At 33.9% G+C, this 50,962-nt stretch overlaps 4 protein-coding genes, 1 non-coding gene and 2 pseudogenes across 5 annotated transcripts; 5 read left to right on the top strand and 2 right to left on the bottom strand.

The window, feature by feature from the left end:
* Window positions 1–5,178: 5,178 nt before the first annotated feature.
* LOC120180704 (queuine tRNA-ribosyltransferase accessory subunit 2-like) lies at window positions 5,179–13,075 on the bottom strand. The gene is given in 11 exon segments (XM_039185992.1): window positions 5,179–5,389; window positions 5,563–5,682; window positions 6,093–6,230; window positions 6,303–6,351; window positions 7,797–7,848; window positions 8,754–8,824; window positions 9,989–10,082; window positions 12,117–12,275; window positions 12,526–12,683; window positions 12,686–12,699; window positions 12,781–13,075. Coding segments are annotated over 11 exon segments (1,206 nt in total). The 5' UTR covers window positions 12,981–13,075; the 3' UTR covers window positions 5,179–5,238.
* Window positions 9,694–9,766, top strand: TRNAK-CUU. The gene has a single exon. It is a non-coding gene; the product is annotated as a tRNA-Lys (tRNA).
* A 2,958-nt stretch (window positions 13,076–16,033) lies between the features above and the next one.
* LOC120180707 lies at window positions 16,034–22,960 on the top strand. The gene is made up of 4 exons (XM_039185996.1): window positions 16,034–16,039; window positions 20,490–20,795; window positions 21,985–22,099; window positions 22,856–22,960. Exons 2-4 carry the CDS (start codon window positions 20,571–20,573, stop codon window positions 22,927–22,929), a joined length of 414 nt encoding a protein of 137 aa, XP_039041927.1. The 5' UTR covers window positions 16,034–16,039; window positions 20,490–20,570; the 3' UTR covers window positions 22,930–22,960.
* Window positions 22,961–23,593: 633 nt separating this feature from the next.
* Window positions 23,594–25,529, bottom strand: LOC120180705 (GDSL esterase/lipase At1g71691-like). Its single transcript, XM_039185993.1, has 4 exons — window positions 25,192–25,529; window positions 24,998–25,119; window positions 24,366–24,605; window positions 23,594–24,130 (listed from the first exon to the last, which is right to left on the bottom strand). Exons 1-4 carry the CDS (start codon window positions 25,478–25,480, stop codon window positions 23,660–23,662), a joined length of 1,122 nt encoding a protein of 373 aa, XP_039041924.1. The 5' UTR covers window positions 25,481–25,529; the 3' UTR covers window positions 23,594–23,659.
* Window positions 25,530–31,764: 6,235 nt separating this feature from the next.
* On the top strand, window positions 31,765–35,609 carry LOC120180701 (annotated as a pseudogene).
* Window positions 35,610–40,204: 4,595 nt separating this feature from the next.
* Window positions 40,205–42,650, top strand: LOC120180703 (annotated as a pseudogene).
* Window positions 42,651–46,050: 3,400 nt separating this feature from the next.
* LOC120180706 (agamous-like MADS-box protein AGL11) lies at window positions 46,051–49,518 on the top strand. Its single transcript, XM_039185995.1, is given in 10 exon segments — window positions 46,051–46,353; window positions 47,022–47,268; window positions 47,751–47,832; window positions 47,907–47,968; window positions 48,328–48,427; window positions 48,521–48,562; window positions 48,651–48,692; window positions 48,948–48,972; window positions 48,975–49,095; window positions 49,336–49,518. Coding segments are annotated over 9 exon segments (660 nt in total). The 5' UTR covers window positions 46,051–46,353; window positions 47,022–47,086; the 3' UTR covers window positions 49,340–49,518.
* Window positions 49,519–50,962: the final 1,444 nt, after the last annotated feature.

Raw genomic sequence — 50,962 nt, 5'->3', positions numbered from 1 at the left:
TCATCTTTTGTTTCTTCCTTTGATGATGATTCTCCAACGTCATGTCTAACGTCATTTGCTTGTACAATACCTACATCATCATTAACAGAAGAATCCTTCCTCGGAAGGGGATTATCATCGAAAACAACATGTATAGATTCTTCTACAACTAAAGTTCTTTTATTAAATACACGATAAGCTTTAGAATTTAAGGAATAACCCAGAAAAATTCCTTCATCACTTTTAGCATCAAATTTGCCAAGATTTTCTTTACCGTTGTTTAAAACAAAACATTTACATCCAAAAGGATGAAAATAGCTAATGTTAGGCTTTTTATTTTTGAGAATTTCATATGGAGTTTTCTTTAAAATTGGCCTAATCATTACTCGATTTACAACATAACAAGCGGTATTTGTGGCTTCCGCCCAAAAATATTTTGGCAAATTATTTTCACAAAGCATGGTTCTAGCCATTTCTTCTAAAGTTCGATTTTTCCTCTCAACAACTCCATTTGTTGAGGGGTTCTAGGTGCTGAAAAATTATGGCTAATACCATTAGAATTACAAAACTCAATAAATCCAAGATTTTCAAATTCAGTTCCATGATCACTTCTAACACTAGTGATAGAGTAACCTTTTTCATTTTGGATTATTTTTTAAAATGTGATGAAATTTTCTAATGCTTCATCTTTAGTACTTAAGAATAGAACCCAAGTGTATCTAGAATAGTCATCTACCAAGACAAAAGCATATTGTTTTCCTCCCAAGCTAGTAGTTCTAGTTGGCCCAAAAAGATCTAAATGGATCAATTGTAATACTCTACTAGTTGATACATCATTAATAGATTTAAAAGAAACTCGTTTTTGTTTTCCTTTAGCACAAGCATCACAGATTTTATCATTATCAAATTTAAGCTTAGGCAACCCTCTTACTAAGTCTCCTTGAATTAACCGTTGCAAAACACTCATACTAGCATGACCTAGTCTCCTATGCCATAACCAACTATCATGCTCATCATTAGCAACTAGGCATAAATTAGTCATATCAATAGAATCTAAATGCACCATGTAAATGTTTCTTATTCTATGACCAACAAGCATAATCCGATTAGATGCAATGTCAATGACTTTACAACCATTAATTTCAAATAAGACATTGAATCCTTTATCGCATAATTGACTAATACTCAATAGATTATGCTTTAATCCATTCACATATAAAACATTCTTAATTTGTATGGAAGAGGTATTACCTATTGTACCAATACCTTCAATGTGACCTTTTGAATTGTCTCCAAAAGTCACTTCTCCTCTATTTTTGGCGTTAAGCTCAATGAACCGGCTTTTGTCTCCGGTCATATGTCTTGAGCATCCACTATCAAGGTACCATGAATTTGAATTTGTTTCCCGTGCCTTGTAGCAATGCTCCTTTCCCTACAAACATAGATTAATTTTTGATTTTTGGTACCCAAATTCTTTTGGGTCCATATTCATTAGTTTCCAACATCCTAGTCCCCTTAGGTATCCATTTGTGTAGGATATTTTTATCTTTAGTAGTAATGAGTTCTTTAGGAACCCACATACTTCTAATGATTTTTCCATTAGAGGTTCTTTGGGGACCTCTATGATTGTAGTTTCTAAAACTTTTTCTAACAAAGTTGGATTTTGAATTTCCACCTTTTTCAAAATGTTTTGTTCCAACTTTATCAAAAGAAGTTTTAAGATCATCAATTTTCTTTTGATGATCATCATTGATCTTTGAAAGTAAATTTTGCAAATCTAAATTTTCTTTTCAAACTCTTCTAGTTTGATTTGCAAATCTTTGATTTTACTTTCAAGATCGTTGTTGGTTTTGGATATGAGTTTGTTTTCATTTTTTAATTTTGAAACATCATTTTTATATTTTAAAAACAATTTCTCATAATCCGAAGCCAACCCATTGTATTCCTCAAATAACTCATCATAAGATAAATCATCAAAATCGGATGAGTTAGAGGTTACCTTAGAATCTTCCCCGAATGCCATCAAGCACAAGTTTGCTACTTCTTGTTCCTCTTCATCGGAACCTTCTTCATCGCTCCATGTAGCCACATGAGCCTTGTGCTTATTCTTTGATTGACCCTTTTTCTTCAATTGTGGGCAATCATATTTGACATGCCCCGGCTTTTTGCATTCATAGCAAATGATTGGGTCATTCTCTTTTGGTTCATTTTTGAGGCCTTCGTTTCGTTTGAATTTTCTTCCTTGGTAAGGTCTCATCATTTTTCTGAACCGTTTGGCAAACAATGCCATTTCCTCGTCATCATCATCATTATTAGAATCACTCTCATCTTTTGTGGATTTGAGAGCAACTCCAATATTTTTCTTCTTCTCCTTTTCCTTTGGTGTCTCTTCAACTTTATCAAGGTCCACCTCATCTTCGAGCATCATCTCATGAGTGAGGAGTGAACCGATAAGTTCTTCAAGAGTTAAGGACGATAGGTTCTTAGACTCGATGATTGCCGTCTTCTTTGATTGCCATGATTTTGGGAGGGAGTAGACTAACTTCCTCACAAGCTTTTCATTTGAGATGATCTCTCCATATGATTTGAGACCATTGACAATCGTTGAAAATCTATTCGTCATAGCTTTGATGTCTTCATTTGGTTTCATCCTGAAATTTTCATAGCTATGCGTTAGAATACTAATTTTTGATTTCTTTACCTCATCTGTACCTTCATGTGTGACTTGAAGTTTGTCCCATATTTCTTTGGCGGTTGTACACGATGAAACTCTTCCGTATTCATCTGGTCCAAGAGCACAAAAAATAATATGGATGGCTTTGGAGTTGAGCTGGAACATTCTTGTCTCTCCTTCACTCCACAACCTTGGATGAGTGAGAGGTTTGATGTATCCTTCTTCTACAGCATTCCATGCTCCCATGTCACTTGCTTGAATGAAGTGCATCATTATATTCTTCCAATAGGCATAGTTAGCTCCATTGAAGAAATGAGGCTTGTTGACGGGCATCGAATCGAGACCGGAGTCGAAGTTTGAAGCGGAGGCCATTGATGACTTTAATAATCGATATAACTCTTCCCGAATCGACTCAAGAGGCGATAAAACCTTCAAATGAGTTAGGCTCTGATGCCAATTGTTGAGTTAATCGATTGACGAAATCGGCCAAGAGGGGGGTGAATTGGCAATTAAAATTTTTGTGGAAGCTTTTGCAGAAAATTGAAAGTAATTGCACAGCGATTTAAAGTGGTTCAACTTTCTCAAATAAAGTCTACGTCCACTACCTTAGCTATCCACACTAAGGATTTTCCAACAAATTCACTAATTTGTTCTTTCTTTTGAGTCCAAAGAGATAACCTTACAATTCCCTCAAGAGTATACCCCAACTCTTGAGAACACTCTTTTTCCCAAAGAGAAGATTACAAATTTGCAAACTTACAAGAAAACCTCACAAGGTAAGATGTTTGCACAATTCTAGAACAAAGAAAAGAACACTCAAAGATGAATACAATTGAGCACAAAAAGTGTTCTTGAAAGCAAAATGAATATTGAATGAAAATAGGCTTGAAATGCTCAAACTTGAGGTTTGATGCTTTCTCTTTGATTCTCTCTTGATTCTTGTTGCTTGATGTTTCTTGTTATTGATCAATGACTTCTAAGCTTGCTTAAATACACATTGGATCACTTCTGAACGTTGGGGATAATTAGAGAAGATATTATAGTCGTTTTAGTGTGAAAACATTTAATAAAACAGCTTGGAGCGTGGGGGGAATCGGTTCCCCCTTGAAGGGAATCGGTTCCTAAGTGTAAAATTCAAATATTTCGACCGTTGTACAAGGGGGGAATCGGTACCCCCTTGGGGGGGATCGGTTCCCTCCGAGCATACTGGAATTCTCGGAACAAAACTGTTTAGGGGGGAATCGGTTCCTCCTATGGGGGAATCGGTTCCCTCCGAGCATTCTGGAAATCTCGGAGCCAAACCATTCAGGGGGAATCGGTTCCTCCTATGGGGGGGAATCGGTTCCCTATGAGCAATCTGGAATTTTTGGCTTTGAATTGGTTCGAAATACTTTGTAAGATTATTTTGAAATTGTTTTATGATTAAAACTTAATTTTACACTTAAGTAAGGATTAAAAATAATTTTTGAAATATTTGGAGTAATGTTTTGATATTCGAATAGTTATATCGAATATACTTAGAAAATCATTTGGAAAATCTTAAAATCCATTTAACTTAATTTGTTATATCGAAATATCAAAATGTTTCAACAAAGGCCTTAGTTGCCTGGTAATAGAAAAGATCATTTTCTAAGTTCCACATCTTTTTTATTTTTTTTTTAGCTTTTAGCTTTGAACTTATGACAATAATGCTGCTGCAATCTTATAACTGAATTACTGTATTATTTTTCAAGTTTCTAATCATAATCCATCTCTGATTCTCTGTGTTGCACTTGCCTAGGAGTTATTTTTCAGCATATTTATTATTTACTAATAAAAGAACCATCAGATTTGAATTATTAATAATTTAGTCCAATATTCATGTAAACGATAACTGTATAGCCTGTTTTCTTTATGTTTTTTTATCAGTGTTTTTTCCCCTTAATAGTATGGAATGATTATAAGATAACGTATGTTCAAGACCTTTTTTAATTATTGACAATGTACATATGCTCTACAAACGTAAAAGAAAGCTTTAATTCTTCTGGCTCAATAGTAGGTAGCAACATCTTCCTTGCTTGGGAATCAAAATCACCATCAGAGGGCATAGATAGCCAAGATATAGGTATTTCTGATCCTCCCATTCGTCTGCAACTCTTTAAATAAATCCATAATATTCTCTTATTTAAAAATCAAAGTATAATACAAATGAATATAATTATTTGACTTTTTTATTATGTATTACAGCATTAAAGCACTAAAATTATTTATTTTATCATAAAAATTTGAACATATCTTCTAATTATTATTATTATATCCACGAATAAATAAAGTTTTTTAAAAAAAGCTATTTTTTTACAATTTTTAGAATTATTAACATTTGTATATAATTTATAATACTTTATTATTTTAGGATTTTTGAAATAACTTTTAAGATATTTTAAAAAATTTTAACTTAAAATAATTTTTAAGAAGAAAATCCATTCAATCAACTACTGTCTCGTCAAGAAGCTTAATAACAAAATTTTCAGCGTTATTTCTTCAGAAACAAGATATGGTTTACCAATGATAAAAGGAATAATTTGTTAATTAATAAAACACAAGTATCATCTGGCTAAAAGCACGCCTTCAGAGCCGTCTTCAACAAGATGATCATATCCACTTCGAACAAAATCCTTACGAAATTCTTCAAATCGGCCAGCCTTAATCGCTTCCCTTATCAACCCGAAAAACCCCAGAAAATGGTGGGTATTGTGTCTGCAATTAAGGCTAAAAGGTTATTTCTCTTCATAGTGGAAACCTTACCGGTAACAATTAGGTTTGTTTCAAACGGGACATCGACAACTATCGAAATACTTTGAAAACTAGTAAACATAAAATTGATTGAAATTGAAGCATGCAACAACAAAAGGAAGAGAGAAAAGGCGTACATTTCCAGCAGAGTTTGTGCCAACATTTCGTGAACATTGAGTAGATGATTAATGTAGGCACGGGTGTGATTTTGGCATGTATAACACGTACAGCCTTCAACGATCGGTGTTAAGTCTTTCCTAAACAAGGTAAACACCAAATTTATAATAAGATGCAAGGTGCCTCGAACATGGATCTCACTGAGATGCAAAATTCGTACATAAGGCTATAAACTCCCACTGAGATGCAAGATACCTCCTACAGCTGATTAACATGGATCCCAAATCTATTGCAAACAATGACTCATCTACATGTATAATTCTCAATTCATCCTCAACATTTAGTTATAAATGTGACAGCATATGTATAATCGATGTTACGATTCAACCAAGTATAAATGCATCCACAGGAACATGCATGGTTACAGAAATTGTAGTGGAAGGCAAATCAAAACCTCTATAAAATATTAATCTTTAACTGAACCAATGAAATTTCCATTTTTAAGAAAAAGCATAAGAAATTAAAAGAACGAAGATATCTTGTAAATTACCTGAACACTGTGGCTCTCAGATTAATTTTTCTGGGGTCACTTCCTGCATCATTTGGTGCAAGGTTTGATGCATTTATCCTTGCTCTATCTAGAGGAAAGGTGAGTGCAAAGCCTTCAAGAGTAAGATGGTAAATATACCTATAAATAGTCACGAAAAATTAACTTCAAATGCTTAGCAAAGTACAAAGACAAGTGAACTGAGCTACGTACGTCGACTCAAAAAGGTCAACACCTGCAGCAACGCCCTGCAATATTTCCTCTATGACATTAAAATACAAATTAGTTCTCAATGACGTGTAAAAATACAAATGTGCTTTTTCAAAACATAACTCGGAGGACTTCTGTTATTCTGACTCGTTAAAATGGGAGCTGCACCAGTGTCGACAAAACAAGGATAATGGTATGGAATATGGGTCAGATTCTGCCGGGCTCTTGGTAAATGGGTGAGAAGAAGAAGAAGAAGAAGAAGAACTTGGAGGACTTCTGTTACTCCGACTCATCACTATGGGAGCTGCAGTCGTGTCGACACAACAAGGATAAGGGTACGGGATATGGGTCAGATTCATAAGATTCTGTCGGACTCTTGGTGGGTGAGAAGAAGAATAATTGGATTTAAGAAAATAAATCAGTCCCTGTATTATCTCCTCGTCTCGAATCCAAGATCTATCAATAACTAAATTATATTATTAAATACCATTAACTAAAGATTTCTTGACCACTACATCTCTATAATTCTCATTAAATTACTTGCCTTTTGTTTTATGCTTTTAATTAGATTAGTTATGTTACTTTTTGTTAATTCCTTTATTTATACTTTACCGAGTCTTAGTTGTTAGACTTAATATTTAGTTAGTTTAATTAACTATGTTGTTTTTAAAGTTGTCTAATTATTATTGATTTATTTCTTGGTGTGCAAGCCTATTACTTTTTTGTGCTTGTTTTCTTTAGTTTACACAAATGTGTATACATAACCATTGTATTCTTACAATTTGAAGTAATTAAAGAAGAAAACTACTCCTATTTATCCAAAAAGAAGAAGAAAATTTCTCCTATTTTATTTTTCTTCCTCAAATCAACATGGCATCAGAGCAAGAATATCCAGTTTTTTAGGCCTAATTGTTTCTTCTCTCTTTTTCTTCTTTAAAAGGATAATATTTTACATCTAAACTATTAATATTATATATATATATTTAAGAACAGAAAACAAGTCCCTGTATCGTCTCAAATCCTTTTGAAGAAAAACCAGCAGCAGAAGAGAAAGGAAAGAGAGAGAATAGAATATTTAAATCTTGGCTTTTGATATAAAATCAAAATTAAAGAAAAGAAAATTAAATAAAATGAAATGAAATGAAAAAGGTAAAGAGTAAAGTAAAATAAATTTTTAAAAAAATTAGAGCCTTTCAGTTTAGGGTTTGAAGCCCAAAAGGTTTTTAATTAAATCCAAGACACATACCCTAGTCCGACACCCTTACCCTTGTAACATAGTCGCGGAAAATGATAGAAATGTAAACAAGTGCTCCACATCTCACTACTCTTTTTTTTCCTTTTTATATCAACAATCATGTTATATGAAGCTTCCCCCACCCCCAACGATAGAAAAAAACACTGTCCTGACTCCTGAGAGATTTGGAGGGGAAGAGAGAAAGCACGGAACAAGAACAAAAATAACGGCTTGAAGCTGAAGAAAACAGAAACGATTGATACCTGGTAGTTCAAGCCCACATATCAACCGTGGTTTTTCCTCTGGCAAGGCTTCCTGTGTATTATTAACATTATAATTAGAACTCATAATTACAAAGAGATCATGAAATTGCCACTCTATTGCAGCAATTGATCCATAAAACAAAAATTTGTTTGCCCAGCAAATCTTAACCCCAATTCCAATCATAGCCATAAATACTAGAACCCCATAATTTCTAGCTATAGCTTGCTATAACACTGTGTAAGCCAAATATCAAATGTATGCCCTATGTACCTTGATTATTCTTTAACCCAATAGGACCAGACTTGAAGCACAAAACAAACTAACAAACAATTAAATGACCAACTTAGATTCCAAGAAAATAACCTAACCTCCTGGAATAAACTAAAGTTGACAAAATAACATAACAAAACAGGTTTAAAATTGACAAAATTATAGCTCCCAACTGTGCAGTGAAGAACAATGAGTAGAAATGTTCAACAGCTGAACTAATGAGCCTCAACTTCGGTAAATTTTCAGCTCATGGCTATACAATTTTCACATTTAGGTTAAAGGAGGGCTAGTTTAACATTACTATTGCAGTTGAAAAATGCTTTTGAAAAGTGTGGTTAAAAGCCCCTAGCAGTCAGCTTCTTGGTTTGACTCCAAAAGCACTTCCTAAAAGTATTTTGGAAGGCAAAAGCCCGTTACAATTTTTGACAGCAAAAGGAATGCTAAACACCCTTGGTTTACTGTACTACTTTTATCGCATTTTTTTCCATTAGCACTCGGTTTGCAGCCATTAGCTGAAAGAAAAGTACGCGCTGATAGGACGAATCTTACAAAGAACAGTATGTTTTCCACCTTTTTCTTCTTTGATCTAAATATCCAAAATTTGTTGATTTAAATTGTATTGAAATATATATTAATATACATTAAACTAGTTACTTTTTTCCTAACTTATGGGTTACAGTACTTACAGTGACAGCATTAAGCAGAGCAGGGCGCTCATCCATGCTTTCCGCAAGACCAAACCCTCCAATCCAATAACCTGCAAAAGTTAAATTCATTAAATATTTATAACCAGAATGTATATGCAATCAGCTCCATTAATCATGAAGGAGGTTTTTAATGAGGCCTTCAAATCTTATAAAAAAAAAAAAGAATGTATATGCAATCTAAAACAAATACATTAACAATAAGTACTATGAATACGATGAAATCAGAAAGATCTAAGTTTCGAGGTGGAAAGCATGCATATACATTAAGATATGTTGTCTGAAGTTACTAAGCACGGAGACATTAGGAAACCAGGCACATCGCAGTCATACATGGATAAGCTGGAATATGTAACCAACAAGAAAAGGAAGCAGCTAACGCCATCTCCGGCAAAGTAACCATGATAGAACCACCATAACCAAATAGATTTGAGTACTGAATCAGAGATCAACCAAAGAAAAGAAAGGGAAAGTCCAGGATATCATGAAGACGGAAGACCACCATAGCTTTAAAGCCCCAAATTTAAGCCCATTAGGTAATTGTATATTTGCGGGAAAATTAATTTAATAACCTATTTATTTTAAAAAGACATGTAAGAATATTCTTACGCACAATGAAATAACTGTATCTGTTATACTCATGTTATGTGTATGGTCCCTAGATAAGGGACCAACATGGCAACCAAAAGTATAGTTTATATGCATATAGCCAAAGCTACCAAAAGAAGCATTCACAATATCGCCAAATCTTGTGCCCGGTGTTAATGGGGTGTCTGTGCTTCAAGTAGATGGACTTAAGTTTTGGCATTAAACCAAATGAAACATACTTACAGGCTGCATACATTTATGCCGGTCAATATATAATATTAATGGATAGGATGAAATAAGATTACGAAGATGATTGTATTAGATAATGTGAATTGCCCGTCCAGCTCAGTTGGTAGAGCGCAAGGCTCTTAACCTTGTGGTCGTGGGATCGAGTCCCACGGTGGGCAATTCATAATGCTGGAGGTCTCCCGCGGAAGCTGCTCTCAACTTGGCGTTGGGGGCAGCCTACTATCCTACCTCCCCCTTACCCCATTACATATGGGAATAGGGTCAGCTAATATTGTATTAGATAATGTCCATCCAAAATAATGATCGGTTCATGCAAGGATTAGCATGCAACAAACTGTGTTAAAATTTTATAGCCAAAAGAGTTTCATTCATATGCATACCTGATACGTTTCTTGCTGCTACCTCTTGGGCACATCGTCGCCTTTCTTCCAAACTAGAACCCCCAACAATAGCTCCAAAAACAGCTCCACTCGCCTAAATTCCATGAGTTAATACAAGCTTATATGAATCAGCCTAATTATTGCGGTGCATATATCGAAAAGGCCATATCGATGCTATTTTGGAATAATTATTATTCAATAAATTTAAAACTAAATGCATTCCACAGTAAATGCTGAAAATTCTTAACATTCAAACCAATATTAGAGAACAAAAAAATCCAACCTAATATTTGCTTAAATTTTCTCTATAGTTCTACTTGGAGAGAAGATGCTAGACACATTCCTTAAGAAACATTATAGCCTCATGAATCAAAGCACCACCACAGTTTCAGTAAGTTTATGAGAACTCTTAGATTCTTCATATATTTAAAGAGCCAAGATTTTCACACTATGTTAGACTTAGGTGTGAGCATTTACATTTATGTTTAATTTTGCTAAGCTTTTCCATATATTTGGAGGGTCATGTCCCCATACACACGCTTGGGAATGTATTGGACACGAGTGTTGGACATAGGTGCTTCAATAAAAATAAAGAGTCGGGGAAACATAGGTTTGACTTGGTTAATTATCTACCTACTAAACATATATGTATCATCTTCAACTTAGAAAAATGATTGCATGGCTCATAATCTTAACATTATAATAGAAATATGGTTTGACCTAAGTTTACCAAGATTTGATCTTTGCATAAAGCAAGAGTAGAAAAAAAGAAGAGCAGAGCAGAGGATACAATAATTCTCTTCCTAGATCAGAAGAGAGGAAACTAGAATGAAGCAAAGGGATTTTGTATTATTACAATATACAACAATCTCGAAATGTTAGCAAAAGAGAATTCCAAGTTCAATTAAATAGATCACACGGAAGATATGAATGGAAAGGTTTTACTGGCTTCTGCAGATTATGTCAGATTTGATTCACATGGAAACCCTGAGTGATGTAAATTCTTTAAATCGTCTGTGCTTTGCTCTAATGGACACTATTCAATTCCTCAATGGTCTTTTTTGAGGTCTCCACTTAAAAAGAGAACACGTCTTGATTCTCAACCTCATTAATGCACTTAAAAACTATGTCCTTTCAAAGATCCAAAACTGTCATACCTTTGTACTTTGTAGCTCAATTAATTTATCAACCTCTATCTCTCTTTATTATTTTTACTTGAATCAAATTTACTTCATGTTCACGCAAATATCACTTCAATTTTTATAATCTCTTCTTGCATGATGAAACTTTAGAAAACCTTAACTAATTGATCCTCAACTTATAGGTAAGTCATATTTTATCTACTGTTGCAGTCATAAAGCACAGCCAGTGCCATCTTACAATTATGTAAAAACCCTTGAAACATGAGCAATCTAATCTATATCAACTCTGATCCTCTAAACAACATCCTTTCACATCGCCTTCCTAAATCCGCAATGATAAATATGGGCACTCTTAGGAATCTCATGAACATCATTATTAACTTCATCGTCAAAACATGTCCACTCCTTTTTACTAAAATTCTTCTGTTTTCATCGAGTATAACATCAAATCCCTTAAGACTCTCAGGCAGTCCTTCGATATTCTATACAAAGATTAACCCTATGCTTTCTTCCTTCTAAAATTATAGCATCTTTCAAAGAAAAGGAACCAGTAAACTTCATCTAGAAACTAACTTGCTAAAAACTAAACTAAATAGTAATGTGTGTGTATATATTCAAAATCAGGTATAGCCTTGAAATGAAAGATAAGTTAAAATTAACAAAAAGATAGCATCAGAGATAGTGTTTAGTAGCGACACAAATACTGATTATAAATGACGACTTGGGTGTAAGAATTGAATATGGGTGTGTCTGATTCATGTATGTTCTATTTTTTTCTCAAACTTTTCTCGTTTATTTGGAGGATTCTTGGAGGGTCATATCACCAAACCATCGCTGGATAAAGTGTTGAACACACTAACTTCAAGAAAAATGAAGAGTTGGAGTAACATACATGATGATGATTATCATTGGCAAAAACCCAATATCATGTTATTCTAATTGTAGTAAGCTAAAGATGAAAGAGAAAAGGCATTAAAGAAAATTACAGGGCTTAATGCAATGCATTCATCAAGCCATTTGATAGTCCGGTCGACCGAGGTTTTGTTCCTTTTATCAGACACCCAAGCAGGCACTTCATCAGCCAAAGTAGCCCACAACTCTGGTTTCATGGAAGATACCATTTCCGTATATTCAGCAGGTTTGACCTGATAAAGACACCAAAATTTACACACACAAATTATTAGAAAAGCTTTAAAAAAACAAAATGAATATATCTCCGGTTAATTCAATTAAATGCTAGTTTAGCTTAACTGAACTGCATTATAAGATAATTCATTTTTTTGCTTAAAATTGCTCCAGTTAACCGAAACAAATTAAATTACGGTCGATTAATTCGGTTAAAACAAACAAATAAATAATGAACACCTAGATATTAGCAGTGAAAGACTGACGTACCAGAAGACGACCACAAGGAGTCTCGAAAGACGCCCCAGTTTTGTTAGCGGCAGTAGCTTCTGGAAGGCATTGAATGGAATCCCTCGGAAAAGCGGCGAAGCCGCAGTCATGCAAACCAACCAGTTGGTGAAGCCCTCCAATTTTCGATATTGTTTGATGGAAAGGCCTTCCAGGCTGAAATATGCAAAAGACTAAGCGGAGAGTCGAAGAAAAATGAGCAGAAGATATAGTAGAAGAAGGAAAATGAAGGCTTACAAGTGAAGGGGGCTGACGTGGAGCAGACGGGAGTCAGGAGAAGGGAGGGAAGGGAGAAGGTCAGGGGGGATAAACAAGGGCAGGCCTTTTCGAGTGGAAAGGAGAAGCGAAGGCGTGTCGATGGCGGCGGCGACGCTGCTCAGATGGATCACGCCGGCCCGTGCCGTTCCGTTGCTCCATGCTTTCACCGCGAACTTCATGCTGTCGCTGTAACGCTATTGATGAGATTGGAACGGCGATGAAATAAGGTGTCCATGTTAGTTTCAGGGTTTTGTCGAGTTTTTTGTTGCCATTTCTATACAAATTTAAATTCTAAAATAATATTTTCGAATTTAGATTTTTTGGTAAAAATACCTTTTAGGTCCCTCTCATCTATTACTAATTAACCAATCAAGTCACTTTTGCTAACGTCCTTAAATGAAAAACGATATTAATATATAGAAAAACGTTGATCCATGACACGAGCTTGACTTAATCTAAAAATCATCGGAGAATTAAATGAGTCATCGACAGTTTTTTTTTTTCAAAAATTTCTATTTAGAGGAGGAGAAGATAAACTTTTACTCATAATAAATATTAAACTCACACCCTAAGAAAAGGTATCAATTAAAAGATTTTTAAACGCTTATTCTAGAGATTATTAACTCAATAGTCTTCTTTTTAGTTTTATACCTATCTCCCCGTTATGCAATTCGTTTGGTTTTCTATCATATTACTCTGAGAAAATAATCTCAGTGACCAAAAATGTCTTATAATATACTATTTTAACCAACTTTTTTTGGATTTGCCAAAATGACCAACAAAATCGCAATGTGAAATAAAAATCGCAACGCGATCTCCATAATCGCAAATCAATTCCCATAATCGCGTTGCGATTATGAAGAATCGCAATGCGATAGTACAAATTCGCATTGCGATTTTCCAGAATCGCAACGCGAACATATAAATCGCAACGCGATTCTGACTATCGCAACGAGTATCCGTAAAATCGCAATGCGTATCCGTAAATCGCAACGACAATACGTAAAATCGCAACGCGTATCCGTAAATCGCAACGAGAATACGTAAATCGCAACGCGTATCTGTAAATCGCAACGAGAATACGTAAATCGCAATGTGTATCCGTAAATCGCAACGATTACGTAAATCGCAATGCGATTACGTAAATCGCAATGCGAATACGTAAATCGCAATGCGAATCTGTAAATCGCAACGAGATTCTGACTATCGCAATACTGAATTTCAAATTCGCAACTCGATTTCTGAATTCGCAACAGGTTTTAATTTCTCAACACAAATGTTTTGGGTATATAACTACGCAGCAGTAGCAACTCATAACCTAAATCCCTAAATCGCAACTCATTCCATCTATCACTCTCTCCGGCGACATCCGTTCCTATATCCAACGACATCCTTCCCCATCCGGCAACAGGTTTTAGTTTCGCAGCTCGTTTGTTTAGTAAATTAATTTACAATAATGAAATCATCTAATGTTGATCATGTTTGGATAGATTTGTGATTTGGAGGGTCATGGGAGAATGTTCATGGTGTTTTACAATATATGCCTTTACCCATGAATCTTCAACTAAAACTGTCATTAAAAATGTTAACTTATGAAACTCTAATGTTACGTGTTGCAAATAAATTGAACTTAGAGCCCCTAAGTGGATTTAGGCTATCTTATCAGAGAAATGGTAAAGTTTATTTGTTAACCGACAATGAAGATGTTAAACGTTTCATTGCTTACATTAGTGTTTCAAGTGATGATGTTACATTGTATGTTATGCGGAAATGACTATCGCAACGAGAGAATCGCAATGCGAAATGAAAATCGCAACGAGTGACGTTACGATTTCATTTTCGCATTGTGATTCACTCGTTGCGATTTTCATTTCGCATTGCGATTCTCTCGTTGCGATAGTCATTTCCGCGTTGCAATAGTCTGTTTTGCATTCAACATAATACAGATTGAAATCAACAAATCAACTATTACATTTCAATCAATTAAACAAGAACAAATATTATGTGCACATCAATTAAACAAATCAACATTTACAAATCTTCTTTTACAAATCAATTAAACAATCAAAAAATAATAATGAAATCAACTTTTGCACCCATACATCCATTTCACGCAGCTCACTTCAGGATTAACCTGTAGAAACAAACATTGAATCAACAACACTTTCTACACATCTAAAACCTACAAACAACAAATTATTGAATTATAGCTACTTAACCAAATATTTTAAAACCAAAAAGAGTAAATATGTTTAACAACGCTTGCATTTGACTTACAAATTGTTTATGGACACTTTCATAACGCGGATGCAGGTAGGCAGCGTCTCGCATATATCGCTCTAGCCATAAAATACCGAAACCACAAGTTTACTGCACCTCTATCTCTATCGGTGAGAGGTATAAAATGTGTACTTCCTGTCGTCAAACGCTCCAAGCACATGCATACGAGAGGACCATAATCCCTTCTGGCTTCCTTCGTTTGTTATGGCGCGGTCTCGTCTATGATAACTGTAACATTGAACTTCTTTGGCTTCTTGTTTCCAGACTTAGTCCAATAATCAATTGCATCCAAGAATTTAGCCAAATGAGAGCTCCATCCCTTAATCATATCTCTTAAATCAGACAATGATATGTAATTTATCATGCTGTCATATACTATTGTATTTAGGGATGGGAGCTGAAGCTCGATGAGAAGCCGATGAGTACGGTCCAAAACAGGAATAAACACCTGCATCGAAATGTAATAATTCAAATTGTGCACTTATTTATGAACACCTTTAAAATATTTAAACAAATATACTAACCTTATCGACCTCCCACCATGCAGGATAAAGTTTAGCTTGTCCATTAGCCAACACATATGATTCCTGTCGTTGATTCTTCAAGTGAACTACGTGAAAAGACGTCGGCATAATTGTATATCGCGTTTTTTTAATATTTTTCTTCAATTTCCTTACAATTAGAAGGCGTGTCACCCATGCATCAATATGTTGTTTTACAAAAAAAGACATATATTAATGAATTACATAAATTTTTAAAAAAATTAATCAAACTGAAATATAAGAAATATAAGACTTACCCCCTATCGAAATAGCCGTTGTCTTCAACCCCTAATAATATACCCCACCAAGACTGTTCAATCAACAAATGCATATCATCGTTGAGTTTGTATATGTCAGCGTAACACCCTTGGCTCCGCTCATGTAGATAAAAATCAACTACGGTCTTACCCCAAAGGGTATTATCCAAAATTGTTTATGGTAGTTGTTTCCTCTCCACTTCATCTGCCGGAATGGTACTGGCCGGTAACTTATACGAAAGCCAACAGTCATCCATCATGTCCGGCACGTAAGGGGGCTTCTCAATAATTTGATATATTACGTCGTGTGAATCGGGCTCTAGAATGTTAGGAGGGACCTCTTCAACGATGACAGTGGCCTCTTGAACGGTGGGAGGGGACTCTTGAGGGATGATAGGGGCCTCTTGAACGATAGGGGAGGCCTCTTGAACGATGACAAGTGAGTCGGGCTTTTTCTTACGGATTCTTCGCACTATTGGGGTGAACGGAGACGTAATGGCACGTGCACGTCGTCTGATGCGTGAACTACGTCTTGCAAGAAAAACTCGACGTAGAGCATCCACCTTAGCGGGCCGCTAAAAATAAATTAATACATAAATCAGTAAATAAACAGACATGATATTAAACAGTGAGAACAAAGACAAATATATTTCAAACTTGCACGGTATTCACTCAAGTCATTATTATATCATTGTTCACAAAATGCATCAGATAACATTCCAGAAGTAAGCACTTATATAAACATTTAAAAGGACAACATATAGGTTTAGTGCAGGTTCAATGACAACATAAAGAGTAGTAGTTTATTCTTGAAACTTAAATTTTCAACACTGTGAAGTTAGTATTTGTCTTTTGGTTGAAGTAATGCAATTCATTCAAGTTTCAATTTGCAGAAGAAGAATAGAATCTGAAACTTAAAATCGCAACGCGAAAATGACTATCGCAATGCGAATTTGACTATCGCAACAAGAGAATCGCAATGCGAAATGAAAATCGCAACGCGATTATAGTTTCGCGTTGCGATTTTCATTTCACGTTGCGATTTTGTCGTTGTGATTTTCATTTCTCGTTACGATTCTCTCGTTGTGATTCATTTCGAGTTGCGATAGTCATTTTTCAAGTTGCGATTTTAAGTTTCGTGTTGCGAAAGTAAACTATTTCTTCTTCTGCAAATTGAAACTTGAATGGATTGCATTACTTCAGCCAAAAGACAAAACAAAGACAAATACTAACTTCAAAGTATTAAAGAATACACAGTTTAGCAGAATTGGCAGCAACCGAACAAATTTACTTTCAACCAAAAGACAAAACAAAGACAAATACTAACTTCACAGTGTTAAAGAATACACAGTTTAGCAGAATTGGCAGCAACCGAACAAATTTAATTTCAACCAAAAGACAAAACAAAGACAAATATTACCTTCACAGTGTTAAAGAATACACAGTTTAGCAGAATTGGCAGCAATCGAATAAATTTACTTCAACCAAAAGACAAATACTAACTTCACAGTGTTAAAGAATAAATAGTTTAGCAGTATTGGCAGCAACTGAATAAATTTACTAAGCAATCTAAGTGAAATGGTTAATCTAAGTGAAATTACGAGTAAATTTATCATCAAGTTAAATATGAAAAATCTTAAACTTACCTCGTTGCGTAGAGTATGAACCTCATTCTGCAACGATACTACCATCTCACGTAGAGCGGACACCTCACCACGTAAAGTAGACACCTCCACAAGCCATGCACCATCGTTATCGCGTAGAGTACCGATCTCCTCACGCAAGGCATTGACCTCATCACGTAACTCCCTTGACTCATCCCGTGGAGGTGGAGAACAGGGAGATAGAAGTCGTTGCATCTTTGCCGGTCACCTATCATGAGGTGATGGTGGAGAAGAGGCTCGATGATGTGACGGGATAGGTGATGGCTCTCGTTGTAGAGGTGTATAGTCGGGTCGATCAGGTGATGGCTCTGGGTGAGGTGATGGCTCTCGAAGTGGAGGAAGTGGAGGTTGCTCATCATTCGTGCCATCAAGAAAACGCTGACTAGCTTGCCACCAATCAGTGGCAAGCTCAGCCTCTGTGGGTGTCAGTCTCTGTAATGGAGTGTTGGCCTCCTAAAAATATAAAAACTCAAACAAAGTTAAACGTCTACTATTAATAACTTGTTTATATATGATAGTATTTGTGTTAACTTACATTATTTATTGTCGCATATGATATTAAGTCTTCCCAATCCAACAGACGTTTCCTCTTCCAGGAAATAGCCCTAGGAATATCATTTGAAGTTTTTAATGCATATGTTTGCATGCTGGGAAAGCCTCGAATATCCAAATCTACAAACAATATAATAACAAACATTAGTAATTGTTAAATAATTAATTATAATTTTGAAAACATTATATAGAAATTCTTACCTTAAAGGCCCAAACAAAGCCTGACAAAGTGTATTTCGACCCATCGCCACACAAACTTTTGCGGTCATCAAAGGCAGACGACAACTTAGTCCAGGTAGCTTTCCATATATACGAACCCCACGGAAACAGATTCCATGCATTTAGGTCCTCTACCAATAATATTAACTCATGAGGAATAGGTTGTCTGGCCTCTCTGCCTAAAAAACCGGCATACAAAAGTACTAGAAGGCATACTCGGACAACATCGACGTCATTCATCCGAGTAAAATCATATTTCTTATTAAACAATTTATTCAGGTCGTCGACGTGTAAGTTCGGCTTCTCTATTGACTCATCAGGAAAAACCCGTGATAACCATGATGGGCGGGTGATATGACGAGTGTACCGACCTACATCATCGTGTCCGAATCGTAGACCAGTGATTAAGCAGAACTCCTTCTGCCCAAAACAAGTATACGCCGGTGGAAAATGAAACCATATATCTTCCTCACCACGTTGTATATTGTCGGGTAGATCGCTAGTCATGGTCTGAAGCCACAAATGGGTCAAATTAGCATCTCCACCCGGATGTTGTACCCTCAGCCATGGCCCGAAGCAGGTTTCCTCAAACAATTTTCTTTGTGCATGTGAAAGCTTCGAAGAAATTGTAGTGGCTAGGCTAACTTTATTCCTTAATGTCAATGAAGCCGAAAAAAAATTCTACAAAAACAATAAACATACCAAGTTAGATATACCAAAAACTACACTGTGAAGATATACCAAAAACAATAAACATAAAGAGTAGTAGTTTATTCTTGAAACTAAAATTTGCAACACAGTTTTGTCTTTTATTTGAAATGAAAATCGCAACGAGAGAATGACTATCGCAACGCGGAAATGACTATCGCAACGAGAGAATCGTAACGCGAAATGAAAATCGCAATGCGATTTTGGTTTCGCGTTGCGATTATCTCGTTGAGATTTTCATTTCGCGTTGCGATTTTCATTTCTCTCGTTGCGATAGTCATTTTCGTGTTGCGATTTTCATTTTCATGTTGCGATTTTAAGTTTAGAAACTATTCTTCTTCTGCAAATTGAAACTTTAATGGATTGCATTACTTCAACCAAAAGACAAAACAAAGACAAATACTAACTTCACAGGGTTAAAGACTAAACAGTTTAACAGTATTGGCAGCAATTGAATGAATTTAATAAGAAATCTAAGTGAAATGGTTAATCTATTATTGAAATTACCAGTAAACTTATCATCAATTTCAATATGAAAAACCTAAAATAATGTAAAAATTTCAAAATAAAAATAATTAAAAAAACTAACCATCGAAGGTTGATTTTCCATTTCTGAATGATTGTGAGGGATTTCTGACCGTGAATGGTTGCGAGGGATTTCGTCGGGGATGGGGACGGAAATCTTCGGAGATGGGGACGGATTTCACCGTAGAGAGTGAGAGATGGAGATGAGACTGAGTTGTGATTTTAGGTTTTAGGTTATGAGTTGCGATTACGGGATATACTGTAGACGGTTCAGTGTTCCGATAATTAATATTCGTGTTTGTAATTTGAAAATAAAATACGCGTAGCGACTCTAATGGCGCTTTAAAAATCGCGTTGCGATTTATGGATACGCGTTACGATTTTACGTATTGTCGTTGCGATTTACGGATACGCATTGCGATTTACGTATTCTCGTTGCGATTTACAGATACGCGTTGCGATTTACGTATTCTCGTTGCGATTTACGGATACGCGTTGGGATTTTACGGATACTCGTTACGATAGTCAGAATCACGTTGTGATTTATATGTTCACGTTGCGATTTTTATATTCGCGTTGCGATTCTGGAAAATCGCAATGCGATAATGTGAATTTGTACTATCGCATTGCGATTGGGAACTGATTTACGATTCTGGAGATCGCGTTGTAATTTTTATTTCGCATTACGATTTTGTTGGTCATTTTGACAAATCAAAAAAAAATTAGTTAAAATAATATATTATAAAACATTTTTAATCACCGAAGTTATTTTCTCTCTTACTCTTGTAGTCTTGTTTATAACGTACAAGGGCCCGTTTATGCATTTATTAAGTAAATCGACCGAAATATAATCTGATGTATAGTACAAGAATGGTACTTTTACCTCGAAACCCGGATTTACTTTTTAATCCATGGAAAGCATTACTCTTGCAACGAAACAGAAGGCATTATCTTATTTTGCCTTTAAACCTGGAAAAAGAAGGAAAGAAAGAAGCAGCAGTGAAGTTGAGCACAGGACATTGATGGGAAATCCAAAGAAAGAGCTGCTAAGCAAAGCGCCATGGAGGGGCGACGACGACCAAGAAAAATCCAAAACATTCGATGATGCCAAGCTCAAGGTTACCAGTCAGCCGGGCTCCACCCCCAAAATGCACGTCCCTCGCCGCAAGTCTGCAGCTTCCCAAATTGACGACGACACCCTCGAGATTGACCCTGAACTCCGTTACAGCTTCCAGCGCAACTTCAAGGTCACTTTCTCTTTCGCTTCATTATGCGTTTGTAATTATAATTGATCATAAAAGAAAGCCAGTTTGAGAAATCAATGTTACATTTGATGGGTTGGTTTCTTTTTTCAGAATTTGTTCAGACATTTGCTCCTGCTAGTCTAATTGTGGTGCTTATTGACTTGTTTTCTATTTCAGAATCATGATAGACTAAGATATTTTTATATTCAAACAATAAGTAAATAAAAAAATGGTTGGGGAGTGGTAATGAGTTCGGTGTCTCATAAGAAAAGTCTCGGTTAGGGAGAAAACAGTCGTCAAGAGAGCTTTTTTTTGGTGCGGGGTTTGATTTTACTCGACTTAGGATTAGTCAGGTTCAATGTGCTACCGAATATCAGGAGTTCCTATATGAAACAATCCTATTTCTTAAAGCAAAGAGGAGCGTATCTGTTTGGTTTTCCCCCTTGTTCTCTTGAGTGTTTCTTAAAGCAATGGAAAATGAACAATCCAGTAATCATTTTAAGGCATGCAGTTATTCCTTATTCTTGCATCAGTCAAAGTTTAACAGTTGCGAAATTAATCATAAGGTTGGCTTGGATTGTAGAATCTTAATTTGGGAATACTTTGTACCAAAGTGTGGAACCTTATGGAGATTATTATCATGGTTGTTCTTCAAAAAGCTACTGAATCTAAGCTTTCTCTTAAATCTTAACCCTTTTCTAGTTATAGAATATTGTTTCATATATGATTCAATATTGAAACCTTGTGTGGTGATATAAGAAATACGATTGTTTCATATAGGAACTCCCGATCCTTGGTAGCCACATTGAACCTGACTAATCCGAGGTCTATCATTTTTTGCATGAAGTAATCTCCAAAATCGTTTTCTTTAATGGACCTTGGTAAAAGAAAAAGTCAATTATCATTAAAGTTCAATCAGTAGATACTGTTGGATATCACTGGATTAGTTATATATATTGCACTATTTTCATAATTATAGTTGGATACTGTTGTTGAAACAAATAAAAGTTTGCCGCATACCAAACTTCCATTTCATTAGCTGACAAGTCTAAATGCTGTTATCTATTAATTTTTGTCTTCTATATATACTTATTGAATGTAAATTGCATTTGGACATGTTTCTTGGCTACCATGACAATTATTGTTCATTTGCCTCTTAGATGAGTATTCTGATATTTTCATGCTCATGCAGTTTCTGCAACGAGTTTTTAGCATAGATATTGTTGTGAAGCCTCTTCCACCTGCAATGGCATACAATGTTTCTTGCAACTTGAGCTTCTTCACACGCATATTCACTCCGTTTTTCGATGAGATTTTTTATTTGAAAATAAGTTATTGGTAGCGCAAAGATTGAACATTACTATCAATGAATTATGCTCTGTATCAAGGTTGTCTTGGATTCCCGTCCTTTTCTTCATTTTGCTTTGAGATTACTCATTTCTAACATTCATGAATTTGGAGATATGACTCACCAAGAGTCCCCCAAATACATGTAAATACTTGGGAAAATTTTGAATAAATATCCATATCAAACACACTCATGTCTGACACTAACAATCAAGTTCTTGTAACATATATTTTTGGGCCATGTCGGTATAGAGACACGATTCCTTCTCTTTTAATCACAGATGTCTCTTCCAAGTCGAGTCTAATGTTTTTGATCAGTAGCTTACGGCATACTTTAGTTGCAACCCTGGACATTGTAAATTCTAAATTACAGTGCTAGAATTTTTGTTCAAGTAACCAAATCTAGCAAATAATCACCAATGCTATTTGGATTCTTGAGTTGGATATGATATATGTCTGACATGAGTATGTTCAGATTTTAATAAGTTTTTTCCATGTAATTGGAGGATATTTGAAAAATCATATCCCTGTAGTGATGTTTGAATATAAGGTAGATACAAATGCTTAAACAAAACTGAAAAGTTGGAATGACTGATAATGATCATCTTTGCAATCGCCTAGAAAGCTCTGGGCAGTCGATGGTCACCAATTTCTTTGAAGTTACACACTTCCAGTAAACATCATAATTCGAACTTTTTGGATTCGTATTGCTGCAGATCCAGAAGGTATTGCAAATGCACAGAAATCACTAGGGTTGGGACAGGAAGAAAAGGCTTGTCGTGTACGCTAACTAGATGAAGCTGCAGGTCCAGAAGGTATTGCAAATGCACGGAAATCACTAGGGTTGGAACAGGAAGAAAAGGCTCGTTGTGTACGCTAACTAGATGAAACCGACTTTTATGATTTGATTCCTTTGTAGGTTAGGTTATGTAAACTCCATGACCAAGAGCAGAGACGTGGGAAATGCAACTCTCAAACTTTATTTTTAAACTGTAGATTTATATTCTCAGTTATATTTAGTAAAATCAACAAAATTCTGCTTGAAGGTGCCAACTATTGACCGTGAACCAGCCTCTAGTAGAACTCTCCTAGGGTTGGGTTATCCAATATTTGGAGTGATGGACAAAACTATTAGACTTGAAAATTGTCAATAGTGGGATGGGGTTTAACATTCAAACTTGAGCTTGGATTGTCTTTACCCATTTTCAAAGTTTATATAACATTATATTATTATGTAATTTATATACTGCATCAAAAACTTGTACGTTATGTAATTTATATCATATTAAAACTTGTGTTGTTCATGTCTAAAATTTTAAGATTATTTCATGCCAACAAAAATCTAAAATATAATCATATTGTATCAAACATTACTGAGTCTATGCTAAGAATTAGAGGAAGTATTGAAGTAGCAGTGAAAGCCAAAAAGTAATGTTTGCTCCTAATTAAACAGAAAATACATTTAAAGAAAATAAGCCAAATAGTGACCGATACATAGTAGCAACTAATTCGGTTAAAGATCAAAGATTGGCAAGCTGCTGAATGTTGATGGGATAAACAATGGAAGGATCTCCATTGAAGGCCTTCCTCGCCATTATGATGTTCACCTTTTCAGTCGGATGGAATGCATCCCAAAACACGTATTCATCTCTGTTCTCACACGGTGTTTGGAACGGAAGGCACGTTATCTGTCCTCTGTTCCGTCCGATGCCACAACACCCTCGGTCCACCACGCTGAACCCATATGTTCCGGCATTGGCCACAATGTCTTCGAAAAGGCGAGCGATGTCTACGTAGATAAACCTGGCACCCGGCAGATCAGCATTAAGGCTATTCATCATCGTCTTAACGTTGACATTGAAAGGTAGAACCAGCTGGTTCACTTCTTCCGAGCAGCCATCGGCTGTGCTCTGTGCTAAAATGCTTGGAATACACCCCATTCTTCCTAACCCCGCTAACACAAACTTACGTGCTCCCAGATTGTAAAGCGTCTGCATATCAATACAAGAAGTCAATTTCAAAATCCTCGGTTCGAATGAACTGAAATGTAACACAAAGTATGACATGATATGTCGCATCCCTAGAAATTTCTAATATAACTTTCTAAGTTTACATTTCCCGATATAAATCATTTTAAAATAACTTCTTAAATTTACCCTCATTGATATAAAATCATGCGTTCATCCGTGAATATGATCATGGTTGCGAATGAAGTGATTAACGTACCCTGAGTTGCTGAGTGTATTTTTGAACCAAGAGATCAGCATATTGTTGACCATTGTACTGATCTTTGGTCGGGTAATTAGGCATAAGGTAATTGTTGAGGTAATCATTGCTTCCCATCCCAACAAAGAAAATGCATTTAGCAAGTGCTTCTGCTGCATCGATTGCACCCAGATTGTCCGTAATCTGATCCAATGTGGTCTGGAAATTCCGAATTTGTTGATCAAATGGTATTCGACTCACCTGAATTAAAACAAAATACACAAAGATAAAACTCATTTCTCATATGTTCATCATTTATTGCTCGACTGCATGATAATTTTTGTGCCATGCTGCATGCTCTATGAACAAGCAAAATAAGGTAGACACTAAAGGTCTGTACAGTATCAGATATTAATGGGCTACAGATAATAGCAATTCTATGAGTCAAACTGCATTTATGATTCCATCGGCAAAACTGCATGGAGTTGCAGGCCAGATTTATTTCTAGGTTATAAGAGTAATATTTGCCTAACATCCCATATCACGTGAAATACTCGACTCCTTCCTTTTCTATACAAATGACCCAACATTACTAAATTAAATTGTTTGAAAAAATAGATATAATCACATGCATGTATGGGAGAAATGCTTACAAAGTTTCTTCCGGTGATGTCAAGGATCCCGGAGGCCGCGGAGGCGTAGTTGACACCGTGAAGAACTTGATCGCCGGAAGCTTCAGAGTATGCAGGAATCAATGGAAGCCCAAGCAGCTCAGCTGCATGTTCATGCACATACATTAGCTACAATTTGTTTTAAATGGAGAGATAATGAGTGTTTACTGACTGACCAATTTCGTCAACCATGGTATAACCATTGGAGAAACGACCGGTAGGACCGCCATTGAAGTCGATCCCATAAGGGAAATAGTTAGCCTTTGCAAAAGAAGGAAGTTCATTGTTGTTGCCATTGTCGATGAGAGAATCTCCGAACACGAACATCGCAGGCACCATTTCTCTTCTCTTCCCACCATCAGGCAAAAAAGGGTTCTCTCCTTGCCCTGAAACAACATCGCTCAACGCCAAACCTAAGAAAACAACCATGCAATATATCAACAACTTCCCCATTGCCATTGCCATTGTCAATGCCAAAGCTTGAAGCTTTTGTGAAGAAAGAAACTTTGAGGGATAAAAGACAGAGAATGAGGAGTTCAGTGAGAGAGCTTAGAAGTAGAGAAGTTGGTTTATAAATAAGAGAGATAAGGTGGGTAGTTGGAAAAACAGTAAATAAGTTCATGTGTATCGGTGCAGTGCAGTAATTACTTTCTCTCTCATAAACCCAACATCTCCAACAATTCCTTTGCAATTCTTTTACTCCCATCTATGGCATTGACATTAACGATTTCATGCAGATTACTGCTTGTTTCATACTTCACACAGTAATCCATATAATGTTAAAGCAAGGGTTGACTAGGGTTTATGTTCAACCTCATCTATTCTAAAGTTACTCAGGTAAAAAAGTAAAGTCGTGTTATGAGTGTTGATGAGAACAAACCGGTCTCAATGGTCGTAAGTGGTTAATTATTATTTTTTAATTTGAATAGATAATTGTGAATAGTAAATAGACGATCGTTGATTGATGTTATGGTATTCTATCTCTATAAAAAGGTAGATAAGAGATAAACGTGAGAGAGATAGTTTCATTTTTTTCTCTTATTCTTGATTGAAAGTCTTTGTAATGATTCTTAGTATATGTGATAGTCGTATAGTCATTATGACTACTAGTTGGTTGGTATATTAAATGGATATGGTCAGTTGACATTAGATTTAATTCTGATATATCATATGAACTTAATAGATGTCATGTTAAAAGATTTTAACATATCGAGAGATATTAAGTGTCTGATTTTCTTTAAAAATACTTTCTTGGGATCTTGACTATGAGATTTTTTCATAAACTTTGAGATGCGAAGATCATTCTACATAAGTATAATAGAGTTTATTGAATTAATTCAAATCAAAATTTTCATTAATTAAAATTTTATATATATACATGTACATGTACATAATTAATTTTAATTTTTTTAATATTTTAATCTTTAATTTCAATTTCAATCCTAAAAACCCCATTTGAATTTGTTGGATCCACTCCAAGCTTTTACAGTTAGATTAAATTTTAAAAAATGGTAAATCAAAATTTGTTGTAAAAGCTTAGGAGTAATAAATGGGTAAGTAAATCACATGTCATGTACCATCCCAATTTATGACAGGTGACATTTGTAGTGCATGAAATTGGAATGTGGATATGTGGAGGAAGTTGAAGCAGTGGGGACAAAACAAGGATTATAAGCAATTAATGAATTGCAAAGTCAACCGGCAAGGAAGAAGTTGTAATTCGATGGTAAATGTTTCAAACACCCATTAATTGACAGTTACGGGTAAATCCATATACAAACTTTTAAGCAAATTTGGTAATAACATGGATGGTTGCTCAATTAATCAAATTAATTTGTTTCTCATCTTTAGCTACTTGACGAATTAATTTAAATTAGGCCATGTTTTAAAAAAATTAAATTTGCATGATCCAAACGATCTCAATCAGGAACGGAGTCAGGATTAAATATTGACAGCGGCCAAAATATTAAATTATTTTAAAAAAATAAAATGACTTATCATGTATTTATACTTAAAATTCAGCACAAATCAATCGACTTTAATGATTAAGGGATTGTTGTTATCCTTGAGGTCCCAAGTTTGAGTATTGTGTATGTAAGAGAATGATCGTTTATTGTCAAATGATTGAGTCTTTCTACATATAGTGTCTTATATTCACCCTAGATTTATATATAAAAAATACTCAAAATTCACAAGATAACACCTAATTTGTCTAATATTTAAACTTACAATGACTTAAATTGTTACTAGACCAAAATTTTGAGAACATGAGGTTATCATTATTTAGTTCGCCCCCTACTCGATTAAATATATAATAAATTCTTATATTTTTTAAATAAAAATATTTATTTTTACATGAACTAAAATACTATTAGACCAAACTTAATCTAATATACTAATTTTTTAACAGTGGTCGGGGCCCCTTTAGGCCCCAATAAAGCTCCGCCCCTGATCTCTCAATGGTTAAAAAACTGTTGTTATCTCCTGAGATTTTGAATTCAAACATCACGTATGCAAAGATATATGCGATCATTATTAAATGGTTGAAAATTTTTAAATAAATAAAACCTTATATTTATCCAAATTATAAAAAATAAATATTTTAACTTTTTAATCTAGGTCTATTTTTACCTTGATTCAATTGATATAATAATAAAAAAATATTTTTATATCACTATATCAGATCAAGTAAATAACTCAATCATTAAATAGGTCTGCCTGTTGTCTATCCTTCTTCATTTTCTTTTTCTTTTCTTCAAATTTCTTCCTATTTTTTGTTTAAAATTTAAAAAAAAAAACGTTTGAATCAAATATTTATGGACGAACGTGAGGAGAATAAAACTCTAAAATTCCATTAAGATTCAACCTAACAAAACCTTAGCCCATTGTTGTTTTTTATCCTATCAATAAAACGAAACCGTTTCACTAGAACATTGAAAAATATATATATTAATTTTACTTTTCTCACAATAAATATATTTTATTATTAATGGGAATTAAAGATAAAAACACCTACATAGATAAAAAGTGAGAGAATCGTATGGCTTGATCACATCAAATCATGTCATTACAAATAAAGAAACAAAAAATAATAATTATTCGACTATTCAATAAACAAAATCACGAAATTATATTGACAAAGCACTCAACATAATAATGAACTCTAAAATGATTGACGCGTATTAATACGATTATTATTTTGTCCTCAAAGATGAAAAACAAGACCCTTTCTTTCAACAAAAATTCTCATAATTCTAGTCCACTTATTTCCCACCTTCCATGATATCTGTACAGTCCACAAATTTCTTTTGATCTCCATCTTAGTTTAAATAAAAATAAATGTTTAAATTATATTTTTTTTATATTCAAACTTTTTTCTAGTTAATCTATGTATCTAACATTACAAGTGTTAAGCGTTACAACTTTAGGTGATTTAGCCGTAACGGTCGTTAAAATATTTCGTTACACAATACTGTCACGTTTTGATAATGTTCAAAATTTTATTTTAAAAAAATTAAATATTTTTTTTAAAAACAAATCTAAAATTTTCAAAAAAAACTTAAAAAAAAACCTTGAAAACTCTAATTTTAACCCTTAAATTCACGTCGACCTTCACTCTTTATCGCTGCCGACCCTTCATCCGTTCTCACCTCCATCCAACGACCAATTATCTCATTGAAATCCACCGGAATAGGAGCCAATCGATCTTATATTACGATAATGATTTATCGTAACTTTTAACCCTTTGTTGATTCGTATTTAGAGCACATGAATACATTAAAAGACAAGTCGAATCATCTTTGGTGTACTTGCATAGTCTTTTTCTTTTCTATATACATTATATTTGTGACGAAACCTAAATATCATAATTCTAATTTATAATTAATTTTATTTGTTGATCATATTGAGTGTCTTGAAATTTTGAACTTAAACAATTATATTTGTAAGATTTATGTACGTTATCAAATATTAATAATTAAAAAAGACTATAAATATAATACTTTATAATTATTTTATACTATTAAAGTATACAACTTTATTTGGATCTTCTTGTTAAATATCTTTGATTTCGACGTAGCAAACAGTATTCTTTCTATATAAAACTAAACTTTTTTATTTGTCATGGCCTGGGCATGTTTCGCATGCATTTTGTCAATGGTGTTTTAGTTGCTACGTGCAAACAGAAAAATTTAAGGAATAAAGATTTGTCAAATTTTGTCAATGGTGTTTTAGTTCTTTGAGAATGATGATCATCAAAAGAAGCAGTAATATTTATAAAACTCATTGTCTCTGTTAAATGAGACATTTTATGAAGTGATAAATGAGTGGTGAGCGAACAAAATTATTTGATAGGCTACTTCTCTACACAATTCTAATTATATCCGCAAACAATATTTTACCAACAAGGGAGATTTGACTATACTTAGCCACAGACAAATCAATTAGAAAACAAATGTAGTTTGCGTGAACACCAAAATGACCGTAAAAATATGTTAAAATTGCACCAAACAGTAAAGACCGTGTCACAAGAGTAGATAAAACGTATACCACAAAAATAAATAAAAATGTATCACGAAGACAGAGATTCTTAGTCAATTATTTAAAAAAAAACTAAAAAAAGAAATTGTAAAAAAAAAATAAGAGAACTAATAATTATCGATAATAAACAATCAGCATTAGAATTGACGCCGTCGTCGGTTAATCAAAAATCAAAGAAAAAATACCACATAAAAATATTAAAAAATAGATTAGAAAAAAAAGGTATTTTATCGAATTAAAATTGTCTGTAAGATCACAAAAATATTACATTTTTTATCGATAATGGAAATTTTATGTGGAAATCAAGCCTTCCTCTCTGACTCTCTGGCTTTGAACAATTAATATACCAAAAAAATAGTACTGAAAAAGATTTGTCAAAATTTATAGAATTGAAAACTAAAGAAAAGAAACGAGGGGTGTAAAAATAGGCCACCTCGAAAGATATCTATGTTTTCGTATACTATTTCAAATTTAACTCTAATTTTATTATATTATTTATTTTATATAAAATATAGGATAAACTATATAAATGGTCATTAATCTTTTAAAACTTATATATTTTTAGTACAATTTAAAACTTATAATATAATAAATGAATTTTAATTCGTTTTTATTGTAATGACTACTATTAAATATTGTTGAGAAGTATTGTCTTGACATGTTAATATCATCTTATTCTCAAAAAAAAAAAAAAACCCTAAGATTTTTAGACCTTAGATCGACAATTATCGTTTCTCATTTTATCATATTTATTAGATAATTTATAAACTCGTGTTGTGCCATTAAGCCAAAACTTTATGAATAAAAGTGTTGTAAAAAAACATGCACCAAGTAATATGTATGTGGTACAGATTGGTATTAGTCAGCAGAGACAGATACCAAAATCGAAATTGTTTCTTCAAATGAACAAAACACTTAAACCCAAAAGATTTAAAGTCATAAGCCTTCGGATAAATTATGACATCATTATTAACGAATTTCACACGTACTAAAATAGATAAATATCGACAATTATCAAACCAACATTTTTATGTCGTTACTTAATAAAAATGTCACTAATTATTACTTAATTGATTCAATAATGATATTATAATAATTCTTATATTTTGCTCTAAATCGCATTTCAATTGTTTTAAATAAAAAAAATGAATAAAACGGTTTTTGCATATAAAATACATGAGTAAAATTATCTATTTTATTAATTGATTTATTATTATTATGGTTTGGTAAAGAGAAAAGAGAAGTGCTGTTCAAGATTAAATTGGTAATTTAATATCAGTCCTGATTTAATGTTAGTGTTAATTTAAAATATATGGCCTAAATTAGCACAAATCCAAAACAATGCTTATCTAGAAATTATCGATTGATTTATCTATTGCATGAGCAGTGTTTATATTTTACGCTGCTTACTTTGACCATATTCCCTTTCAATGGTTTTCACATTATTTTTAATTATTTTATCTTTATATAATAATTTATATCTTATTTATTAATCAATGGTATTTTAATAAATGTTATTTTTATTAGAATTTAAAGGATATGGATTCAAACCGTTGTATCTATAAAGTGTTTGTTTTGAAAGTGGACACTAAAATCCGAATTTTTTTCTGTTAGTTATTTTATCGATAATAATCAGTCTAGAATTTTATTTACGTTTATCTTATTCAAAAAATTTATATTATTAACATATATTGTTCATATTTTAAAAATATTTTTAAATATATGTATTCTCAATTATTAAAAAAATATGAAAAATATTATTCATGTAAATTAATAAAAATAAAAGTTTGTAATTTATGATTAAATGTGGATGACCTCTAAGTGAACTTTCCACATATTCCAGTTGGTCAATGTACACCCAAATCATGCACGCATCGATACAACGAATGATGCTTACCTTTCCCCCACTGAATCAATCTTCTGCGCACAGCAGAATTTGTCTCCTTTCTCCACTGTCACTAAATATCATTCAGATCACTTATCTTTCTTTTTCATTTCACTTCCGTTTCGCTTGTTTCTTTCCTGGTTTTCTACTGTGGGTTTGTCAGCTTCTTTGTGAAACCTCCCAATCCAGAATCTGGGTTTTCATTTACTATCAAGAGATCATAAAACCAAACCAAACTCTCTATGCATTTTTCTTCTTCTTCCAATTTTATTTTTAGAACTAGAAAACTCATGTATTTTGATGAATGAAACTGAAGCTTTTGCTTGCTTGGTTCTTCTCCGTGTAATTCAGTTTCGATGAGAATCTTCTAAACATATAGCCCAAAAACAAGGAAAAAGTAACCTTTTTCTCGAGAAATTCATCGTTCTCCTGGGAAGCTAAACACTAGTTAACAGTGGGAAATTCTTCACTTTCTCAGTAGCCAAACAAAAAGGAGAAAACCCCAGTATTCGTCTCGCCCGAGTTTCCCATAGGTACGTCTGGCAGCTTCCATTGTTTTCACTTCCAAATTGTTTGCTTTATGTTAATTCAAACTGTTTTATGGGTTTTGTTTTTCAATCTTCTGTTGAGAAAGATAAGCCCCTGAAATTATTTTGTTAATTATGAATGCTATATAATCCATAGCATAACTAGCTTAAAGAATGTTAGATATGTGTTTGAACAGTTGATACATTGGAACCTTGAAAAAAAAAGCTACTTTAAGTTGAACAGATTTGGATTATTGTTTCATTATTAATCCAAGAATCGACAATCAAACCTTGATTGAGTCTTGTGATTTCTCTTCCAGATTCCTACCTTTTTTTCCAAAAAAAAAAAAATTATTTTCTTTGCTTTACTTTATGAACAAATCCAACTTATTAAGTTCATATCTTTGTAAGTTAGAAATTGTTTTTACCGTCAAAGGGTAAACGATTTTGATTCTTATTAAAATTCAAGGGCAAATGTTTATCAGCAAAATCTACTTTAACAGATTTATTTTTTTATTTTAATATTTGTTTCAATAAAATAATTGATCTTTAATTCTCCGTTTCAGCTATTGCCAGCCAGTCAGGAATGGTGTAAACATTGGATTTATTTCTAAATAATCCCTTTCCTTGAATTCCAAATATGGCCCTCAACATCACTCCATGTTGCTGTTTTCTACTGTTTTCAGTCATGGTTTCTGATCTTTTCTCGCCTTGTTCCGCCATTAACGTCGAAACCCAAGCTCTTATCGAGTTCAAAAACAAGCTCAAAGACCCTTTAAACGTATTAGATTCCTGGAAAGAATCAGATTCCTGGAAAGAATCAGATTCTCCATGCAAATTCTATGGAGTTACTTGTGACCCTGTTTCAGGCAATGTCACGGGGATTTCACTTGTTGGGAAATCACTTTCGGGTGAAATTTCGCCTTCCATTTCAATGCTTCAAAGTCTTCAAAACCTTTCTTTGCCTCACAACGCCATTTCTGGGGAACTTCCTGAAGAAGTAAACCATTGTTCAAATCTCAGAGTTTTGAACTTGAGCTCGAATAAAATGGTGGGAGTTATTCCGGATCTTTTCGGGAACTTAACTAAACTGACTTATCTCGGTTTAGCTGAAAATGATTTCGATGAGAGTGAGCTTCCGGAGAGTATCGGGAATTTGAAGAACTTGACTTACTTGTATCTTCACAAATCCAATCTGATAGGGCAGATTCCAGAGTCCCTGTTTGAGTTGCAGGCCTTAAATGTAATGGATTTGTCATGGAACAAGATTTCTGGGGTTATCCCGAACTCGATTTCGAAATTGAAGAACCTTACCAAGATTGAACTGTATCATAACAATTTGACAGGGGAGTTGCCACCAGGGATAGCTGATCTTCCTCTCTTGCAAGAAATCGACATCTCCTCGAATCATATGCACGGGACATTACCGAAAGGGCTTGGAAACATGAATTTGATTGTGTTTCAGTGTTATAACAACAACTTTTCTGGAGAGATCCCTGCAGGATTTGGAGATATGCATCATCTTATAGGGTTCTCAGTCTACCAAAACCGGTTTTCCGGGGAATTTCCTGCCAATTTGGGCCGGTTCTCACCGTTGGAAAGTATCGATGTATCGGAGAATCAATTTTCAGGTCAATTTCCCAGGTTCTTATGTGAGGGCAGAAAGCTAACTCTTTTACTGGCTCTTGAAAACAACTTTTCAGGACAGTTTCCGGATTCGTATGCTGAATGTAAATCACTGCTAAGGCTCAGGATCAGCAAGAACCGTTTTTCTGGAAAAGTTGCAGATGGACTTTGGGCACTTCCGCATGTGAATATAATCGACTTCGGTGATAATGACTTTACTGGAGGAATAGCTGCCAGCATTGGATCTTCCACCAACTTGAGTCAGTTGGTTTTGCAGAACAATAAATTTTCAAGTAATCTTCCATCGGAACTTGGCAAGTTGGTCAACTTAGAGAAGCTTCTTTTGAATAACAATAACTTTCTGGAAATCTACCTGCTGAGATTGGTGCTTTGCAGCAGTTATTTTCGTTGCATCTCGAGCAAAACTCAATAACCGGATCAATACATGCGGAACTAGGTAATTGTGTTAGGTTGGTGGACTTGAATCTTGCTGGTAATGATCTCAGTGACATTATCCCACCAACAGTTTCCTTCATGCCCTCTTTGAACTCTTTGAATCTTTCGGGAAACAAACTTACCGGTCCAATTCCAAAGAATCTCAAAAACCTGAAGTTGAGTTCCATTGATTTGTCTGATAACCAGTTGTCTGGAAATGTTCCTCATGAGCTCTTGACCATCGGCGGAGAGAAAGCATTTATCGCTAATGGGAGACTCTGCATTGACCAAAATACTAAAACTCGTATGAATGGTGGTACGGTGCTCAATGTTTGCAAGGAAGATCGGGACCAGAGCAGGGTACTCAGAGAAAAATCAACTTTGTTCATTGTTATAGCTGTTGTATTGTTTATTGTTCTAGCTGGACTACTGCTTCTGAGTTACAAGAACTTCAAGCGTAGTCATGCAGACATGGAGAACAGTATTGAAGGTGGCAACAAAATGAGTCCGAAATGGGAACTTGCATGTTTCCACAACATGGATATCGAAGCCGAGGAAATATGTAATCTAGAGGAGCAAAATCTGATAGGAAGCGGCAGTACGGAAGAGTTTATCGCTTGGATTTGAGGAAAAAGGTGTCGTGGTCGCTGTGAAGCAACTGTGGAAAGTGGAAGGCCTCAAGGTTTTGGCTGCAGAGATGGGAATATTGGGCCAAATTCGACACCGAAACATTCTGAAGCTCTATGCATGTCTAACGAAAGGCGGATCGAGCTATTTGGTATTCGAAATCATGGTGAATGGAAACGTTTTTCAAGCAATTCGCCGAGTGAAAAAAGATGGGAAGCCAGAGTTGAATTGGCATCAAAGATATAAGATTGCCTTGGGAGCTGCCAAGGGAATTTCTTATCTGCACCATGATTGCTCCCCTCCTATCACTCACAGGGATATAAAATCATCCAACATTTTACTTGACAAGGATTACGAGCCGAAAATTGCTGATTTCGGGGTCGCAAAGATTGCAGAAAAATCTCTCAAGGGATCTGAATGGAGCTGTTTCGCAGGCACCCATGGCTATATTGCTCCTGGTGAGTTTCAAAACACTTTTTCCTTTTACCATTCTTTCAAACTTTACATATTATATTTAGTTGATAAAGTATCACATTTTTTTCCAATTGTATATCTTATTATTCAAACCCTTGGCAGAGCTTGCATATACTCTAAAAGTTACTACGAAAAGCGATGTTTATAGTTTCGGAGTAGTGTTACTGGAATTGTTAACCGGAAGAGCAGCCATTGAAGAAAAGTACGGAGAAGGACAAGATCTTGTTCACTGGGTTTTAGCTCACCTCAACCGCCATGAAAATGTCATCAAGATTCTCGACAGAGAAGTAGCCACCGAAACAGTCACCGTTCTAGACGACATGGTTAAAGTCTTGAAGATCGGCATCCTCTGCACCGCCAAACTTCCGAATTTACGTCCCACCATGAGGGAAGTAGTTAAAATGCTCGTTGATGCTAAACCTACCATTCCCTTATCTCCCGATTACCAATCTAACGAGGATTAATAAAAGGTTTTTGTTATATATGTAAATGTATATATAATTCAAGCGAATGGGCTATTGTAAAGCACGCCAAATGTCGATTCAAATCATCCCGTGTGTTCATTCTGCGATTCCTCTATTTGCTTTTGTAAATCCCAAATTAGTTATTTATGAATAGTGCTCAGAGAACATTATTAAATCCCAAATTGCTTTTGTAATTCTCTCTATTGAATAACTAAGTTCAATCATTTTCTCACCCATTAACCAAACATGTTCACCCAAATCTCACAACCACTTTCATCCACTTTTCTGATAATCCTTCCAGGTCGCCCATGTCATGCACCATCTAATACCCTATATATATAATTCAAACAAAAATATATATGCAAAATAAATATAATTTGGTTGCATTTTATTGATAATGAGAGAGGTTTTTCCCCCTGAATTCGTTACTAATTATTTATCTCTTTTAACTTATTTTAGTGGGCTATAAATAGGGGTTTAAATGTTTCATCATTAAGCTTTGGGCAAACTTAAATCCTCTAAATTTTCTAGAGTTAAATATTTCTTTGGTATATAAATGATTCTCAACTTTTTACATAATTTTGTTTTGCCGTTAAAAAGGAAATGTCAGAGGTCTTGAGTTCGAGCAATTAATATGTGTAAGTTGTCGATAGAATAAAAAAATTCAAAATATATATTACTTAACCTCACACTGTTGAAAAGAACATTTTTAATTATCAGGGCAAAAGCAACACTCCATTTGACCAGCTCCTTTATTTTGCGACAGTTAGTGGTATTCCACCATTTATGACGTGGGTCTAATATTGAGTATGTTGAATTATTATCGGCTTATGCAATTAATGCAATAAATAGGCTCTAAAACTCCACTGAAAAACCCCTGGTTACAGATTTAATGAGTTAATCCTTACTCATGCATCTTCGTAAAACCTCATGCATTATTATTTACATTAGTAAGGTAAAATCAAAGCTCATCTTTGGTACATTTATCGTCAAAGCAATGACATATCAAAATTAATAATAATAAGGTGGATGCAACATACATACATATATATAAATAATATATTTAATAATGATTTAATTCACCTGCCACTAAATTTAAATTTATTCATTTATTTACAATAATGATTAATTTTAATATATTTAATAAATTTTGCAAACGTTTATTGATTCAATTTAAAGTAATTCATTACAAATTGAACAATCTAATTCAAATATAAATTCATATGTACCTTTTGTCGCATCGAATTAGAATAATACTACGAAAAGCAGTATTGGTACTGGAATAGTATCGATATCAAAGTAGCATTATGTTTTGACAAGTATACAAACAGTATCGGTTTGCCTTAACAGTATCGGTACTACTACATGATTTTGGGCTTCAGTATCGATACTGCATAAACATTATCGATACCATTCATGTAGTATCGGTACTACTATACTTAAAATGAATTTTTGACTCTATTGAATTTCGAAACCCTCAGTAAAATTTATTTCAAAAAAATTTGCAGTATAAGACTCAATTTTCAATAGAGTGAGTAGTAACATAGAGTTTTTAAACTTAAAAATACTTTATATATTCGAATGACCGAATCAAATATAATATTAAAATTTATTAAAATTATTTAACATTTTTGGTATATCAAAATATCAAAATGTGTTCAACAGTAATGCTCGATTTGATTCAAAAGTTGATCGATTCATGCTCGATTCGACTCAATACTTGATAAGCTTGATAAAATTTTGCTAGACTCATACTCATTAAAAATTTATTGTTAGACTCCACTCGCTACTCGTTAAGCTCGCAAGAAATTTTACCTTGTTTTCTTTAAAATATATGTAAAATTATAGAGTTTAATATAACCATAAATTATTAAATTTAACATAAAAATAATTTAAATAGTGTGTGAAACAGTTCAAATTTTAAACTCTAAAGTAACATTTCACAAATACACTAAACTAAACATATTACATTCAAAGTAACAATTCACAAATGCACCAAATTAACATATTACAACTATTCTTGAAAATAAAAATAAGACAATCAAAATCCTAAATATTATATAAAAATTAACGAGTTCAAGCTGGATTAAACCTTATTCGATTAAACTCGTTAAAATCTCAAACTAAACTCAATTTTGAATCAAATTAACTCAAATAGAAAATTAAATAAATTTTAATAAAGTCAAAATGATATTATTGAGTTATTCAACTCCGTTAGCAGCTGTAATCTATCCATATCCAGCAAGTAAGGGTGGTAGTGAATACGGGTGTGTATTTTCGGATATAAATATTATTTAATTTAAAATTTTAAAATTTTAAATATGTATCTGATCAAAAAAATTGGATATTCAAAATTTTAAATTAGATATCCATATCTAAAACTTTATTTTAATAAAAAAATTAAATTTAAATTTAATATTTCATAATTTTATACAATATATTCTATTTCACAACTTTTTAATTATCAAAACATACTTGAATAATTCTAAAACAAATACTTAGAAGGCATGAAAAATAAATATTTTTAAAGTTTAAATAATAAAAAAATAAAATAAAAAATCAAGGCTAGATGGCTACGGCTCTGAGGGTTGGGTTGTAATTAAGTCAGACTTGAGAATTGTTGAGCTCGACTCGACTCATAAACTTTAATATAGAGTTCAACTCGACTCGAAAGCTTGTGAGCATATTGAAACCATGAATTGAAACTCATAAAAATTCAAAAAAATTGAAATAAAAAAATCTTAAACTTAACTCGGTTGAAACTCGAACTCGAACTCGAACATGAACCTTAAATATATGAAAATCTTATACAACATTTAAAAAAGTTTAAGTACATAAAAATCTTATACGATATTTAAAAAATATCAATACAAAAATATTAATATCATTAATAAATTATTTTTTTTAAAAAATAAAATTTTAATATATTATTTTTTTGAGTTGGTCACGAACTTTTTAATTCGAGTATAAAATAACCCGTTTTGGCTCGTTAAGAACTCAAGTCGAATTTGAGCTCAAATCCATTCGATTCAAATATTTATTGAGATTGAATCGAACTCAAGTATCTCACTATCTATATCATTTCATTTACAACCTTACATAAGGAGCTAAGGTTGAAACGTTGGGAAGCTGGAGAGGTTGTGAGGATAGTTTTTTTTCTCGAGTTTTTAGATAATTTGAAATTAAAATTTCATCGATTTATTTATCCGACTTTTTCCAAATATTAGATTTGAATTATCTAAAATTTAACCATGTATCTAAAATTTTGAATTGTATTAAAATAGATTAACATATCGATCTGATCGAATTTTTTTCACATCCCTAATTGTGAAACATGGGGGGTTTCAAGTGTAAACGTTACCAATGTCCACGTTTCTGCTGCTTTCGTCACCTGCCAAGACATCACTCGGAAACTTTTTTATTTATTATTATTTTGGAGTAAGACATCACTCGGAAACTTTTTTATTTATTATTATTTTGGAGTAAGACATCACTCGGAACTAAAACACCTTAATGGGTTCAATTAATAATTTGTTCGTAGTTTTCTTATTGATACCATGTTGTCTTTCTACTATCTTTCCTATAACGCTCGTGTCCAGAGACTTTCGGGTGTTGGAGTTTCTATGGTCTCTTCGTTTAAATATGTATAATTATTTTAAAATTCAACTTTCTTTTTCTTAAGAAATTTAAATTAGTTTATAATTTGTATTTGATTTATTATTAAATTAGAGTTTTGTATAATTACATGTAATTGTACTAATATGATATTTTTTTAGGAAAAAAAAACAACTGTTATAATCTGTGTCCAATTCAATGAGATTAACAACCTTCAATTATATTATTCAATTCTTTATTAAGGGATAAAAATTAATGTAATTATATGAATAATTATATCATTTAATTTTATAATTTAAAATTATGTTATTATAAATTTTTTATTATCAAACATTATATAAAATAAGATGTAAATAAATTCTATCACTCAAATATATTTTAAAAAAATAAATTTTATATAATTATATAAAAATATAATAATAAATAATTATATTTTATTCAAATAAATGATGGTGATTGAACACAACTTAAAAAATAGTGAATTCAAATATTTAATATCATAATAATACATCAAACTTTTTTTATCCTCCCGATTCTAAAGTTTCGCCTTGATTAACTCAAACAGACCTATGTCACACACTTGATTTTGATGAGTAAGTCTTTTATTAGAGATTTTCTACATACACAATAACTTGATTTCGATACCTTACTTAAGAGATATCAAACTACTTTCTATTTGAATTAATCCATGTTGGTACAACAAATTTTTTTTTTTGATAAAAAATAAATCAAATTAAATGATGGATTTGGCGTCTTAATTTATTATTTATAAAATTTAAAAAATAAATAATAAACGTATGGTGGTGGTTATCTTTTTTAAATTCATCATTTGGATTTGCTTCAAGGTGTGACGTATGATTTATCGTTTTGTACAATAATAATCGTACTGACTCGGTTCTTACAAGGCCAGGTCTCCGGTCCACACTCAGAAACTCCATCAAGCCGCGTTTTGCCCTTTTCCATCAATGGTCTATTTTCTCCAATATTTTGGCCTCGTTTAAGCCTCCTTCCTTCACCCTTCTAAACGCCATAAAATCTCTTTGGATTTTCAATATCCCACCATGAAATTATTCTCAAAACAATTCCCATGGGTTTTTTCTTTTGTAAATTCAACCTCTTTCCTCTCTTCATATTTTCATATCTCTGTTTTGCTTGCTGCAGCTCTTCTCTATCCACCGTTTCCATCTCTGAAACTTCGAACCTCACAATTGTGTGCGCTTTAGTACCTACCAATGGCGGCCTTCAACCATCATCTCTCAACTGTTCCAGCTTTCCAGTTCCTGGTATCCGAACCCCTTTTAATCTCAACGATTCGTTTTCTGGGATTGTCTTTGGGGACGGATTCGTATGTGGTCTGAGGCCTCTTCTTTCACCATCCAATGTTTCAGTCATGCATTGTTGGAGATTTTACAGCAATGGTTCTCTTTTAAAGTTAAAAAGGATTTACAAGGGTCCAGTTCTTAACCAGCTTGAAGCAGGCAACACTCGTATCTGTGGTCTTAGTGAGACCAATGTTCTTGAATGTTGGCCACGGCTTGGATTTAATCAACAGGTGGTGTGCAATTTTTTTCTAAAATAGCTGTCGGTGAAGGATTTGTATGCGGGTTAACAGAAGATCAAAAGGCGATCAGATTCATCGGGAACTTTAATGGTATCACTGGTCAAGAGATTAGAGGGAATTATAAAAAGATTGCAGCTGGATTTAAACATGTTTGTGCCATCAATTCAGATGATGGTTTAGAGTGTTGGGGAAACACTATGGGTGATCGTGATCAGCCTCAGGGACAGTTCAAAGAACTGGCTCTGGGATTGAATCGAAGTTGCGCTTTGAGGACTAATGGAACAGTTGTTTGTTGGGGGATGGACAGTTTCAGGTTGCCACGGAAATTGGAAACTCTTGATTTCATTACAATCAAAGCAAAAACCAATGTTTTTTGTGGAGTTTCAACAACGAATTATTCTCTGTTTTGTTGGGGTGACCGTAATTTCGATTCCAATCCCATGGTATTCTCTGAGGTTTTCCCAGGTCCATGTAGGAATGTATGTCGATGTGGTTCATTGCCAGGTTCGGGCTTGCTTTGCCGCAATGGTTGGTCAATTTGTCAAGCTTGTCCGGTGGCAGACATTCCATCTGCTCCCTCACCCCAACCTGAAAACAGATCCTCGAACAGTGGTTTTAATGGCAGATTGATAGCTTTTCTAGTTGTTGGTTGTGTTGGATCCTCTCTTTCCTTGCTACTCGTTGGTTTCTTTGTCTTCAGATATTGCAAAGATAGAGGGTGTCGTGTCCATGATTCAGGTCGGCTGGATGAGACCGGTGCCCCTGCCAATGATGGTTCGGGTTCGAATCGAACTCCTCAGCCCACCAGCAGTCCTCGAGAAGCGACTGAGCCAATTAACCAGCATGGGAACCACGGGTCGCTTGGAGGAGTTTTCCTTTGAAGCCCTGGTTCAGGCCACCAACAATTTCTCCGATGATCATAAGATTGGTACGGGTAGTTTTGGTTCAGTCTATCATGGTACATTGGACGATGGGCGTGAAGTAGCTATCAAACGAGCCGAAATTACTAGCGTTTCATCATATGCAGTCGGCACCAGGCTTCAAGAAGATAAAGACGATGCCTTCGTGAACGAGCTCGAGTATTTATCCCGTGTTCACCACAAAAACCTTGTCCAGCTCTTGGGATTTTGCGAGGACTCGAATGAACGTATACTTATCTATGAATACATGAACAATGGCACACTCCATGACCATCTCCACAAGTTTGAAAACTCGCTGTCAATGTCATGGGCTATACGGCTCAAGATCGCATCAGACACAGCAAGAGGGATCCAATACCTGCACGAATATGCGGTTCCTCAGATCATACACCGTGATATCAAGTCTGCCAACATTCTTCTCGATACAAACTGGACTGCAAAAGTATCTGATTTCGGATTATCATTGATGGGTCCCGGAGACGATGAATCACACCTTTCACTTCGTGCAGCAGGCACAGTTGGATACATGGATCCCGAGTATTACAGGCTCCAACAACTGACCACGAAGAGTGATGTTTACAGTTTTGGCGTAGTTTTGCTCGAATTGTTATCCGGATACAGGGCGATCCATCGGAACGAAAATGGGGCGCATAGAAATGTGGTCGATTTTGTGGTTCCATATGTTCTTCGAGAAGAAATTCACAGGGTTCTGGACCCGAGAGTTCCGCCACCAACACCTTTTGAGATCGAGGCAGTTGCGTATGTCGGCTATTTAGCGGCCGATTGTGTGAGACTGGAAGGCCGAGACAGGCCTTCAACGACTGAGATTGTAAATAGCTTAGAGAAGGCATTAACAGCCTGTTTGATTCCCCATGATTTCTCACGGTCCACTACACAATCTTCCACTGAGCATACAAATTTTGTACAGTAAACAGCTTAGTTTTTTGTCAATTCATTCCCATGTACTTTATTTCCTCCCGATTTGTTATCAGAAGCAAAAGGTGTATTCTATTAGGTTGGCTTACCTACCAATATTGTGAAGAGAAAATTATTATTTAAATTTGAAATTTGGATCGGTTGGTATTGATTATTATTCATTGATAAAATAATATTCTTATTTAAATTTAATAATAATAATAATAATAATTTTTAATAATGTTAAAAGAGTAAAATTACCTATATATTATCATTTAATTCATTAAATATATGAATTCAACATTTTAATTTAAATATATAATAAAATTGTATATTTTAAATTAAAGAATAAATCCCTCCAACTAGTAATGTATAAAGCATACTGGTGAAGGCTCACTTTGGGTAGCTTGGCTTCACAACTATGTTTTTAAGAACAAAGATTTCTGGTCAATTGAAACTAAGCCCAACACAAGTTGGTGTCTCAGAAGACTTCTTAAATTGAGATCAGAGGTGCAAAATTTCCTTCATCCGGGTCCTATCAATGCAAGCTCGATATGGGGCTCCATTCGTTCGAAAAATCAGAAGGTCCCTTGGCATAAACTCGTTTGGTTTTCCCTGCACATTCCAAAACATAGTATGATAACCTGGATGGCTCTACTTGACAGACTACCCACTAAGGATCATCTCCATCGAATCGGTCTTACTAATGACTGCTCTTGTCTTTTATGTAACTCTGATGTGGAAACTAGGGATCACCTTTTCTTATCATGCCCTACTGTTGTTTCTCTATGGGAACACATCTTCTCTTTTTCTGGTTTGCATTTTACAGGCTACCTTTGGGAAGAATTCTTGGAAATGGCAAGCTCAAATTGGAAAGGAAAAACATTGTTATCTACTGTAATGAAGATTACTTTAAATGCATTGGTTTACTTGCTCTGGGAAGAAAGGAACAAAAGATTGTACCAAGGCTGAACTAGACCTGTTAATGAACTTCTAAAGAATATCAAATCTATTGTTTGTCTTCAACTTAATGGCAGGAAATTCAATAGAGTAGATAATGTGAATCTTACCCTCTACCAACATTAGGGTATTGATGACCACTGATTTTTGTATTGTAAATGTTTTGTATTGAACTCTGATTGTATTTGTAGCTTTTGCTATTTGGATAATAAAATTCTTACTTATCAAAAAAAAAATGTATAAAGCATAACTATAAATTAATTATAATAAATTAAGATTCGAGATCAAAGGAACCTTCTTTTGTCCCACAGTTATAATTTTCATTGTAAAAGAGAGAGTTTATATAATTATTTTATTTATTTATTTATTGAAAAAGTTAGGTTAGAGGTTTGACAAAGTCTTCACGATTGTTTGTTTCAACAAGGTCTGGTTTTGAATTTTCGCCCACAAAGACTTGATGAGCAGGTCATATATATATATATATATAGTTTTTTTAATATTTAAAAAACGCATGCATTGTTTCTGGTAGAAAAAACAATTGAGCCGAAATCAGTTTACACGGTTAGACCGGTTTTAGATTTATAATTGGAAACGAGACTTGCAATTATTCAAAACTTAAGCATTGTTATGACTTCATGGTCAACAACTGGTTATTCACGCATTAACTAAATTAGGTAGACTTAGGTTTTTATATGTCAAATCCTACACCATTAGTCTATTAATTAGAAATTTACATGCTTTATTTTTACGAAATTAAATTTAAAATCTACCGAACTGAATTACACCAATCTACACAAATTATACGGTGGATGTATATTAATTTTGTTGTGGGTTAAGTATACTAAGATGGAACTATATCAAGGCCTTTCGTTTACTCTTTCCACTCAATCAAGTGTTGAAAGTTTCTTCATCGATCGCTTAAAGAATTGAATATTTTTTATAAAAAAAATATAAGTTATACCTTCATAAAAATAAGTTAAACAGTTTTTATTTTGGATTATCAAATGTATTTAAAAGTATTATGAGTGTATAGGTGGTCATCGCCATTCTCCCCTACTTTGGTATTTTGCGATTGTTTTCTTTTTAAATTTTGTTTTCAATTGACAACATTTAAGTAAGACGTCAATTGACTTTCTATTAGTTTTCTATGGTTATTGGGTTAATTTATGGAATATTATCAAGAAATAAACAAGTCAAGAAGCTTCATCAGCATGATAAAGAATCACTTGATGTTGGCAGTAGTGTATCTGCGATATATAATGTCTTGGTGAATTTAGAGTCGATACATGATCAATATATCTCATGTGACATCTTATAAAGATGAACTTATGGGTTATAGTGTTTATGAAATAACCACGAAATAAGAAAAATGATAGATGATAAGTATAAATCGATCGATTTTCCTTCTAGGGTCTTGATGAAGTAGAAAACACTAAACCATCTGAGGTTGGGAATGAAGAGGAGTATTTTTTTTATTCTCAATCTCATTTTTTTCCTCGTTATCTTAAAAGAGTCTCACTTTCTCTCCATACAAGCCCTAGTCGTTAGACTCCCGTCGTCTTCATTGCTATTGCCGTCACCATGCGTTGTTAAACCAGTACGATTAAAGCTTATCAAATTGTGACTACAGTGACAACGACGACAATGAGAGCCTGGTAACTAGGGTTCTTATGAAGAGAAAGTGAGACTTTTTTAAGGTTACGAGGAAAAAAAGAGAGAATAAAAAAAAATTAAGAGTCAATTTTATATTTTATTTAAATTCATGGGTCAAAATAGAAATAAACTTTTCTATTAGTGTGTCCATGGTGGTATTGATGGTGACTTTCACATTTGTGATAGTATTCCTCCTGATATGAACGATCTTCTTGCTCTCGACATGCTGGGTCCTCCATACCTGCGGTTGTAATTGCCTTGCCAGACTCGCATCTATATGAAAATCAAAATATTTAAGTAATATACATAAAAATAACTATAAAATATTTTGACCGTAATCCAAAATGAATTTTTTTTAATTGGAAACCTACTTTATCATTTTTTTAAAACAAAAGAAATCCTTATAAGGGGTTTTTTTTAGTGAAGACATCCTTATATTGGGTATAATAAACTTAAAAATATAATATAATAAAAATTACAAATCCAAAATAATTAGAAGCACATCATTACCAATATCCATATATAGAATATAAATATTTAAAAATATTACATGGTGCATTAAAACAGTCAGAAATTCAAGAACTAAGTTGATACCTCCATTAATACGATAAAGACTACCTTAATGAAAACCATAAAACACGATGGTGTTAACTATTTATCGTAGTGGGAGAGTGTGGGTACGGTAGTTAAGGAATGCGTGTTTGGCACCAAAAACAAACCAAACCCTAATTCCATAGAAATGGAAGAGAGAAGATGGAAGGATCAAACTGAGTCTAACACCGCGCGTCCATTAATGGGGACAGTAGAAAAGATTCGAGAAGGGCACGTTAGTGAGTTCAGGGACTTTAAATAAGGGATTAGAAGAATGGGAACGCCATTGCTAAAAATGGTGGGAATTTGCACCTGCAAAGCTCTTTTCACTTGGCTAATTCTACACCGTCTTCTCTAACCCTTTTGGAAAATTACAATTCCAACGTCTTTGTCCAACTCACAGACTTGAGTCTCCCCTCCCATCTCTCCTTTCTTTTATGATTTCACCTAAGCTTTAGGCCTATCCTCCTATAAACACTTTGGTTTTCTTTGGGATTCGTGATTTTCCGAAAGCTCATTTCGCCGGAACTGTTACCAATACCTCAGGTTTGAGGACTTTTTTTCTTCTTTCTTTCATCGTCTTCTTTTAATGAACAAAAACGAGCCATGGCTCTGAGTTCGATCTTGTTTAAATATGTATATACTTGCTTTTATAACTATATCTCTATAGGTTTTTCTTTTCTTTTCTCATCAGCTCACCAGAGTTTGTATATATATATCTCTTCTTAGATCTGTTGTCAGAACAAGTGAACCTTCTACTTTGCATGAAGATCTGTTTTCCTGTTCTTTCCCTTGTTTTTTTCCCCTTCTTTTTTAAAGCATAATCACACAAGATTCTAGGCTCTGTAAAAAAAAAAAAGGAATGATGAGCTTTCTTCATATTTCATGATTTTCATCCCTACTTGTTCCAGATCTTTGCAGAATCTCTTTTTTTGGAGTGATTTTACGAGTAGTATGCACCCATAACAATACTACATCTATGAAATAATAATAAAAACCCTCAAAAGTTATTGTTCATTTTACTAGGCTTTTTTAGATTTTTAAGTTTCTTGGAATTGAAGCTATAGGGTATAGGAATGGGGGTCTCCATGCCCTTCCTTCTTCCTATTAATTACTCTTTTTCACGTCTCGAACAATGGATCTGCTTTTTCTCTCGATTTTCTTCATCTAAAAACCATTTTCCCTTTTTCATCACTGTTCGATTCATACAAAAGGCACGTAATCTAAACAGCCAGAAGGTACAGTTTGAAGGTAGAAGTGAAGTGTTTAAGTTTGAAGAATGGGAAGAGGAAAGATCGAGATCAAGAGGATCGAAAACACCACAAATCGTCAGGTTACCTTCTGCAAACGCAGGAATGGACTGCTCAAGAAAGCTTACGAACTTTCAGTCCTTTGTGACGCTGAAGTTGCTCTCATTGTCTTCTCCACCCGAGGCCGCCTCTACGAGTACTCCAACAACAAGTAATATATGTTCTCTTTTCTCAATTCTGAATTGCCATTTTCATGCTACTGTTTTATCATTCTTTTCATTGGTATGAATTTCTGGATTCTGGGTTTTGTTTCTTCTTTTTTCATGTCACACAATACGGAGTACATACACTGTTAATCACATGGTTTTGAAACAAATTTTGATATTAAAAATGCTTTGAGAAACATCGATGAATGGGGCAATGGTATTTTGTTCTGAGCTGAAAGAAGAAAGTCAGGCAAATCTTAAGTTAAAGTCGCTGGGAATTTTGGGTGTTTGAGTGATTGTCAGAAGCTATTTTCCTAATATGGCTTAAAGATTATCAGTAGACTTCAGTGTGTCCACAGTTGTAAAACTATTATATTTCCATTCTTTTTTTTTATAAAAAAAAAAGCTTTTCTGAACAGAAAATAAAATATTCATAACCCTAGAAACCAATTTCTTTTCCCCTTCTTTAATATTTTGTTTGATGCAGCATAAGGTCAACAATAGAGAGGTACAAGAAGGCTTGTTCAGATACTTCTAACACAAACACTGTTACTGAAATCAATGCTCAGGTATTTCATACATCATAATTTGTTGGTTTTTTTGCTCTATATTGATTTATTAACTGGAAATATGCAATCTGTAGTATTATCAGCAAGAATCAGCCAAGTTGAGACAGCAGATTCAAATGTTGCAGAACAGCAGCAGGTAATTTTTATGAACAAATAAACATTTGGGATTGAATTAAAAGATTTTTTTAGCGCAGCAAAATAAAATTTTATTAATATAAATAATATTGACCAATGGCCAAAATATTACCAAAAGTTGTCTCAAAAAAGATTTAGAAACAATAACAAGAAGCATATTACACCCCAATGCAGAAGGAAGCAAAATATAATGAAACATTATGATCGTACGATAATAAACATTATCCTCGAAACAATACAACTTACTACAAACCACAAAAATCAATCAAGCTTTACATAACCAATCAATAACTACAAATAGCGGCATCCGATTCTAACATTTCTCCCATCCCACACAAACGTCCACCGTTGCTTTTGAAGGCACCTAATGGGAGATTCCTTGAGTACCTTAACTGTGAAAGAGTTAAAGCAGGTCGAAAACAGGCTTGAACGAGGAATTACTAGGATCAGGTCCAAGAAGGTAACTTCAATTTCATTTCATCATTTTCCTTTATTTATTTGCCTTTTCCACATTATTTTATTTTGTTTTTTCCTCTTCTGTTTGCTGCAACAGCACGAAATGCTGCTAGCTGAAATAGAGTATTTGCAAAAAAGGGTGAATTACTTGTAACCTAATTTCAAATTATCACAATTTATAATAACTTAATTTAATTTCTTATTAATTGCCGTATATTATCTCATAGGAAATTGAACTGGAAAACGAAAGCGTTTGTCTCCGAACCAAGGTAAAACATTAAACACGTATCACATCCAACACATGAACAATGTGTTTCTTTTGTTCCATGCATTGTTTTACTATTACTGAGGACTGACTACGATATGAGATGATAAGTAGCTGTAAAACGGTAGGGTGGACAGGTTCGGATTATTTTGAATCGGAGTCATTTTTTATTATGGTTTTTTATATTCGAATTAAACTTAAGTTTGAAATCGAATATAAAATTTATATTATTGGATTTCATGATTATTATAACGTTCAGATTGCAGAAGTAGAGAGGTTTCAGCAGGCAACATGGTTACTGGACCCGAGCTTAATGCCATTCAAGCTTTAGCTTCTCGCAATTTCTTTAGCCCCAATGTGATGGAGCCTCCAACTGCTTACTCCGACAAGAAGATTCTCCATCTTGGGTATACACTGATATTCTCACGATTTCATATTATCTAACACGACATGATCATATAATATAAACATAAAATAAAAATTTAATATAGAAAGATAAACAAATGTATAAAAATCTATATAATATGTATATATATATATATATATATATATATATATATATATTATATTCGAAGTATAAATATGTGTTGATTTTATTTTAACCCTAAAACATTTGATGGGACTAATAAATAATATGATGTTTGCAGGTAGCAAGAGAGGGTTGGAGAAAACAAATATGGGAAATGGTGTTTCCAATATATGATTAGTATATTATATGAAGTTAAATAAAAAAAAACATGCATTTACAACTATTCTGAAGTTGGTGTGATGTAAAACTCTTTACTTTATTGTGCGATTGCTTTTGGAGTATAACTGAAACAATTATAAATACGGACATGTTTGATTTGGCATGAAACTGTTTCGTTACTTAATATAAAACAATATTTAGGTCTGATATTTAATCTACTGATTAATTAATTAAAATTAGATAAATTTTTTTAAAAATAGGATAATAGTATTGATTTAGCTAGATATACCTTCGTTCAATACAATATTCAAAATACAATTCGGGAATTAATATTCAGTATAAAATAAATTATGACTTAAATTAAATTGTGTAAGACCGTGAGCTTCTCTATTGACTCCTCGACGGACAAATTTAATTTTAAAATTGTTGTTGCAAGCTAGTATTTCACGAACTTCTCTAATATAAACATCTAGTAATGACAGATCGTCTTTGGAATTGTTTAATTATTCACCACGACAACAACATCACCTTCTATTACTGCATCGACCTAACTATTTTCCATCGCTAATTGAAGACATGTTGTAAATGCGACCGCTTCGGCTATGCTTGGATCAAAACAATTAGTGAGTTTACGTGCATGATTTGCTATTACATGACCATACTGATCGCCTGCCACCACACCTCTCTTGTAGTTGCAACCATCTACACTGATTTTTATGGAGCCAGCGGAAAGTTTAATCCATTGAATAAGATATTTTAAAATTATATTATAAGGACGATTCTTAGGACTTAATTTTACAACAATAGGTTCTTGTTTTTATTGTTTGCAACCTAATAAGATCGTATTGTTTAAAATGTAATAGCATTACAATAACAATTACAATAACGAGGAAAATTAGAGGATAGCCCATGGAACCAGCATTGGCATGGCCCAACCCACGATCATTTTCTTTCTTTATCCTTTTTTTTCATTTTCAGTTTTTGAAATGCTGATGGCCATTTATATGATGCTGTGCTAGGAGACAGATAATAACTAAATAAGACTGAAGAAAATGAAATTAAAATTAGGGTTCGCAGGTTTTTTTAGTGTAGATAGTATTTGTTGAATTAGTGGGAAAAGCAGACAATTGAAATGAGATGAAAGTAGTGAGAATTCTTTAATTTAGTAAAGTAGGAAAAATTAATTGAAATGGGAGGGTGGCACTGGCACATGATGTTGATTATTAAGGATGGAATCACTACAACAAAAATGTTCTTTAGCGGCGTTTTTTAAGTATTATAGCGGTGTTTTTAAGCGCCGCTAAAAGCACACGCGGCGATAGCAAAAACGCCGTAAGAAGCGCCGGCAATACTAGCGTCGCTAAAGTTAGCGGCGTTTGTGGAAAAAAAATGCCGCAATCGGTCTAAATCTATAGCGGCGTTTTTTTAGAAAACGCCGCAACAGGTCGGCTCTATAGCGGCGTTTTTCGGAACAAACGCCGCAATAGGTCGAGATCTATAACGGCATTTTCTATGAAAACGCCGCAAAATGTCAGATCTATAGCGGCGTTTTTGGAGAAAACGCTGCAAAAGGTCAGATTTATAGC

The sequence above is a fragment of the Hibiscus syriacus genome, unplaced genomic scaffold (assembly GCF_006381635.1).
Source record: "Hibiscus syriacus cultivar Baekdansim isolate YM2019G1 unplaced genomic scaffold, ASM638163v2 tig00112498_pilon, whole genome shotgun sequence".
NCBI classification, from domain to species: domain Eukaryota; kingdom Viridiplantae; phylum Streptophyta; class Magnoliopsida; order Malvales; family Malvaceae; genus Hibiscus; species Hibiscus syriacus.
Note: the sequence above shows the minus strand (reverse complement) of the source record. Positions and strands in the feature narration are given on the sequence as shown.

Excerpts from the sequence above, each read along its gene's own strand:
- LOC120180707 (XM_039185996.1), top strand. The coding sequence starts at position 20,571 with ATGGGAAATCCAAAGAAAGAGCTGCTAAGCAAAGCGCCATGGAGGGGC. Across the intron at positions 20,796-21,984 it reads GCTTCCAGCGCAACTTCAAG|TTTCTGCAACGAGTTTTTAG; the intron begins GTCACTTTCTCT and ends ATGCTCATGCAG. Across the intron at positions 22,100-22,855 it reads CATATTCACTCCGTTTTTCG|ATCCAGAAGGTATTGCAAAT; the intron begins ATGAGATTTTTT and ends GTATTGCTGCAG.
- LOC120180705 (XM_039185993.1), bottom strand. The coding sequence starts at position 25,480 with ATGGCAATGGCAATGGGGAAGTTGTTGATATATTGCATGGTTGTTTTC. Across the intron at positions 25,120-25,191 it reads TACCATGGTTGACGAAATTG|CTGAGCTGCTTGGGCTTCCA; the intron begins GTCAGTCAGTAA and ends ATGAACATGCAG. Across the intron at positions 24,131-24,365 it reads AATACACTCAGCAACTCAGG|ACGCTTTACAATCTGGGAGC; the intron begins GTACGTTAATCA and ends ATTGATATGCAG.